We start from the raw sequence: 72,089 nt of genomic DNA, 5'->3' as shown, positions 1-72,089 counted from the left end.
TATGTAGATAACTTCTACACTGGTGTGCGGTTGTTCAGGGAATTGGCCAAAGTGGACACTGTTGCTTGTGGCACAATCCGCTCTAACCATAAAGGTTTCCCGAAAGAACTTGTTTGTCAAAAGCTTGTGCGGGGACAGTGCAGTGCGTTGCGTTGCCAGGAGCTTCTTGCTGTGAAGTTTTCAGACAGGAGAGATGTCTACATGCTGACTACCATCCATGATGAAAGCACTGCACCTGTGACTGTTTGGGGTCAGGTCGCTGAAGCGCGCAAACCTGTGTGCATTTTAGACTATAATAGGCACATGGGTGGTGTTGACAGAGTAGATCAGAGGTTGGAACCTTACACTGCTCTTCGTAAGGCTTACATTTGGTACAAGAAGTTGGCTATCCATCTTTTCCACTTGGCAATGTTTAATGCTTTTGTTGTGTTCCAGGATTCTTGCCCTGAGTCAAAGATGACTTTTGCTAAGTTTCAGGAGTCTGTAATAGGCAGCCTTGTTGTAGTGGAACAGGCAAGTTTTCCTAGATTTGGAGTGGTGGAGGATGTTGTTAGATTGAAAGATCGCCACTTTCCAGATCACATTCCTCCCACACCCTCAAAAGATTTTCCCAGTAGAAGATGTAGAGTCTGTTGGCGAAGAGGTACGCGGAAGGAGAGTCGTATGTACTGCCCCGACTGTCCTTCTCAACCTACACTGTGTGTCCCTGCTTGTTTTAGAGCGTACCACACGCGAAATAATTTTTGGGAGCATTCATGAGTGGCAAAGTGAACTGCCTGGTCTGTATTCTTTGGATACTTTGATTCTGTTTCAAGGTTGCTGTTAGTGCAATGTATTTAGTTGCTGATTTTGTGTTTCAAGATTTGTATCTATTTGCGATTTGTTTGTGTTTTTATTTTTTTCTAAAAAAATCCTAAATGTGATGGCAGTGTGTGTAGGCTGGCGCTTGGCTGTTGGTCTGTGTGGACTGGCACTTGGTTGGTGGTGTGCGTGGAATGGTGCTTGGCTGGCGGTGTGCGTGGACTGGCGGTGTGCATGGACTGGCGGTGTGCGTGGACTGGTGCGTGGCTCGTGGTGTGCGTGGACTGGAGCTTGGCTGGCGGTGTGCGTGGAATGGTGCTTGGCTGGCGGTGTGCGTGGACTGGTACTTGGCTGGCGGTGTGCGTGGACTGGTGGTGTGTGCAGACTGGTGCTTGGCTGGTGGTGTCCGTGGACTGGAGCTTGGCTGACGGTGTGCGTGGATTGGCGATTGGCTGCCGGTGTGCCTGGACTGGCGATTGGCTGGCGGTGTGCCTGGACTGGCGCTTGGCTAGCGGTGTGCGTGGACTGGTGTTTGGCTAGCGGTGTGCGTGGACTGGCGCTCTGCTAGAGGTGTGTGTGGACTGGCGCTCGGCTGGCTGTGTGTGAGTAGCGACTTTCTGCTGGTCACTACACACACTGCTAGCTGAGTGCCACTCCATGCAATCCATCAGCCTGTGTAGTTGCTGTGTCTGGATTGTGGGCGTGTGAAAGTGATGGGCCCTTGAATGGCGCTGTGTGCTGGTGTGAGTTTTGTTATGTGATGGGCCCGCGACTGGCGGTGTGAATGGTTTTGTATGTCTCACACGTATGAAAGGTGTATGAATGGCCTGTAAAGAGGTTGGTGCCTTGTCGTGGCTTTACAGCTCATGAGCTGTGAGTCAATGGTTCAGTTTCTCGCCCTTTCAATTATTACCAGTGCATTTCATTTTTGTGAAATCACTTGCTAATACAATTGTATCTACTGAACCATCACTCACCCTCGTGCCAAATCCAACCAGTATGTGTGTGTGCTTGTGGATTAGATGGCTGTGCAGTAATATTTGTCTTTCTGAAGCAGGGTGTACCTTGTCCCTTTTTGTGAATTTTGTAATGTGTTGCTTTTGTGCCTGGTGGTGCGAATGGTCTTGTTTGTATCACGTATGAAAGGTGTGTGAATGGCCTGTAAAGTGGTTGGTGCCTTGACGTAGCTTTACAGCTCACGAGCTGCGAGTCATTGGTTTGTTTTTTTGTGAATTTAATTATTGACAGTGCATTTCATTTTTGTGAAATCTCTTGTTAATAAAATTTAATACACTGAACCATGACTCACCCTCGTGCCAAATCCAACCAGTATGTGTGTGTGTTTGAGGAATAGAAGGTTGTGAAGGAATCTTTGTCTTTAGTTTCTCTGCCAAGGTACACTTTCCATGTAAGAATAACCCACCAACTGTAGATATTGTCGAAAACCCATGGGAGTTCATGGTGATGTCTCTCTTGTGAATTCAAAAAGTTTTTTTATCCCCAATGTCCTGCAAACCTCAAAATGTCTGCCACATTTTCTTTGCAATATTATTCCATAATTCTCACGCTGTAGGAACAATAGTTAATCTGGTTTTGCAAGGGGGGTCACTTTGGTTTTTGGCCTGGTGCTCAGCGGCCATCTAGGGAAACCTACCAAACCCACACATTTCGGAAAACTAGACACCCGGCGGCTTCCAGGGAGGTATGGCTTGCGTGGATCCCCCAACGTTTCCTTACCCAGAATCGCCTGAAAACCTCAATTTTAGCTGAAAAAATCACTTTTTTCACACATTTTGGGGTGGGAAAGTTGTGGCATCACCGGGCTCACACAAATTTACCACCACCCAGCGTTCCCCCAGGTCTCCCGGTAAAAATGGTGCCTCACTTGTGTGGGAGGCCCAAGTACCCGCAGCAGGCAAGGGCCCAAAACGTAGTGAGGCGACATCAAAATGGCCTATCTGAAAACCACCTGGTTTTGCAAGGGGGGTCACTTGGGTTTTTGGCCCGGTGCTCGGCGGCCATCTAGGGAAACCTACAAAACCCATGCATTTCTGAAAACTAGACACCCGGCGGCTTCCAGGGAGGTATGGCTTACTTGGATCCCCCAATGTTTCCTTACCCAGAATCCCCTGCAAACCTCAATTTTAGCTGAAAAAATCACTTTTTTCATACATTTTGGGGTGGGAAAGTTGTGGCATCACCGGGCTCACACAAATTTACCACCACCCAGCGTTCCCCCAGGTCTCCCGGTAAAAATGGTGCCTCACTTGTGTGGGAGGCCCAAGTACCCGCGGCAGGCAAGGGCCCAAAACGTAGTGATGCGACATCAACATTGCCTATCCCAAATGTGAGGTACCATTTTTCTCGTAGGACTTTGGGCAATGCGGGGTGGGAGGAAAATTGTGGATCCACGCAGATTACAGAACTTTCCATCACTGAAATGTGGGGAAAATGTGTTTTTTTTGTAAATTTTTTTACGTTTGCAAGGGATTCTGGGTAACAGACCATGGTGGGAGGCAGTCAAGTCACCCCATCCTGGATTCCCCTGAGTGTCTAGTTTTCAAAAATATATAGGTTTGCTAGGTTTCCCCAGGTGCCGGCAGGGCTAGGGTTCAAAAACTACAGCTAGTCACTTTGCCAAAAAAGGGTCAATTTTCACTGCAAAATTGAGGTGTGACAACGTTGCGTTTTGCGCCGTTTCCTGTCACGGGCACTAGGCCGACCCGCACAAATGAGGTACCATTTTTCTCATAGGACTTTGGGCAATGCGGGGTGGGTGCAAAATTGTGGATCCACGCAGATTCCAGAACTTTCCATCACAGACATGTGGGGAAAATGTGTTTTTTTTGTCAATTTTTTACGTTTGCAAGGGATTCTGGGTATCAGACCATGGTGGGAGGCAGTCAAGTCACCCCATTCTGGATTCCCCTGGGTGTCTAGTTTTCAAAAATATATAGGTTTTCTAGGTTTCCCTAGGTGCCGGCAGGGCTAGGGTTCAAAAACTACAGCTAGTCACTTTGCCAAAAAAGGGTCATTTTTCACTGCAAAATTGAGGTGCGACCATGTTGCATTTTGCGCCGTTTCCTGTCGCAGGCACTAGGCCGACCCCCACAAGTGAGGTACCATTTTTCTCGCAGGACTTTGGGGAACGCGGGGTGGGTGGAAATTTATGGATCCAAGTAGATTCCAGAACTTTCCACCACAGAAATGTGGGGAAAAAGTGTATTGTTTTGTAAATTTTTAGGTTTGCAAGGGATTCTGGGTAACAGATCATGGTGGGAGCCAGTCAAGTCACCCCATCCAGGATTCCCCTGGGTGTCTAGTTTTCAAAAATATATAGGTTTGCTAGGTTTCCCTAGGTGCCGGCAGGGCTAGGGTTCAAAAACCACAGCTAGTCACTTTGCCAAAAAAGCGTCATTTTTCACTGCAAAATTGAGGTGCGACCATGTTGCATTTTTCGCCGTTTCCTGTCGCAGGCACTAGGCCGACCCCCACAAGTGAGGTACCATTTTTCTCGCAGGACTTTGGGGAACGCGGGGTGGGTGGAAATTTATGGATCCAAGCAGATTCTAGAACTTTCCACCACAGAAATGTGGGGAAAAAGTGTATTTTTTTCTCATTTTTTAGGTTTGCAAGGGATTCTGGGTAACAGATCATGGTGGGAGCCAGTCCAGTCACCCCATCCTGGATTCCCCTGGGTGTCTAGTTTTCAAAAATGTATAGGTTTGCTAGCTTTCCCTAGGTGCCGGCAGAGCTTGGGTTCAAAAAGTACAGCTAGACTCTTCACAAAAAATGTGTAAATTTTCAGTGTGAAAATGTGGTGTGACACTTCCTGTCGTGGGCACTATGCCTACCCAAACAAGTGAGGTACCATTTTTATCGGGAGACTTAGGGTAGTTCAGGTTTGTAAAGCAACTGTTAATACCTATTGATTTTTGATGCATTTGTCCCTTCCAAATGAAAGACATTGTGTAAAAAACAAAGTCATTTTGAAAAATGACCAATAATTGTCATGCAAGTATGAGTATTCCCAATTTCGAAAATGTGCAAATATGCACTGTTTCTAAACTCTATAATTTGTTCCCATTTCAGAAATACATAGGTGTCTTTCATACCAATTTTTCCATGTATACATTTTCACACAATAATTGCTATATACCCGGAACAAAAAAAAAAAACATTTCAAAATGCTGCTCAGTTCTTACTCTGGGTTCGTTGGGCTCTTGGTGAACCTACAAGTCCCATATATCCCCACAACTAGGAAGGTCCAGCGGATATAACAGTACATTGCTTTCAAAGAGATGTCATAAATAGAAGAAGTTACAGGTGAAAACGTTGACACAAAAGGCTGCTTTTTTCAACAAATGTTTTATTTTTCCTATATTTAACTGTTAGTTTCTATGAAAAAACCTTCATGGATCTACACAAATGACCCCTTGCTGAATTCAGAATTCTGTCTACTTTGCAAAAATGTATAGCTTTCCAGGATCCATTATTGCTTTTCTACCCATTTCTACCATTATCTGGAAGGAGGTTGAAAGCACAAAAAATAGCAAAAATAGGGTATGTCCCAGTAAAATGTCAAAACTGTGTAAAAAATGTTGGATTTCTGACAAAACTCTGTCATTCCCTAAAAGCTGGAGAAATGGTGATTTCAGCCCCACAAACCCTTTTTGATATCATTTACAGAGAAAACCCCAGATGCTTTCATTTGCAGCCACTTTTCCCCGTTTTCGACAAAAAATAAAAAAATTCTTTATTTTGACTAATTTCTGGGAACCCTCTAGGAGAATCCACAAACCCTGGGTCCCTTTAGAATCCTCATGATGTTGGAAGAAAAGGACGCAAATTTGGCATGAATACCTAATGTGGTCAAAAAGTTACAGGGGCCTAAGCACGCACTACCCCAAATAGCCTAAAAAGGTCTTAGCACAGGAGGGGAAAAGGCCTAGCAGCGAAGGGGTTAATACTATGCATTAATTTACAAATCTAGACTTGAGGGCAGATTGAAATACCTATGGTGACACCCCACTAACTGTTGACACCTCTAGCCAGGCCTGACCTCTACAACCACTATAACCATAATAGCCCCCCACATATATTAGGCACACTAGTTTGGGATGTGATTATGAACAGGCAGGACTACTAGCTTTAGCAGAGTGTAGCCACATCATAAAAGCAGAGGTATGTCGCAATAAATCAGTGCAATACTGTTAGAACTAGGGGTGGGCGGAATTTGCGAAATTAACTTTCGCAAATTATCGCGAAAATGTTTAAAATGATCGCAAACAAGCGGAAATATCGCGAAGATGCGGAAGTTTTTTTCCGGCATGTTCGCGAGATTTTCTGCATGGTTGCGGGTCGCCAACTTACCCATGTGGTTGCTTGCGGGCGCGGCCATATTGTTTTGAGTTTTCTCGCGGTGCATGATCGCGAGAAGAAAGACGTGATCGCGCGACGCATGACGTCACTGCGGTCGCGAACTGTCGCGAGACAGCGCAAATGGCTAAAAACAATACAACATCTCATGGAGAACGCGACCGGATCAAGAAAACTTGTCGGCAAACGCAGGGATTCAGGTAAGGCGATCGCGCGCGCGCGAGAATGTATTATTTTATAGCGCGAGCAAGAAACAAATTATCGCCAAGCTGCGGAAACCGGAATTTTTTACATTTTCGCGCTCTCCGCGGAACGCGAAAATGTCAAATTATCGCAATTTCCGCGAACAGAACGAAATTTTCGCCCCGGCCTAGTTAGAACCACTAAAGATTTTACCATCTGACAATGAAATTCATAGGAGGGGTTTCTTCAGGCCCCCTGGCCTCCACATTTTGCAGTTCTTGGAGAGCCTGATGTTTAATGCTCTCACTCTTTGTTAAGAACCTGTCTCATGTTTCTATGTGAGGGCCTGGAAATGTTGTATTGAAGTGTTGTGCTATGTTCGCTTGACCAAAGGCATTAAGCATTTGGACTTTAATGTTTAACTTTCAACGTGTAAGTTTGCTCGTGTTGCAATATTTTCTTCTTCTTTGCATGTGCTTTCTTATGATCTCATAGTTAGTGAAAGGCACATTGGGTATGAGAGATAGTTAAGCTCTGGAGGAGAACTTTTGGCAAGGACAAGAAGCTCTAATGAACAAAGGGAGGACCCCAATTCATGGTATATCTAGAGATGGGAGGAATCCAAGGACTTCCTGATGTTCTGACCATGAGACAGGAGTATCGAAAAAGGCTGACAAGTTCTACTGTGAGAAAGTGGAAAATTACTGGGACACAAGATGTGGGATTCTCAAATATTCTGTAGAGTTTTAATCGATGTTCACACTTTAGCTATGGGCAGATTCATTTTAGGCTTTGAGGGGTACAGATCTCTTTGCTTTATTTCTATTGTGTAGCTTTAGTGTATGCAATACTCCAAATTTGTAGAACTTATACAGAAGTCTCCACAATGCCGATACCTTCATTCTTTATTGGATGTAATTAGGGATTTCCCATTTAATGCTACTTTGTTTAGGCTCGGCTTAGATAATTTAGATTTATTCATGATTGTGCAAGAGGGCTGGAAATCATATACTGATCACCAGATTTTGTTCCTTATTTTCTGCATTGCCATTACTAAATTCCTTGTATACTTTATGCTGTTGAGACTAAACTTTGTCAGGGGATTTGTATTGCCAGTAGTGATTCTGTATTTTGTAAAGTATTCTTGAGATTAGTATACTTCACCTTGGCTTTGAATTTGTAATAAAGATACGTATCCCCATATATCGACTTTTGGGTCCTCACTGTGTAGCCAAATGAGTTACATTGTAAATTGAACTTTGGATGATGTTAACTCCTCTTTATTTGCCAGGCATCTAAAAAGGTTTATTTCAGGGGAATTTGGATATTTGACTCAGTGCTCTGACACTATCATTTAGAGTTTGGAAGTAATAGGGCGTTTCTGTCTCTCCAATCCCAGTTCCACTTTCTTATTTAGAGCTATGGCAAGTGCTGAGTTTCTGATGAAAGAGACACCCCAGCTCAAGTGTCGTAAAAACACTTTTGCAGTACATCCTTCAACTAACATGGTTTTATAAGTGACCCTCTACCTGAGGCAGGCTTTCCAATACTGTTTACTTTCTGTCTGCAACCACATACTGGAAACCAACAAAAATGTGAATGTGCTCATTGCATTAAGATCTTAATGATCCAAAAAGTGCTCAGTTAATTTGTGTGCAGTGTTTGCTGACCATACTCTGCAAACAACATTTCATACCTCACTCATAACATATTGGCTGCAGCAGTCGCAAAAAATCAATAAGCATTTAAACTGCTATTAACACTGGTAACCAGAGACAACTTGAATGCCTAATTTTGTGTTGTCATATTTGATCTCTACTTCAGTTTCTACAGATAGTGGAGGTTACTATGCAGTTTGGATTCATCACAATTATCAAACTGTTTGAACACTGTCCTAGCCTACTCATATTTCATATTATTTTTGCTGACCATACTCTGCAAACAACATTTCATACCTCACTCATAACATATTGGCTGCAGCAGTCGCAAAAAATCAATAAGCATTTAAACTGCTATTAACACTGGTAACCAGAGACAACTTGAATGCCTAATTTTGTGTTGTCATATTTGATCTCTACTTCAGTTTCTACAGATAGTGGAGGTTACTATGCAGTTTGGATTCATCACAATTATCAAACTGTTTGAACACTGTCCTAGCCTACTCATATTTCATATTATTTTTGCTGACCATACTCTGCAAACAACATTTCATACCTCACTCATAACATATTGGCTGCAGCAGTCGCAAAAAATCAATAAGCATTTAAACTGCTATTAACACTGGTAACCAGAGACAACTTGAATGCCTAATTTTGTGTTGTCATATTTGATCTCTACTTCAGTTTCTACAAATAGTGGAGGTTACTATGCAGTTTGGATTCATCACAATTATCAAACTGTTTGAACACTGTCCTAGCCTACTCATATTTCATATTATTTTTGCTGACCATACTCTGCAAACAACATTTCATACCTCACTCATAACATATTGGCTGCAGCAGTCGCAAAATATCAATAAGCATTTAAACTGCTATTAACACTGGTAACCAGAGACAACTTGAATGCCTAATTTTGTGTTGTCATATTTGATCCCTACTTCAGTTTCTACAGATAGTGGAGGTTACTATGCAGTTTGGATTCATCACAATTATCAAACTGTTTGAACACTGTCCTAGCCTACTCATATTTCTGCATGACCACTCAAGTCATTGCATAGCTCTGAATAAGGATAAATAATGTCAATTAGTATTGACATAATTTCCCTCATAGCAGCTTTATGTAATCAGCTATCACATAATTTGATGAGATAGATGAAAAACAGATGCAACTGTATTATCACTGAATGAAGGTAAATATATTTTGGATCTAATGTTGCTAGGAGGGCTGATGATATGCCATCAAATTGCCAACATATATGCTGTTGTCATCAATACGTTAGATTAGATAAATGTTCGCCCACTTGCCCACTGTATGGCTCACATTGAACCAGGTGGCATTTCAAAGGGAATGTCATCAATGGGCATTGAAGTAGCACAATTATGACAGGAGGCAGAGAAAAGTGACTTTTGATGTTGTGAAGTAGCTATGTTGTGCAGATGAAATGATGAACAGGAAACAATCATGCAAAAAAGTTTTCCAATCACATTACAATCATATGACCAGGTAATACAAATAAATCTCTCTGCAATGGACCTGAGTTGTTTTCATCCTGGAAGAACCTCATAGTTATGGGGAGAAAATCAAAAGCATGATAGTTTATAATGTTTTGCACTCTCTATATGTTGGCACTCATAGGGGGCATAATATCCTTACCTCCACTTGATTCAGGAACATTAAAAAGACTGTACTAAAGCTTGTGCCCTCTCATAATAAAACGACCCAACCCCAATAGAATGCTTAAACCTAATTTTAGCACTTTGGACAGGATATGCGTAACCCAGTTAAATCATCTCTACAAACAGGAGCCCCTGAAGTACTTAAAAGGCTATGCAGAAAAAAAAATGTAGACTGGATTCAGCAACATTTTCAGCAAGTTGCTCAGAAATCTTCTCTGTTTGGCACAAATCCTAGAAATAGCAATGCATCTATGGAACTGAATGCACTTCTGGCCTCACTTTATTTTGTATTTTTGATTTAGAGTTGCCAGTGTGATAAAGTTGGAATACATTGAAATGTGGGATTGGTTTAGTGGATGATGAGGGAAGGCTTGGTTAGAAGGTACAATCTTTTGGAAATTGGTAGACGCCTTCTACACTGTAGATCATGGTACAGTGTTCTTAGAAAAGACGGATGAGAAGTGCCAGGTTCAGCACTTGGTTTGATCAAATCATTTATTGTAACATTCTCTATGAAAGTACAATTTGGGAATATATTCTGTTAACACTCTTGCCTCCAGTTGGGGCTTCAAGTACTATAAACTGCATCTTCATATGTGTGTGTGTTTAATACCGGATAGTTGTGCATATTGATAAAACTATCAGAGGAACTTTTCCTACTGGTCCAGACCATGTAACTGTTTAGGAGGTATTCAGGAATGGATGGTCTTCCACTCACTGACCCTCAAGAGGCCCACAGACGATGTCTTGATTTGCAAGTCATCCAAGAAGGAAAGCATTATTTACCATTGACCAAGACCTGTCCTTTATATTGCAGCCCAGTGCTTTAGTCATAGTATTTGCTTTCATCCTAATCTTGAAAAGACAGCAGTCAATATACGAAATGAAGTACAGAATATTTTTCAGATTGGAAGATTGTAATTTTCTTTACAGTAAGACACCTGAAGTAGCACAGGGAAAATTCAGGTGGATTCCCAATAAGGCAGCAATGTCCATTCTCAAAAAGTAACAGGTATCAATGCAGTAGGTGCAGCGTCATTGGATCCAGGTGTGTGAGGGGCTCAACGCCCCCCATTACAATTTTATTTTCCTTTATTAGTGGGAGTTGAAGGTCCCGTTTTCTTTGACAGTATTACACGCCACATTCAGCCACCTTCTAAAATCTTGCATTGGCTTCTGGTCAGACAGTATATCCAGTTTAAGCACACAACTGTGGTACACATGTTATCTCAAGAACTAGTACAGTGGTTTTGAACCTGTGTTCCGGGGAACCCCTGGGGTCTGCAAAGAATACTCATGAGGTCTGCGACTGCTTGGAAAATGTAATAATAAGAACAGCTTGATAAAGTGTATATAAATGAAGAAGCAAAATTGAAAATTGAAAATTTTAAAACGTTCTGTAAATGTGAATGAATTTGAAATTGGAAGCTAACAATTAAGTAGTATACTCAGGCTGATTTGTGGGAGCAGTGCAAGTGCATGAAACTGAATACAGTATTGATGATGAGTGGCCTGAATTGAATTTAGAAAAGTTTCAATCTTCCCAATAATATTAAAATGTAGATTTGTTTTATATTTGTTTGTGAATTAAATTAAATATTTCATTATTGGTGTATGTGTTTGCTGAATGCTTGTTTCTGCATTTTTTTGTATTATTTTGCAGTTCAAATAATTGGGTTGGCTGGGATCCCAGATTCCATTAATGACTCAGTGAGTGCTTTCTGATTCAAATAACGAATGATTAAGTGGGAGTTCCCAGGTTCCAGTAATGATTAAGTGGGGGTCCACAGAAGTCAAAAGATTAGGAACCACTGAACTAGTACTAATAGGGCCATTCAGTGAATGATGTCACAATAGATCTAAAACCCAAGCAGCAGTTATTGGACAAAATAACATTCTGGAGGGACTACTGTTGGTGATTGTTGAGATACTGTTTTAGGTAACAAGCGTTGTTTTCTCTATATTGAATGGCTCCTTTAAGAGTTAGAAAGTAATGTAGCTTCTGCATTTTCTGCAATTCTGATACCAATTATTCCTAATTATAGAAGAGCTGAAGGTTGGAAAGAAAACACCTGCTGTTCAGAGTTCCACCTGTTTTGATGCTTTATCAGAGGAATTAATTTTAATTATAGAACACTTTCCATTCAGAACAGAAAATATTGGAAACCTTTTTCATTCAGTCTAGCTTGTATAACATTCAAACGTATTCTTGCACGGCCTGTTTTTCATTAGGTGGAGAATAGGACTTGGGTATAGAAGACAAAAGGATCCCATAATATAGCATTACTAGTACAGGGTATACTGGTAGCCCACATCATCTGCACTAAAAGTCGTAGCATTTTATCCAACAGCCCCCTGCAATATTTGAGATTATAAGTTTAATGTTAAAAGTGGGCCTACAAATCCTGCTATAAAGGCGCTATTGGCTAAAACATGGAGGCATCACACACGATATACATGCCACTTGTACCACAAGCCACCAGGCAGCTAAACTAATAGACTAATCAATTGTATACCACAAACCTTCAGAAATTAGACTCTGTATCTTTTACTCATTCTGATGTCAAGAGCCTCTAGCACATCAGTGTAACCTCATAACCCTATGGTAGCTTGGCACAAAAGCATTCAGGCTTAACTTAGAGGCAATGTGTACAGTAATTATACTGCACTTCAAACAGTAAAAGGTGAAAACACAATACAAGTTAAATCTTGCATCAATTTATAAATATAGAGCAAAATATAATAAATTATACGAGACCACAGCAGCAAAAATCCAATCAGTAAAACTGAAGGTAATGCAATTTTAAAGATTTAGGTAAAAATAGTACCTAGAAGCACAAAGTGCCAACGATGGTTATGTGGTCGAGCCAGACTGGTTCAAGGTAATGAGTTCAGGCTGACTGCAATTTAGGCCAGCTGAACAAAGTACCTTAACTCCTGGTTGTGGGTGTTGCAAGTTCCCGCATTAAGGATGCATCACACAGAGGTGGTTCTGAAAATGCTGCAGACTGCGATGTTAGTTCTTGCATTGGAGATGCTTCGCACAATGGCGATTCCGCTGAAGTCATTGACTGGGCTTGTGATGCATTGTCATCAGTCATCGTCGGGGTTGGCTTGCAATGCAGAGTTCTGAGTCAGAGATGCTTGTCTCGCTTGTGACCGTGAAAGGGCGAAACACATGTTGGCTGTTTTAAAAAGCTCTTTCTGTTTCAATATGCAATGAATATTGGAAAAATAAACATATGTGAAACCACAACCAGGATTCAGAAAGCATTTCTTCACCCAGAATGAACTGAGAAAAGGAGGAGGAGGTACTCACTTACCCCCCGCCAATTTACTTTGTTTGATTCCCATTTTTCCCTGGACTTTCATCCAAACATTTCACCTGCTTTCTCTAGGCAATATACCTGATTATCTATCCATATGAAAAGATTTAGGCACCACAGGCTCCTTCTTACATATACTAAAATCCGAAGTGGTGCCACATTTACTATCCTCCATTGTAAGATGTTGTGATGTGCTTTGAGTAGGCCTGGGCTAAAATTTCGTTCCGTTTGGCGAATTTGCGATAATTTGACATTCTCGCGTTCCGCTGAAAGCGCGAAAATGTCAAAATATCCGCATTCCGCAGCTTAGCGATAATTTGGTTCTTGCTCGCGCTGTAAAATAATACATTCTCGCGCGCGCGCGATCGCCTTACCTGAATCCCTGCGTTCGCCGACAAGTTATCTTGATCCGGTCGCGTTCTCCATGGGTTGTTGTATTGTTTTTAGCCATTTGCGCTGTTTCGCGACAGTTCGCGCCCGCAGTGACGTCATGCGTCGCGCGATCACGTCTTTCTTCTCGCGATCATGCACCGCGAGACAACTGGAAACAAGATGGCCGCGCCCGCGAGCAACCACATGGGTAAGTTGGCGAGCCGCATCCATGCAGAAAATCTCGCGAACGTGCGGGTAAAAAACGTCCGCATCTTCGCGATATTTCCGCTTGTTTGCGATAATTTTTAACATTTTCGCAATAATTTGCGAAAGTGGATTTCGCAAATTCCGCCCACCCCTAGCTTTGAGGTCAATAACAACTCTGTGCATACACAATGCATACACGACTACACGTCAGGAGACAACTGGCAGTGACCTGGGAGGTTTATATTTTCTCGTCAAGGTCACCTGGGAAAACGTGGCTAGGGGGCTCAAAAATGGTTGTCCTACTGAGTACTTTCATTTCATCAGGCCCTATACCATTCATAGTTTTTAAGTTTAATATTTCTATTCACTGGGACCTGTAAGACTTACACTTTGACGGTAAAAGTAACACTACAAGTCGCGGCAGTCCTCATATTGATGTCTGAAAAACAAGGACTGGCTGAAAGGGCATACTCGGGATATAGGACCATTGTAAATTATGCTCTGATGCTCTATGTTTAAATCTTGCACATTTATGCTCAGTTGTACTGAAATACATTTCTAAATATTTAGAACAGCATTTAGACGAGTAACTATTACCGTTGGTTATGCAGGGTCAAAGGTAACAAAATAACCCTTAGTTGAGTTTTAAACGCCGATCTAATATGTCAATATAGCTAGTCTCTGGTATGTATTTCAAACTATATTTTCTGTCTAGCATGTTAATGCAATGTTGAAACTATACTTTATGAGACATCAAGGTACATTCTCAAGGACTCTAGTCACAGATATTTGTTTTTTCTTGATATCGCTTGCAAAGAAGGTGAAACTTTAGGGAGTTCTAGCAATATTTTGTTCCTTCTAAAAAACGAAATTAAATTTCATGGCGAACCTTAATAGAGCAATTATCGTTGAATGATTTGATTTTTTGACAAGGCTAATTCCTTAGGGAGATAGTGAGTCATTTAAAGACGTGTTCGGGGAGCTAAAGTTAGAAAGCAGAACATCAAGACAAAAACGAGATGGCAGAGAATCAATTAATTTCCCAAAAATCATGAATGCATTACACGGCCCAAAACAATTAGAACTGCACAGACTGCACCGTATCTGTGCAAGTGAACTGGGCAAGCATAGTAATAACTATTGCCCGTTTTGGTGGATGTGATAATTAAACACGCAAAAAATCCAGATGTTCCCTTCTCAGCTTCATTATCTGCAGAATGTCCTGGCACAATTCATGCCAGCGAAAAATATAATACAAATTAGGCAGAGCTCATTAATATAACAAGATAACTAGTTGAAAGCTGTTATTAAATGCAGGAAGTTTGCACTAATTCGAGAGAAGGAGCAGAGATTGGAAGGCTAGATGGGGCGTTAGTTGCTATAAAGGGTATGACATGCTATTTCATTATTGATAATCGCAACTCTTGTGATCTGCTTTGCAAACATTTTGCATGAGACAATTTTGATACCTTCCTTGATTACATACCAATAATCTCATTAATGCAATTCAAACTTCCTCGACGAGATAGAGAACTGAGGCGAGTCACCTTTCAAGAAACAGTTCCTGTACAAACAGCAATATTCAGAGCAACTAGTATTTAGGGCACTGGCAGCCGCGGTACCTGCATGTAACAGCGGTGGGCCCGGGTGGGGGGGATTCCGACCAATGGTGACGAGGGAAAATGTATTATTTATTTAATTCCCCCCCCCCCCCCCCCCATCATCCCCCGAAATCCCCCCCACCCAGCCCCACCGCTGTTACCTGCAAAAACTGTGGCTGGACCCTGGAATGTTGAGAAGTCCATTGAACACAGAGGAGTAGCTCATGGATTATCGTGGCTGGTATAAGCCTGCTGCACCAACATTCCAATGTTTGTCTTTCTGTTTCTCCCTTTTTAATTTTGAACATTCTACCCTCCGTTGGTGGATTGTTGCTAATAGCCTTGTAGCCCTTCTGTCCCGGGCTATACTAGTTGTTAAAGGCCCTCTCCTCATTATAGGCCCGAATCAGCTCTGGGCCTTTAACCCCTCTAATAACCACTATAGTCCTCAGAAGCTATCTGTAAGACTATAATAAAAACTAATTACTAGGGACACATTTGCAAGGGGATTGCCAATTTTTGGGAAGTTTGGTGGCGGAATGCCCTGCACTATAATTACAAAGTGACTTTCCACTGCAACACCAATTGCTTTTTGACAATACCCCAGATTTACAAAGATCTGTAAATCTGAGGCAGCACCAAAAACGAACTCCATGGAAAGCAGGCATTAGATTGGCAAATAATGAGAAATACTTGTATTTCTCCTCATTTTTGCTTTTTCGATGTGTGTTGCATTTTGCAGCTCACACAGAAAAAGCAAAACGCCTTCAATGATTGTTTATGTGCGGGAAGGGACACCTTCCCGCACATAAACAATAATTCCCTGCAACGCAGGCACCCTTGCGCTATGGTGCAAGGGTGTCTGTGTTGGCGCTAGGCCGCTATTTTTAGTCCCAACGCCAGGGAAAGCACAAGGGTGTGCTGTATTGTTGTAAATACAGCGCATTCCTGCGCTTTTGAAATGACGCAGCGCAACGCTGCAAAATGTGCCGCCGCACTGCCCCATTTCCTGTAGATATACCTCTAAGTGCCAGCAGAGCACTTGCACTGTCTGAGACTGATGGGTCCTGTGTATATATAATATGCCAGATAACTTATTATTTTAATAGAGGAAAGAGGCTCTTTTAAGCTTTGTTCTGTCAATCACTGGCTCTCGGTTTCTGAAGGCAACAGTTTGACACCTACTAATGTCAGTAGAGATTTTTGGGTGTTATTCTGAGTAAACAAACACCTCAGACACAAAGGAAAGGTTCATAACTAATGATGTGTTTGTTTCTCTTCTCTAAATAAATCTTTCAATGGCAGGATAACCCAATCTAGAACCTTCGGCGGTCCTGGGCTTTGAGCATGGAGGCCCAAGGGCAGTATTTCAGTAAAATTTGGAGCAGCAAGCATATATTTTTGAAGAGTGACCACTGGCATCACAAGGTGAAACTGCTTTGGCAGGGCATCGATAGAAATTGATGATGGTGGCAGCAAACATAAATGTATTCTAAGCATCTTGGAACCTGGCTGTAGCACAGCAAGTTCCTTTACAAGCAAATGTTCTGTCAATTGCTTCTTGGAACACTTGTTAATATATTAGAATGCCTTTGATGGCTGGCACAAGGTTATGAAATGTGCACTTTATTACTTCTGTAATATCATTTGATTAATTTAAAGCTAGGCTAATAACTACAAATACATTTTAGACTAGTGCCTGAGAACACCTAGAAACGTGATAATGAGCACAGCTATAATCATATTTTGTTCCTGACTTGATTACGTTATCTTTCTAAAACCAAGGATGTTTTTATAATTATCGTTTTGTTACTTTTAATCGTGCTTTAATGAAATGCACATTGATTTGTATCTATACCTGAAAATAAACTACTTGAAGCTAGAAATTAGTAAAGACAATATCTTATCACTGGATCCATCTAAAACAAAGTGAGAGGTTATGTGCTGATACGTGTGTGTTTCGTTTAAGTTGCTGTTCAGTGACACCTGCCATTATCAATTTACCCACTAGACAATTTGCGTATTTTTTTCTCACTTTGATTGGTGGATGTTAGAAATTATGTTATGCTTGGAGGGCCGTACCCCATACCAATTTATTAAGCCCACTCTGGTTGGTCAAAACACAGTTTAAAGACAATCTCTGTTCCTGCCCTGGTAGCTATGGCACAAAGAGCAGGCCATCCTCAGAGAAGTGTGCACTGAGTCTAAGCAGTACCAACAATTGTGAAGTAGCAAACACAAAACAATGAAATTCCCTAACCAATTAAGAGAAATAGACAAAAACATAAAAAACAAAGACACCAAGGTTATCAAATTAGGTTGAGGGTAATCAGAGATGTGAATTATTACATTTTAACCAATAACACTATGGAAAATGAACAATTTGCAGTAGACCGGGACCTAAGCCCAATTTTAGGCACACTGACTGTATTAGAGCAGGCCGTTCTGGTTAAAGGTTTTACTTTCAGAATTACTCTCTGCTGCAAAAGCTTCTTCCGGTCAGTCCTGAAGCCTGTACTCCTCAGGGAAGGCTTTGGGTCGCTGGGTTACTCTCCAGCCATACATCCTGCAGAGGCAAGTCTTCTTTAATCAACTGGGCCCTCTTGGACCCAGGGATCCATCTGCAATCTGTGTCCATGAACCAGGTAAACAGGAAGCCAAACACTTGACCCTTGGACAGCAGTCCCAATTCCTAGGTGCCAGCATAATTTAGTAGCCCTTAAGTCTTTGAGTTTTCTACTTCCAGCAGGAGTAAGAAGTCAAGATTCATCTTCCAGCAGGGCCTCCTTCTACAAATGGTGTCTTCTGATGTCCAGGAATGATCTCAGAAGCAGGAGTGTGCACATTTACTTTTGCATAATTACAATGAAATCACACAGAATTGAGTAATTATGTGAAACACAAATCAGCCATTTCACACCATTTTTAGCTCAAAAGACATCCTTGTATCAGTTTTTAGAGCAAGGATGCATTTAAACAAAAGCACCTCGCACAACAGCAATTTGCGTGCTGTTGCTCCTCTGCATTCATGGTAAAATGTTTTGCCATAAACTGTTGTGCCATAGAATTACAAGAAGTAGCATATTGATGAATTGTAAGGAATTCCATGTAGCAAGCGTAACGTGGAATTGCCAGAGCAGTTTACATTTCTCCCAGGTCTGCTGCGGAGGTGGTGGTTGGAGTGAAAAATATATCTTGTGTACTAGCCAGTGATTGGAGAAAATCTACCTCTCAAGCCTAAATATTGTCCTATATTCATCCACCTTCTTGTGTAGCACATCCTCTCTGCCTTACTCGAAAATTACCCAGAATCCCCTGTTTCAACATGGCAGGACCCAGCTGCCACCAAGGCGGCCTGTCTTTACCTTCTTGGTACACCCCTGCCTGACAAGGTCAAAACTGGTCTTCCCTCCTATTACGGCTAGAGCCTGTCTAGGAAGATCCTGAGAATGAATAGAAGAAACCCTCCCTGGCATATCAAAGTTAAAAGACATAGTCCTAAAGCGGCCTTTAATTCTGCTAACTGTTCCTGTCCCCTTACAGATAGCTCATTAGTGCTAAGTGGTCAGAAATTACTTCCCCTTGACTTTGCCTTTGCTGAGAGGCAAGCCATTGTCCACTGAGCCATAGTTGTTAACATTCTCAGCCATGGATGTGTATTCCAACTTATCTGGTAGCAGAACTGCCCCTTTTCTGTGACTGAAATCTGACTGTCTAAGAGGGTCCTGGGAATAATTTGGGGAAGCCCCTTCTGGCATTTCCAGGTAAAAAGAGGTTATTTCAAGGCTGCCCTATGTTCTGCCACCTGCTCCTGTATGCTCCCACATAACTAATCCCTGCTAAATTGTCAGCAGTGAACACCCATTTGCATTTCCTGGGCTCAAGGGCAAGCCATTGTTCTCTGAGCCACCGTTGTTAACTTTCCCAGTCAATGATGTGTATTCCAGTTGTAGAGGTATGATGAATGGCAGAAATAATTTTAAGCCAGGTCTGGCTCGAGTAGCCTAAAGTACATTTTTGCAAAGTTACTTTTCTGCTTCAGTAATCAAAAATCTGATTTCACCATTATGTTGTATTTTAAAAATGAGGCAGGAAATAATATTGAAACATTTTTCTAGCCCTTTCCAATATAGAGGAGTACAATTTTAATCCCATCTAAACCTGTCAGGGAAAAGTATAGCCAAGCTCACAGAGTGAAACGCTTTCAGCTTTTATTTACTATGAGGGCACACTGATCCCAATATACAGTATGCCCTATATTACTATATTAGCACATTAACCTAAGGGCTCACAAGGCACACATTAAGGGTCATTTATGAATACATAGAAGTATTATCCAACATGGCAATAGAACTGTTCCCAGCCAGTATCACTACAGTGCATTTCAACTGTCGCCTAGTCAGAGCGCAGTGGTGCTCCTGGTAGAAATATATTTTTGTCACATACAGGCTTGTTGTAAATATATACTACCCACATGATCTTTAACTTCCATGCTCTAGGTGCACTTTAAGTGCTGTTTACAGTTGGCCTGTAGGCCATAAAAGCGAGACCCAATGTATAGCACATATTTTAGAGTAGTGGCACCGTCATTTGAATACTGTTCAGCAGTGACAAAGTGCACAGAGCCCTAAAGTCAGCAAACATAGGACCCAGAAAAGGGGAAACTCTGGATAACCATGAAGAAAAGGTGGACTTACTGCAGATGAGCTAATATTACAATCTGTCAAAAGGGGCTGGGATAATGGTCACAGTCAACACTCAAATCCTGAATTAAGCTAGCCAACATGAGAGTAAATGAACAGTTATTGCAGAATTCTGGGGTAAACACAGTCGGCAGCAAGGAATCAGGGGTCAGGATCTCCCCAATCCACCAACAGCATTGAGGAGCAGTGCTGGAGAAAGTTAAGGATATAAGTGTCTGCCACAATCCTGCCTCTCAGGAATGTGACCAGAGGAGCTGAATTTTAAATTTGCAGCACAGCTGGAGAAACTTGTTAACTAATTTAAAGGCATTTCTGGTGCAAGGACAGGTGAGATGAAGTTGAAAGCGTACAAGGCACTGGAAGAAGCTACCACAAGGTTTTATTTTTAATTGATAACCTTTTGGGTGGCTTTGTTTATCGTTTTGAAGCAGGAAGAGTTCTGCATAAATGCCTGCACAGGCGTTCATGCTTGGGCCAATCACACCCTTGCATTGTAAGGAGAAAGGTTCCTGATTGTCTGCTTTTCCCGAGTCTGAGCCTTCTGTAGTCAATCAGTGTTTTGTGAATGCACATCAAATTGTGAACACTATTAAAACCTTGAAAATTATCAATGAATCCTCCTATGTATTCCTTAACACTTTTTCAGTAGCTGAATTGACAACATTTTGAATTGTGAGGTATATTTAAAAATAGTCCTTTTATTTGTTGTTGTGGACTTTCCTGAGTTTCTCTGGCATTTTTTCTTTCATTCCTATGGTAATTTGAGTTTTTTTTTTAATTTCCTGTTGCCTTTCTGACTCTTTTAGGAAGCAGGATTTTTCACATCACTCTATTACTTGTACTTTATTTCAAATTGCTGTTTACAGTTTTGTTTTTTTGTTTTTGCAATCCTCCTTCCCTAAGACTCTGTCATGCATGTGTAGTCAATTCCGTTAAAAAACCTACGTTTGTGAAAAAAAACATGCAGAAATCTAAAGAGGATGACAATAAGGCATTGATGACTTGTAGTGTTGGCCTCACCAGGGCATGAAAAACATTTTACAAGTACCAATGATATAATACAGTGGTGACAAAGGGTTATTACAGAGTAAATGCAGAAGAAATATGTTCCCTGAATTCTCTTACCATCGATGATACAACATGTACAGCAGCAGTAAGTATGCGTTATCCAGCCTGCAAGTAAAGGTCTGCAAGAGTTTGTAATGGAATGACTTAGGTCTTCTAATGGGTTAACCGAGCAGGTCATCATTTAGTAATCTGGAATGAATATATCCTGCACTCTAATGTGAGTTTGTGTATTTGCCTCAAGAACTCTTCAGTGTTAGTCTTTCCACAACATGATGCTGCTCCTGGGCTAAAAATAAAAAAAAATGAATTCCATTATTCAGCTCAGTGATCAAGCTGCGGCAAAAACACCTAGAATTTCCTCTTGGAAATGCCATCTTATTTTGACTGATGGTTTCGAAAAGATTTAGCAGGCCTGGAAGGGGTTATTTGTGTTACTCGTATTGTTTATTCTCTAGGTTCATGCGGTATTTGGATGGTTACGATTCTGCATCTTGCAATATTTAATAAATCAGCCTGCGGACACACTGAAATGTACTGCAACGGTGCACTTTCCTGTTCACACTTTCTGATCTTTCTTTTTTGGCTGAAAACATTTTACATGTGAAAGAGACCACTGACTTCAACACTGAAAAACCGCCTACTTGTCTTTAGTAAAACTATTTCCTTCCATTTGACTTTTTGAAGTGTTTCGTGCTAACAATATAACGTGCTGGCTATCTTTCCATGATGCTCACCTGAAGATAAACGGTGTGTCTAAATGCTATACTGAATTACTTCATGTACATCAGATTTTTTTTTTGATAACTGAAAACTTCCCTTCATTCCTTTGATATTCGTGGTTAAAACGCTCGTTGTAAGGACAATGAGACTTGTCAATGTCGTATTGCAATTGCCCTTTCATCATGTGACAGATGTTTATGCATTCCCTAATGTAGCAGCCACCTCACCAGAGCATAGTGATGGACCATGAAGTGCCAAACATTTAATGTGCCTCTGAGGACACACATTGAGATGGCTTAACGAGGGTCACCGTGACCATCTCTTAAGTGGAAAATGCTGATATAGACTACTTCTCCATAAAGGAGGTACTCTGACCCTTTCTAATTGGAGGCCAATTGTTCCTTTGTACAAAAACTGATACACAGTGAGTTATGAACATGGGCACTTTGCATCCCACTATCTGTGGGAGGGGACTGGAGGAGCCTATTAGGGAGGCTGCAACCGCCCTTGAGTGGTTCTAGCAAAGGCTGCTTCCGAAGGGGGCCTCGAGGGCCTGAGCCATAATGGCCACCAGAGCCCACAAAGGAACGGATCTGGTTAGCGGTGGTTTGCGCCGCCAGGAAAGGCTGCGTGGCGAAACGCACCTGAGGTCCTCTCCCCCTTCCAAGCACAAAGGGAAGAGAGGAAGGGGGGATATAAGGCGACGCTCCCCCTGGCCAGCTCACCTTCACATCAGAGAGCTGGGGGAGCAGCGCCAACGATTTTCGAGTGGGGTTGACGCCAAAGATTTCATGACCAGCTGATTGGTGTACTGGTACTCTCCCCAAGCTCCGGGGGCTGAGCTTTTCCCCACGGAGGCTATGACAGTGCTGCCTCCCATCCTCAGCGGCATCAACAAGCACTCCTCCAGGTCTGCGGAACGTCACAGGTGGCGGGTGACAAAGCCGGCTGAGCAGCCGAGCCCGCAACCAATGGTTGGCTTTGAAAAGTGGGCATTGCGTCATCCCGGAGACAAAGACGGACAAAGTTTGGAGTGACCCTGACCAGCGAGAAGGGAACAAGGCAGAAGGCAGCACAGCCCCGCCGGAGCTTGAAGACCAAGACAGAGGGGATGCTCGAGGTTGAGAGACGTGGCCAGATGGGGGGACCCAGGGGGTGCGTGGCGTGAGCCGATCACCCCCTGGGTTGTTCGCACAATGGGAGCGGCCGCACAGGTGGGACAGAGGGGTGATCAGGGAGGCGGGAGGCGTGCGAGGGGAGGTATTATATAGATGTAGGCGGGGCGGGAAAAATCACTGTGCCCCTGGGAACGGGGAGGAGGGGTTTCCTGCAAATTTTTGTCTGCGGGCGCGTTCCGTAGTTGTGGCGATGACGTCACTGTCAGAGGTGCGGGAGGCCGTCCGAGTCCTTTGCGCGGCTGCAAGAAGCGATTTGCTTCAACCGGGAGTTCCTGGACAGGCGTGGGTTGGCCTGGCCCGAGCGCCGCGCAAGTCGGCGAGAGGTGTTCGTCGAGCGGTGAAGGCGTGCATGTCCCTGCAGCCTGTGGTTGGAGTTGAGGACGCAGGAGAAGTGCCGGTGTGGTCGCAGCAGGTCGGGATTTCTGGCGCTGCTGAGCAGACGGGCTCTAGCGCAGCGGCCCCTGGAGGGGAACAGGTATATGCGCCCGCCCGTTTTGCGGTGGGCGGGCGACGCGCTAAGGTGGGAGGAAGGAGGGGGCGCTCACTAGGGTCCGCTGGGCTGCGGGGGGGCAGTACAGTCAGCCGTCTGGGTTTGTCTAGGGTGGGTTGCAGGGGAGGGAGGAGGGCAAGGAGCATGGGGGCCCAGGCTGCTTCTGGCAGAGTGGAGGAGCGCGCAAATTTACCGGCAAGGGTCCCAGCTGGTTTTCTGTTACAGGAATGTGGGCAATTGGTGCAGGTTAATGGGCAGGCTTATGTATTGAGCCCAGCACCGTCATTACCCAGAGTTTTGCCACATGTTTTTCCCAGCAAGTCACAGTTGGGGGGGCAGGGAGAGCGGATGCCTCATGACAGAGGCAGCTTTGACCACGGTGCTTTTCTGCCAGACACAGCCCCATTAGTGACAGATATGTTGGCTCCTAGTCAGGCACAGGATGGGGTGGGGGCAGTGCTGCGGCCCACTGGGTCTCAGCATTTCTGCGCTGTGGGCCCTATTGTAACACATGCAGTTGGCAGGGGTTCAGCAGTTCAACAGTGCACCGGCCCCTCGTTAGTGCTGGGGCCACAGGGACCGAGCACGAGTGGGTCCTCATCGGTGGTGGTACAGGAGCCCCGGGCGGGTCATTGGATATAGGTGGGAGCTGATGGTGCAGCTTTTAGGGCACAAGGTGGCAGATTCGGGGGCTCTGGGGGTATGACAGGCGAACAGGAACAAGGCGTCTGAGCGACTTGCGGGACACACCTCCGGTTTTATCCACACGGAGTGCGGCAGGAAAGCGCAAATTGCGGATGGAGCTCACTGCGGCTCCGTCTGGGGGCCTCTTGAGGGAGGGAGATCTGGAGTGGATTTCCTTTCCCATACGGGCCACCCCTCAGCTATGACACGGGCTAAGGGGTCATAGAGTACTGGGGGAAGTGGTGCTTTGGCAATGTCAGGGGGCAGTGGGGCACCTTCTGGTGATGATTTGTTTTTGGACATTGACAGCGAGGATTTGGAGGAAGGTGAATTGAGGGATGGGGATGGTGTTGGTGGGGACCATTTCCTGCCATCTGTGAAGGGTATGAGGGGTTTGTCGGGACAATGCAGTGTGCTTAGTTTTTTGCAGATGTCTAGTGCGGACCATGCAAAGGTGCGGGATCCTGCAGCTGTCATTCGCCCTCAGGAGGTCGGTCAAGTCGGCAATCCAAGTGCAGCTCCATTGCCTACAGGTACGGCGGGTTGGTGGTCAGTTTGGCAACAAGGGGGTCACCCTCAGAAGTTAACCAGGTCCATTGGTGTTGGGGGGGAGACATTGGGGGAAGGGGTGCCTGCTGGGGCGGTACACCAAGGTTCTTTGCTGGGGGTGGTCCGGGGGGGCTGACTCAGTTATTGATGTTACAGCACTCTCTGCCAAGGGTAAGGACTGGAGGTCACGGTGGCCATGGAGGAGGATAAGAATATTCACCAAAAATTGCCATATATGGGGATTGCTATGCCATTGGGCTCCCATTTATCAGATAGGACTAAAAGCAGAATCTGGAGGCATGAGTTTGTCGACGTTTTTAAATTATTAAGAACAACGTTGCCACCACCAATGGGTGGAATATTTTAAACCCCAGTATGCATCTTCGGAGGATGAACAGCTTATAGGGTCCATCGAATTAACATTCTTCTCCGGAGAGGTATTTACGTTAGGTGATGTAGACTCCCGGAATGGACAACATCCCAGGTGACGTGTTTGTAAATTATAAAACATCTTGGCGTCTGTATATAAGATATTTAGCAAATGCCATTGCCTGTGGGGCTCCGATTCCAGCCTCATGGAAAGGGGCCGAGATAATATGGGGTTTTTAAAAAAAGGGGATAAATCAGTTGCGGCAAATTACAGACCAATAAGTCTTATTGACTCCATCCAAAAGATCATGGGGAGACTGATCCTTCATAAGATTCAGGTATGGATGGATGAGGAACACATTCTTACCCCACTGCAAGCGGGTTTTCGTCCCTTTACAAGTACTATAGACTAGGTTTTTCGTTTTATCAACATCTATTGGAAGATAGTTGTTTTGGGAAAGGGAGCCCTATATGTGGTATTTGTAGACCTGAAGGCAGCCTTCGATCTAGTGCCACGACGAAGGATGTGGGACGTCCTTAGTAAATTAGCAATTCCTGCTGATTTGTTGTCCCTGATCATCCGCCTACATGAGGCTAATCATGCGCGAGTTAGGTGGGGCTCAAAGGGTGAGGTTACCGACTCTTTCCCCGTTGCCAGGGGTGTACGTCAGGGTTGTGTGCTTGCACCTACCCTGTTCTCGCTCTTTGTGAATGGGGTGGCTGACTTCCTCCTGGAGACCCCCACCGATGCTCCTGTGTTGGCAAATGAACGCATACCTGTCCTCATGTTTGCGGATGATAGCCTGATAGTGTCTAAAACCCCTAGCGGCTTACAAAAGGCCCTGAGTAGATTTGAGGCCTTTTGTTCATCTCGTGGTCTCATAATAAACACAGAAAAGACAAAATTCATGACATTTAATGAACACAAGTCTTTTCGGGGCAAGGTTTTTATGAACAACGTACCTCTTGAGAAAGTAGATGTCTTTACCTATTTGGGGGTTATGCTTCAGTCAGATATGAGCTGGTCTAAGCAAATCAATACAGCTACTCTGAAGCATAAGCAGCAGGCTGGGATCCTTGCAGCTAACTTTAATACCTCCTTCTCCAAGCCAATTAGCCCATTAATGGAGATATATGGTCTAAAAGTCCTAATTTCTACTCTTTATGGTGCCGAACTTTGGGGGTTTCAGAACTTATCCACCATAACCATTGCTGAAAATTTGTTCTTGCGAAAGGTTATTGGTGTCCCGCAAAGTACTCCCATGTGTCCATTATTGCTCGATATGGGTAGGAAACCTATAAGGGATTTGGCCAAACTCTGCCCTCTCTTATATTGGAGAAGATTGTGGTGCACGGCCGAACTCTCACATTATGCAAAACGTTTAAAGGATTTGATGGATTCAGATCATTACCATAGGATTAAATGGTTGGGGGAAATAAGGTCACTGTTGGTGAATCTAGGCTTGAGAGACCTTTGGGAGGACCCCCATAATGCTTCTTTTCCCTCTAAGAAGGTATTAAAAGAGTTGTATTGGGATATGACAATGGCATCAATGCGAGCTAAGGGTGCATTAAAAGATCTGTCTGGTCGGTTTCTTGAACTGAAGTCAAAGCCTGCCCTAGAAGACTACTGGGACTTCATTGAGAAACCTTTCGACAGGAAGCTATACTTTCAACTGAGGATCGGTACCCTACCAGTTAGATAATTTAATGGTAATTGGGTTGGGGTTAACATGAAAGCTTGCCCAAAATGTTCCGGTAAAGATGAAACAATTAGCCATTTACTGTTCTTTTGTCCACTATACAAAAAACTTCGTGCTAAGTGGGTCATACCTATCTGCAACATTCTGGGCTTTAGGAAACAGGAAGAGGCCTTAAGAATACTTACTACGGATCCATCGCAGCCTGTAGCAATGCCATGGCTAAGTTCCTAGGTTGGGCTTGGTCCATTAGACTAAGGGCGTTGCCTTAGATTGTTGATTATTTTGGCCCTAGTACTACTGCCAAGTTTCTTTTTTTGTCGTAATTGGATCAGGATAATTTTGATTAAATATGGTCTTTTATCAAAAAAGGGAAAGGGAAAGTTTCCTTTCTAATTTTATGTGCAATGTATTCGGCAGCTATCATGTTTAATCTGTTTTTAAATGTTTTAGAATTCAGAATATGTATTGTCTTAAAAATATTGTATGTGTGTACTTGCCTTTATGACAAAACTGTTGAATAAAGCTTTGGAAAATTGAAAATAATTACATCGTGACATCCAGGCCAAAGAAGGCTCTAAGGAGGAGGAATGGGAGTTGGCCAGACGTCCTCGGGTCCCCAAAACTATTGAGAACTGGACTTCTGCCTTTCAGATTTATGCTTCCATCTATTGTGAGAAGTATCCGGATAGGGCGGTTGCCTTGTTTAAGTATATGGACATTATAAGGAAGGCTCAGAGTTATTTTGGGGGTTATGCCTGGTTGTCCTATGATGAGGAATTCCGAACTAGGTTGAGTGTGGCCCCTGACAGACCTTGGGGTGATGTGGATTCTGAGCTGTGGTTGCAATGGATGGCGTCTTCGCAGCCCCCTGCTACTACTCATATTGCCAGTGGGTTACCGGTTTCTTATCACCCCTTTCCATCTCGTCCCGCCCAGACTGGGGCGCGGTTTGGAGGAAGGGGTAAGCCGACCAATTTTGGGGCCTGTTGGAATTTCAACAGGGGTTTCTGCAGTAGGCAGTTTTGCCGGTACAAGCATGAGTGCTCTCAATGTGAAGGCAAACATCCCCTCACACAATGTTTTGCAGGTCAGAGGTTCGGTGACCAGGGAAGAGGGCACAGGGGAAGAGGGCAGGTCTTGCAGTTTGTGGCAAAGGGCTCCTATCCCAATTAGGTTAGAGGTTTTGGGGCGCTGGCTGGAGGACTATCCGGATGTGGAGGCTGCCAACAGGCTTTTTTTCGGGTTTCAAGGATGGTTTTAAGATTGGCTACCAGGGTCCACGTCAGAGTAGATGGGCTGATAACTTGAAGTCAGCGAAGGAGTTCCCTCAGGTGGTTCAGCAGAAGTTGCAGTCTGAAGTGGGGGCGGGTAGAGTTGCTGGTCCCTTTGCGCAATGTCCACTGCCCAATTTGATTGTCTCCCCTCTGGGTGTTCTTCCTAAAAAGAAAGCGGGGGAGTTCCGTTTGATACACCATTTGTCGTGGCCTGAGGGTTCCTCAATTAGCGATTTTATATCGCCGGCTGACCCTTGCATGTCATACGCTGCCGTGGATGATGCTCTGCATTTGGTCAGATCGGCAGGGAGAGCTACGCAATTAGCTAAGAGCGATATCCAATCGGCATTTCGTTTGCTCCCCATTCATCCGTCGGATTTTGAGCATTTGGGAATGCAAGTGCAGGGGGCTTTTTATGTGGTTAAAATGCTTCCCATGGGGTGTTCTATATCGTGTGCCCTTTTTGAAACTTTCAGCACGTTTTTGCAGTGGCGCTTTACTTATGTTACGGGTCATGCCCTCATATGTCACTACTTAGATGATTTTTTGTTTATTGGTGAGCAGAACACAGGTCAGTGTCACTGGGCGTTGCATTCTTTCCAGCGAATGACTCACGAATTGGGGGTGCCACTGGATAAAACAGAGGGTCCTAGCACGACGTTGGTGTTTCTGGGCATTGAGATTGACACGGTGGCAATGGTAGCTCGGTTGCCGGCAGAGAAGGTGCAGGAGATTTCGACATTCTTGTCCTCTGTGATGGAGTAGTGCAAATTGGAGCTCCGGAAGGTGCAAAAACTGCTGGAATACCTCAACTTTGCATGTAGGGTGGTCCGGGCTGGGAGAACTTTCTGTAGGAGGCTTGGGTTGGCTATGTCTGGGCAATTCTCCCGCATCATAGAGTGCGCATTTCAGCGGCGACTAGGGCGGATTTGTCCATCTGGTTGACTTTTCTGGCAGATTTCAATGGAGTGTCTTTGTTTTTTGCGGACGAAGACATGATTTGGCAAGTTCAGATTTACTCGGATGCGTCTGGAGCAAAAGGTTTTGGCATATTTTGGGAGGGGCGCTGGTGCGCCGAAAGTTGGCCAAGTCATTGGCTGTTGCAGGGTCGCAGTATCGCCTTTTTTCAGTTCTTCCCTCTCTTGGTTGCTTTGTATGTTTGGGTGCCGTTTAATGTTGACAACCTAGCTGTAGTGGAATAGATCAATAAACAGAAGGCTAGAGATTTGAGAGTTTTACGTTTATTGCATGCCTTTATGCTCAAATGTTTACAGTTTAACATTGTTTTTAAGGCAAGGCACATTCCAGGAGTACATAACGGTATAGCAGACTCTCTGTCTCGTTTACAGTGGGCGAAATTTCGCAGGCTGGCACCTGGGGCGGCACCCACCAAGACCCAAATCCCACAGTGTGTTTGGGAGTGGGGGGACTGAGAATTTTCGCCTTGGTAGAGAACTCTGTAGCGGCCTCTACGAGACGGAGCTATCAGCAAGCCTGGAGCGAGTTCTTATGCTATGGTAAACTGTGTGCTGAGCATAGAAGGAGGTTGAATGATGAACAACTTTTACTGGGTTTTGTTTTACACCTGATAGACGAAGGTCTTTCCCACACTACCATTTCTGGTAAATTGGCGAGGATTTCTTTTTACAGGCAGTTGAGGTGGGGGAGGGATCCGGTGACTGGGGTACTGGTAAAGAGGGTCCTTAGCGGTTTAAGTAGGGTTCAGGCGGGGGCAAAGCCGTTGTGGCGGGCGGTGACGGTTGAGTTGTTACAAAAAATGCTTTTGGAGCTCCCCCTTTGCGGTTACAATGAGTCTGAATGTGGACTATTTAGGCTATGTTTTCTTTGGTTGTTCTTTGGGGCCTTCCATGCGGAGGTTTTTCTAGAAGATCAACGGTTGCGCATTTGGTTGCGGGTTTCAAAAACTGATCAGTTAGGCAGGGGAAAATGGGTTTTCCTAAACAGGAGTGGGGTGGGCCAATGCTGTCCTGTCAAAGAATGGGAGGTGTTCAAAGCTTCTAGTTTCTTTTCTCAGGGAACAATTTTTTGCCATGCCCAGGGGCGTCCGCTTTCAGTTGCACAGTTGTTGGCTGTAATGAGATGTGTGCTTTTTTGTTTGGGTGAGAATCCGTTTTGTTTTGGTAAGCACTCTTTCCGCATTGGGGCAGCCACAGAGGCGCCTCGCTTGTGGTGGTCCTGGGCTGACATACGGCGTATTGGGAGATGGAAGTCAAAATTTTGCGAAAAATATGTTCGGAAATAATCTTCACGGTTTTCCTCTGTTCCTTGGTTAATGTTTGTTTTTCTACCTAGGTAAGCTTTCGGGGTGTGTAAATTGGAAAAAGACAACATGGATAATAGGACATTCCTTCGTAAATTGGACCGCGGTGTATACCAAGCACCAGATTTGTGGGAGATCGCTTGGACTTCACAGTGCTAGCCATGAGGTGGTATGGCAGGGAAAAGGGGGAATGCGCTGGGGGGATTGTTCCCCTTTTGGCCAGGATGTGTACAAGGGGGAGCCCACCGAATCTGCTTATTATCCATTTGGGGGAAAATGATCTCGTTAGCTTATCTGGTCTGACTCTAATAAAGTTGATGAAACATGATCTGAAGGTCCTCACGGCTTCTTGGGAGGGCACCCAGGTAGTATGGTCAGAATTCATCAGGAGGCTGCATTGGAGAGGAGCTCGAAACCATGCGGCGATGGAGAAAGCGAGACAGAAGGTTAATCGAGCCATGAGACTGTACTGTGAGGGCAATGGCGTGAAGGTTCTGGCTCATTCTAACATACGGAGCACGGAAGGCTATCTTTTCAGGGACGATTGGGTTAATTTGTCCAAAATGGGGCAAGCGTATTATTTACTGGAATTAAGGGACTTGATTGCGCAAATTTGGAAAGAAAGTATTTGGTACGCCTGAGAAGGGTTTTTGTTGCACACATTGTTCAGGGGTGGGGCAGGAAAACTCTTTTGGTTTTCCTGGTTGGTGGGTTTTGCTGGGGGAGTGGGTAGCCTTGAGCGGGATTGTCCATCCTCCAACGGGGGAGGTGGGGGGGACTAAGTCAAGTGGACAGGAAATGAGAATGAGGGGATGCTATCTACAAAGTTCAGTCATTCGGGCTCTGATTGGGCTTTACATTGGGGGTTTATGTTTTTGTAGATAGGTTGAAATAAAATTGAGGAATTTATTGAAGTATATAATGACAAATGTTTGAAGAGAAATTGACTTGGCACCTGTCTTAATAAAGTGGCCTTTTTTGCTATGCAAAGAGTTTGTGGGGCGTGAGTTATTGTGCGAACCGAGCTCCACAGGCAGCATGGGGAGACGAAGAGGCTCGGCTCCAGCGACGATCCGGGCCGGTAAAGACATCAGTAGTGGCAAGGTAAGGCAGATATTGAAGTGGGCTAAGTGTCTGCTGCAGCGAGGCGTGAGTGAGGTGCCGGCATGGCTGTGAATCAAATCTCCAGTGAGAATGAAGGGAGGAATCATAGTCGCTTTGATTCTCTGGATCATTTTGGTACGGACATAATTCAAATGCCCTTTTTTTTGGATAGCGAATATTTATAACACCAATGTTGGATAAATCTGACGTTTGGAGAAATCAGAAAATATCAACAAAAGAAGTGGGAGGGAAGGATGTAATCTCTGTTGATGACTCTCATATATTGCTTAATATATTCGACATAAAAACCTTTACTGTCCTGGAAGGGTTTATTTTCAGCAACAGCTACAATATTTCATACTACTTCTTCAAAAGCAAATCAGTAGGAAGTGATATAGTTGCCTCACCTGCCAGGAAGACGGCTCAGAGAGCTAAATCAACTTTGCCAGCAAATGTGATGTTCTAGAGGTCATGATTCAAATCCCAGCAAGGCACATTCAGTCTCTCATGTTTCCAAAGTGGATAAAGTACCTAGTGTTGCTAACAGTAGAATCTGTTATTAACAGCTCTTGGAAACGTCACATGTGAGTTATTTGGCACGGCATTAACATGTCAGCTTAAAAAGAAAAAAATATATATATAAAGAAATAGACAAGACATTACGGTCTCAGGGTTTGGAGCGTGATGCTTGGCTCCCCGGGCTGAACGGGGTTCGATATAGCCTTGCGTGGCGGGGGGCTAGCCTAATGGCGCGTGGATGCCATCGGGCCAGCCCACACTGGGCTGAGCCGAAAAATTTTGATAGGAGTATCAGCACCACATAGAAGTGCGTGGTTTCAAGTGAGGGGGCGGCAATACAAGTATGCCCAGCCCTCCAAAAGTGATATTATGTGTCTTTGTGTAGCGCGACAGGACTTAAGTAAAGCACTCTCAAAATAAATAAAAATAAGTGCAGGGGGAGACGGTCTTTTGCGCTCCTGAACGTAACACATGCTGTGGAGCAGCTTGAATTTCAAGGCACTACAATTTCGCTCTTACTACAGTTGAATCTCTGGCCTTCTTGCGCGCCAACAGTCCTCTGCCCCTGCCCCCAGCCCACATGCAGCTAGGTTTGACCTGTAGAGCATAAGTTAGATGCAGGCTTGAGTTGAATTGTGTATTAGGCACTTCACATGGCGCTGCCAATTAAGATCTTGCGCAATACATAACAAGCATTTGCAATGCAATAGGTCTCGCATTATTAAAGTTTGAGCTATTGGCATTGCCAAATAATGCAACACCAATAGCTCAAACTTTTACTAAGCGAGACCTTTTGCATTGCAAATGCTGGTTTCCATTAGAAGTCTTTGCCCCTTCCGACCTCTAAATGCAGATCCTGGTGCTGAGCTGTGCAATTGCTCTAAGAAGGGGTGAAAAAACGACAAAGAATCATTAACATGCAAATGGTCTTTTAAAGACCTGTGAAGTACTTGGGTGCGGCTGTGTGTGTGCGCCCGGGAAGGTGTCTCAGCTGGGCTGACACACATGACGGAGAGGGAGGGGGGGGGGGTTCTGAGGAATCCTGGAGCTGACGGCTTGTCAGAGCAAGGGGTACTGCAACACTAGTTCTCTTTATTTAGACCACGCCCCTACTTAGATAGGCCACACGCCTTTGATGTTTGCTCCGCCCCTTTTAGAGCACCCCCAGTTTTTTTCCCCACTGAAAGCCCTGCCAGAAGCCATCTTGCCATGCTTAGAGGCATCTTGGTATTACAAATGGAAAACAGAGTGGTTTGTCACAGCGCCATGACTCCAACGAAAGCGCCACCTGCAGGACCTCTGCCAACATTGAGACCCTCCAGATCCACATGCAGAAGCACCAATGCCGCCTGGTTCTGCATCCCTCGCTGCCTCCTCCTATAAGAGCAGAATCATACCATACAAACAAAAATCTACCAACCGTTTATTGTGCTGATTTGGGGTGTAGCAAGTGTGAAACACAAGTTGGCCTGTTACATGTCACTGAGGAGCACAGTGACTCGTGTGAACCACCCCCTTCATTCTATCTTTATACATAAATCTCAAGGTGTCTATGGGTGCGTAGTTTTACCACTAGATGACGGGCATTTGTGCATCTTGTTTATTTCTATTTTTTTCTGAGCTAGAAGGACCTTTGACTGTTCAGACACCACGTGACCCCAGCTGATGTTTAATGTTTCCGATAGGTGACGGTCAGTCAATGTGTGGCACCCAGCGGTACGTGGCAACAGATAACCCCGTGCCATCTCTGCCTGGCTACTACCGGACCTACAAGCAGAGAGTAAACAGGGGCACCTCACTATCTATAGCAGCCTGGAAGCAATCAAAACACAACAAACAACAGTGTTTCTTCCGGGGGAATTTCTGCAGCATATTTCTCATTTGAGAACAGATCAATTGTAACCCAGTGGTATTAATAATTCAAAACATTTATCACACAAACACTAACCATAGTTGACCCACATGTTATTCAGATTATAGGTCATACTTAATAGCTTGTAAATGAAGAAGGCTGCTACAGTAGTGTGCAAAAGGGGGCGCAGTGCTCGAGTGTAGCCATGTGAAACAAGCAATGGCCGCGCGCGCGGCTGTGAAAGTGAGACGGCCGCGCGGCGCGAAAGTTTAAGGAAACCAGTGGTGCACACGCACCACAGAGGGGCGAGGGAGAGCGGCAGCGAGGCGAACGTGCACTGCTGCGCATGCTACACACGGATGGCAATCGGCAGAGCAAAGGCAGGACATGTGCCCGCCTTTGCCCAATTGCGTGCCTTTTAAAAAAACAGGAAACCCAATGGCTGCTTGCAAAAGCGAAACCACACGCACAAGCGTGTGGTCAGCTTCCAGAACCCCCTTACAATACGTCTCGCAACGCTAGGCGTGAGACCTGAAAAGGGGGGATGCCCAGGGCACAGGATGACTTTGCAAAACTAGTTTAACACTTTTTAGTGCCCAGCACTTTATAATTCTGCTCTTTAGTAATAACCTTTTTGGTTCCGATTAGCTTGGTTTTAACCTGTAAATGCATCACCAGTAATGAAATGCTATCAATTTTAGCTACTGAAGTTTTAAGTCAAAAACCTGGCGCACTGTCAAAAATGTTAGCAGATTGGCTTACGTCGAGATACACAAGCCTTAGGTTATAGTAAACATTATTTGGCATGTACATACGCGGCAAGGCCCAACTTGATTTCGGCATTCGATGATAATTCACTGTCAAATGTCTAAGCTACTTAATAGATGCAATTTAAATGAGCATGCCATGAGTCTTATCGGTTTTAAATTCTACATGAGTTACAATGCAATAGGTCTCGCAATGACATTGTTTTGAGCTATTGGTTATTGAAAATGTTATATTTTTTTCCCTTTTGTGAGGCATTAATCAAGTAATTGCATTGTAAATGACAATGCCTTTTATTTAGGTTTTAAAAACCAAAACAAAAATAAAAGGCATTGTTATTTGAATGTCAATAGCTCAATTCTTGTAAATGCGAGAGCTATTGCATTGCAAATGCTTGTTTCTTTGAGTAATTTACTCTTGCTCCAGAGACAAACGTCACTTACTCTGGGATTTTCGGACCAAGAAATACTTTTGAAAATAAATTTTAAAAGTCAAAGCCAGTGTTAACTGAGTATTCTGGTGTAAACTGCCTTGTAAAGTCAGAGCTCAAGTGACAACTGCACTGAAACTGTCGTGTGGTAACAGAATTTAGTGGAAACGCTCACTGCCCCTTAATTCTGCAAATCTTTACACCTACACTAACTAACATCACAGCATTAAACACGGACAAAAATTGTCCTCACTCCTTCCTGCACAAACTGATTCTCAGACATTTATTAATATATATACATAAAATGACAGTTCTGCGTGTGTGCACGCTTAAATTCATGTACATTGGCACTCAATGGAAATAACACACACATCTGCTGACACTCACATATATATTAATAAACATACATATGCACTAACAGAAACTTGTCCACTGGGGCGCGCACACACACCAGCTGGCACTCATATTATTTTAGGTTTTTGCATTTTTATATAGCGCCCAATTGTTTAACTTGTGAGTGCCTGCTACCCCCTTAGAAATTGGACTCCAGAGGTGTCCATAATTGTAATGGTAAGAATCCACCTTTCTTTCAAGCAGTTGGTACTGGTGCAAGAAACCTTACAATAAAGTGTTCTGTTTATGTCCCTCGCAACCCCTCGGTCTGGGGTATGAAATGGCTGGTCTGTCACCTGTGGCCGTAATGCCACGTAGTTCATGGCTACACGGCCCCCTCGTGTGCTTTATGTAATGCCGCTTTCAAACCTCGCCGGCTCCCCCGGGGCGCTGGCGCCAGCGTTCTGCCCCCATTAGTGGCAAAGAAGGCAACAACTTCATTTCTGGGCAATCCAGATCAAAGTCATTAGACTGCTATTGTCAATGTGTTTTCACACCCATAATCCGAAATCCAAATTGGTACAAAGCAGGCAGTCCTTGAGAGCAAACGGATTTAGAGGCGCTGTTATCCATCGGGCTTGACTGCTGCGTCACCCTGGGCCTGGCTACAACATAAACAGAGGTTTATGAAGGGATATGGTCAGAGGCGAAGTGGTCCGTGAGATTATGGGGGTCTGTGCTGGAGACGTGCGCCGCTAGGCAGTCACCCCCACCTCTGACTGGACCCAGACCACATGGGTCCCTGGAGACCGGTGGCGGAGCGCCGAGGCCTACACTAATCATTTGTTAATTTGGTGTATTCAAGACAAAGGCGGCCGCCCTTGTAGTCTAATAGGGTCGCCATTCTCTCGTCTGCCCGAGCAAGGGGAGGCCAAAGGTTGTCATTCATAGAACCAGATCAGACAAGCCATGCTCTCACGGGTTCTGCACTCTGGTGCATGGTTGTGGCTGGAGAGGGATTCCTTCAGCTAGTTTGTAGGTACCGGTCGCCACGGTTGTGGTGAATGGCATACAAATATTAAAAAGAAGGTGGCACTTTATGACAGAACTTACATCTTTGTATATAGCCAGGTTACATTCTGTTCACTATGCTGTCACAGCGGAGTGAGAAAGAAATATGCAGGAGTACTCCTTTAGAAACACCTGATATCTCTATGTGTAACTAAATGGTAATGGTAAAACACGTATGCTTAACACACTTCTGTAGTGTCAAGCACCTCTGAGCAGTGCCTGTCATACTGAAAGTGTGCCTGGTAGTGAACATACAAAGGACAGTGGATTAGTAAGCATTTGTGGCATGTGAGCAGAAACAGTTTTATAGTTCTTTGCCTCTGGTGCTGGTTTGTTGCGTTATTCGCAGCTCTCGTGACATGTCATAGAGTTAGTCTGGAAGTTTAAAGGGGGGAAAAATAATTGCAAAATCTATTTCAACACAAAGTCAACAACAAAATGTGGCCTAACGGCTAGAGCGGTCGACCTCAAAGCCGGGAACCGGGTTTGATCTCGGCAGGGATGCTCAATATCCTGTGATCCTGAGCAAATCACGAAATCTCCCCGTGCCTAACAAAATGAATGTGTCCGTCTGTAACGCAACTGGTGCTATGTAAAGCGCTCCGATTCCTACGGAGCGAGTTCGCGCTATATAAAACAAAAAAAAAAAAATAGGAAAAATTAAATGCCCTGCTACTACAGGCTATTGCATAGGCAATTCTGTGATGAAAGAAAATCACAAAAGTATACATCAGGTTTCAGAAGTCCCAATGAAACAAAAGCACTACGATAAAGAAGCACTTTGCTCTCAAAGCTCAATCTGACCAAAACCATGCACAAATTGCTTAAGCAAAGGAAAGCCGCTCACCTCTGTGTCCTACCTGTAAGCCATTCCACGGGACAACGTTTCTTTATTTAAAACCACCTTTTAGCGTCAGTGCTAAGTAAAATACTTTAATATTGAGAGCCACTGGACACTGCACTATTAATAATCGACCAGGTATTGCTTTCTATACATTAGAAGGAGTGGTAACTTTTGAGGAGCCACTGCACATTATTGGCTGCACCCTACAGCTGCCGGAGGAAGGAAGTAAGGGCTTTGGAAACAAGCATTGGCCGCATGCGCGCCTCGCGCTTAAAGTTAAAAAAAACAAGAGAGCTGTGTAGAGAGGCTGTTAGCAGGGTTAAGAGGTGTAGAGAAAGAGGGTTTAAGAGAGGGATAGAGAGAAAGCTGGAGAGAGAGGTTTAGAGCTAGAGGTACAGAGAGGAATAGAGTGTGAGTATAGAGAGCGATGGGTAGAGAGACAGGTATACTGTGAGCAAGAGTGTGAATTTGAGAGAGTCAGAGAGAGTTTGTGAGAGGTAGATATAGGTTGAGAGGAAGAGATACAGTTAGAGAGAGAGAGGTATAGAGGAGAGGTATAGAGAGAGTGGTAGAGCGAGATGTGATAAGAGAGAGTGAGAGGTAGAGAGCAATGGGGTTTTGGGGGTGGGGGGGATGGTTGTGGATGGTTGTGGAGGAAGGAAGGCAGCTGAGAAAAGTAGAAAAGGGCAGCTGGCCGATTGCCTTGGCACTGATGTATGCCTGTGTATATCTACCTATTCATGGCTAAAGTTTCTTTGCAGAACAAATAAAAGTAGAAAAGAATGCGTGTGTGTGAATGTGTGCGTGTGCGTGTCTGTGTGTGCAGTTGAGTGAAGTTTGCATCAATTTGGAAACTGATACCTGCCAAAGCATTAAGCATGGATTGCGAGGGGTAGAGAGAGGGTTAGAGAGAGTGGTAGAGGGAGATGTTAACCATGCCTGGATGGCTCTGCCTCCTCCATCTCTGCGAAGAGGTGGGGAGAGAAGGGAGGGGGAAGGTCAATCCGAGGAGCAGAAAGGAAACTGATTAGAAGGGAGGGGGTAGTGCGAAAAGAGCGGGGAGAGAAGGGAGGGTGTAATACAAACAAAGGAGCCAAAGCTATAGAGAAGGGAGGGGGGAGTGGGAGCAGCTGTGCATGTGATCGTGCACTCAAGGTTTAGGCCAGCCAAAACTGTGGGTAGCACTTTGAAAATCCCACATACAAAATGTCTCTTCGAGCCTTTGGCTCAGCGAGACCTAAAAAGTGGCGATATGGGGGCCTAATGTTCAGGGTCAAGCAGGGCTCAAATTTTCGAGGCCAAAAGAGTGCCAAGGAAATAGAGGCTAGTATGACATTTTTTTGTCACCCTAAATACTAAGCAAAGTAGGATGGGTTATATAATATGAAAGTAAGGACTATTTTAAATACTGAATGTCGATTTTGAGGCACTTCTGGCTGCGCTCCCAGCATATAAACCAGGTTGCAATACTTCGTGCTGAAATTGACCTTGCGGTGTATCAACAGTGACAGCTAGAGGCTCGAGTGCAAGGGGGCACAGATATCAATAATGCCCAGTGTCCCAGGTAGGGCATGTGGTCTCACGACTATTGCTGCCGACCTTGAAGCAGGAAAACCAAGTTTCGAGCCTCGGGCTAACTCCACATCCCGTGATTCGGGGCAAACCACGTAATCCCCCAATCCACCAAACCATTAGAAATGTGTCCATGCCTAACGTCAAGGGCGATCATGTGAAGCCCTCCAATAACCCCGGGTTTTCAAATCTGCAGAAATAAATAAATAAACCCACAGGAAGGGTTATTACGGTTGCTACCAGACCTTAGAGGTGACCCCATGGGTAACACAAAAACATGATGGAATCTCTTTTAAAATTCATACAACTACATGTTTAAGGAGTGGAGGAGTTCACAATAGTACATCAGATTATATCACTGCAGCGTGAGGCACTTATTAAAGAGGGGACGTTTTAAACATGAACATGGAAGCATTCCTGCCTTCCGCCCTGACGGCCATGTCTGCAGTACACAAGGTGAACAAGACAAAGAATGACAGCTCTCCTTTTCACAAGCCAACAAACTCAGAACGTTTTAAATTAGGAGTAGAAAAGTCGAGTGACTTGTTAGTAGCGCTCAGAAAGCACACATGGCGGCATTTGGCACTATAATATAACGTTATTAGGAACGGGTAAGAGCAGAATAGAACAAAAAGAAAAACTCCCTTTTCCTTCATAGCCTTGGAAGTACACATCTAACTATAAATTACATTGACAACAGCAGTGGAGGGTTGTCCTTGACACTATTGTGTCGCAAAGCTCGGCTTTCGAGCGCTGGCCCACTTGTTTTATTTAGGTCCGGGAACCACCAAGTTAGAGGCAGCCCTGAATAAGGTCAATATGCAGTAAGAAGCACGGAGACTCACCGTGGCTGTAACAGTGGAAGAGAGGGAGTGATGAACCCAACCAAAAAAAAAATGGCCGGAGTGCAGCAGACATACAGACCAAGAGATAGCCTAGGAGGCGTATGACGTGGAACTTACTGCCAGTTCATTTCGACGGCAGTTGCTCATGTTCCCACTGGCAGGAGAGAGGGGGGTTCCACTTTCAGTTGTGATGCAACATATCCTGCGGTGACGGAAGGAAACCAGGCAGATCACGGAATGGTTGAAACAGATACACTGGGCAGACTGCGTTGTTCACTAAGCCCCTCCCATGCCGTTACTTTCTGTTCAGAAGTCACAAGCCTGCCAGATAACGGTGAGCTAGGGACCAACTGTAGGGGCTGCAGGCAAACTGAAATTTCAGCTAACAATTTACAATACAGTAATGTAATAGGAGGGAAGGTTTTACTGTAAATTAATAGTCTTTACAAATACGCAGGTTATGTGCCATGCACCCCCAGGTTTTTCATCCTCCCAGAGTACAAAATAAGTACAGTGCAGTGGGTAATAGGGAAAGAGCAATGCCTAATATGAAAGTGCTACAATGAAAGTGCAATGAAGTTTGTATGCAGTAAATTGAAGAAGCTAAGGCACTACAAGAATGTTACAGGGGTAATATTTGGAAAAAAGTATATTTCATTGGGTGCACGTACGATGGTTAAGCTAAAATTTCCAACACATACATTTAATAGGAGGAAAGGAGTTACCGTAAACCAGTTGAGTAGGTCAAAGGCAACTTCTGGTAATACCCTGGTCCACGGGGACAGGGATAAGAGTGCAAAAACCCCAGATTGAGATGCCAACTCATACACCTTGTTACAGACGGGCGAATACCAATTAGGGCTACTAGGTTCGCAGGGGTACTTACCAGGGGGAGCCTGCCAGGAGCATGGGGGAAGTAGAGAATGTTATTTAAGCAATGTATTTTGTATCATGCCTCCACGAGCGTTATCTGACTGTCTCCCAAATTTTGATTTCATGTATGACCCATGGTGAGAGGAGACAGTGCTGTAAGTCTCCGAACAGGACACAAACATACCACTACATAATGGCAAGGATGGAGCGGAGCACAACATGGCGTTAGTGGGAAGATTGCCATCAGAGCTTACCAGACATCAGCCTCCCGGAGACACAGCTAGAGGTTGGAATCTTAGCGCTCAAGCGGAGCAACGGCAGGGGCAGGCTGCACAGAAAGAGCAGTGGCAAGCGCAAAGGCTCGACATAGGGTTGGGGGAGCCACAGGAAGACGGAAGCCTCCCTGGCGGCATGGCGGAAACAAAAGGTGTATTGGTTTGGGTATGGAAACACACCAACAGGGCTGTGTGTAGAAGGAGGGCCACTCACTCTGGGATGCCTCACGGCTGGGTGAGTACGCCTGACAAAAATCGGGGAAGCAAACGGAGGCCACACTCACAGCCCAGCCTCCGCCAGACGGCAGGGCACAAAAGAGACTAGCAAGGTAGTGAGTTGGGGCCTAACTCTGGGGAAAGGCTACCCAATACATGCAAAGGGGCTTGGAAAATAACAAAGAACAATCTACGAACTGTCAGGGTGATTTATGACCCTAGGAGATGCAAATGAGCAAAAAACAAACCACTGAATTATGGCCAGCCGATGATGTATGGCTGATGATTTATGATGCTCATCCAGAATAATCTAGGACAATAAAATGATGACAGATTTGCGACAGTATGATTTATGACAACCCGATGATTTATGACCATGATTTATGGCTGCTGATTTATGACAACAAAAAAATGGCCGATTGTGGCAGAATGATTTACGAAACCCGATAATTTATGACCCCTAATTTATGATGTCCATATATAACCAATTTGAAATAATGCATGATAATGATTTATGACCGCAGCCCCAAGAAGGTGTCCAGGGGAGTTGTACAAATATGACGTATATAATGAGTAATAAAACTGGGGCCAACAACCACCACAAAATACAATGAGTGTTGGCTGTGTAGTAATGCAGATACACAAGCATGGTACTGTTCCTGGAATGGGCACAGTGCGGCTATTATAGCAAAGGCCGCCCCCGAAGGGGGTCTCGAGGGCCGGCACCATAAAAGCCACCAGAGCCCACAAAGGAACGGATCTGGTTGGCGCTGGTTTGCGCCGCCAGGAAAGGCCGCGTGGCGAAACGCGCCTGAGGCCCTCTCCCTCTTCCAAGAACAAAGGGAAGAGAGGAAGGAGTGAAAGGGGGATATAAGGCGAAGCTCCCCCTGGGCAGCTCCACTTCACATCAGGGAGCTGGGGGAGCGGCGCCACCAATTTTCGAGTCCCACCCACCCTCACCTACAACAGCAGTGTTGCAGTAGTGACAGGGACAAAAGGAACTAATGGTACAATGGTTGACTATGGAGACACACCGACGGGCGGTGTGTGGGAGTAGGGCCACTCACTGGGATGCCTCACTGCTTAGTGAATTCGCCTAACAAAAGGGGGCCGCAAACGGAGATGGCACTTCCAGCCCAGCCCCCACCTGACGGCAGGGCACAAGAAAGTCTAACAAGGTAGCGAGTTGGGAGCCTAACTCTGGGGAAAGGTTATCCCCCACATGCAAAGGGGCGTGGAAAACAACAAAGAACAATCTACGAGCTGTCAGGGTGATTTACGACCCTAGGTGATGCAAATGAGCAAAAGACAAACCAGTGATTTAGGGCCAGCCGATGATTTATGGCTGATGATTTATGATGCTCATGCAGAATGATTTATGACAACAAAATTATTGACAGATTTGTGACAGAATGATTTATGACATCTCGTTGATTTATGACCATGGTTTATGGCTGCTGATTTATGATGATCAGGCAGAGTGATTTATGACAACCAAATAATGACCGATTGCGGCAGAATGATATACAATACCCGATGATTTATGACCCCTGATTTATGATGTCCAAATAACACTGAGTGATACCCAATTGGCGATAATGTATGATAATGATTTATGAGCCCGGCCCCAAGACGGTGTCCAGGGGAGTTGTACAAATATGATATATGTAATGAGTAATAAAACTGCGACCAACAACCACCAGAAAATACAATGACTGTTGTCTGTGTGTAGTAATGCAGATACTCAAATATGGTACTGTTCCTGGAATTGGCACAGTGTGGCTCTCATTCAGTGCCATGAGCACCGAAACTCGAAGTGCAGGGTCAACTGCTACACTGTGCTTCTGTTTTGCACTGGCTTGACTGCATGCAGCACATGAATGCTAACTCATTAACCCTGATTAGACAGGGCGGTGTAAATTCAGAACCCTAAGCAAACTCTGATTTCTATAGCCATTGTTATTGCGAGATTTGTGGTACACTCCACACACATGATTTTTCCCTACCAATTTTTCAAGAGGGCAAAACTGCATCCATCTAGCTCGAAAAACCATGCTGCATGTTCCAAGACACGCATGATTTGGTGCAGTAAACAGCACAGACTACATATAGTGACTTCTTTTATGATCATAAACACTCCCATTCGGAAAATGGGTTTTCCCTAGATAGAAATCCCATTTTAACAGTCATTAAACTTTTACCAGTTCCTAAATTGGGGTTTTGAAAGGTTACTCATCGCCACTTGGAAAGGGAGTACTTTGGAAGCACCTTTCAAATTGTGATTTGGCAATCTATACGAATGAATGAACGAAAGAGCATTTATAAAGCGTACAGCTACTCAGAAGAGTGTCCTGGCTCTGAAGGACTCAATCAGACCTGTTGCTGCCCCACGGGGCGGGAGACCAGGGGTTAGTTCCGGAAAAGCCACGTTTTGAGCATTTTCCTGAATATGGTTACATAGAATAGCTGCCTGAGTGTCAAAGGTAAGAGGCTCCAGACACGTGCACCCTGCACTTGGAAGGAGCGGCCGCCTGTGCGTACATGGCATATCTTAGGAATGGAAGCCAAATTCAGTGTGGAGGACCTCAAGGTTCTAGGAGGCACATAGTGTGTGACTCTTCTTCTGAATCACTGGTTTGCGGTCAAAATTCCAGTCACAAATCTTTGAAATATTACTGACTCCCAGGTTAGGGTGGAAAGCTACTTGCAAAAGGAAAAGTGTATCCTGTGGACCACTTCTCCTTTGTGAATATTAGAGAAAGTTTCTGAGAAGTGCACAGTGCTCCTGTGAATCACTGCCAACTCTCAGAGAAAAAGTTGAAAAAATGAAACTTATTTTCGAAAGCTTCTTCCTTTCTTTGATGTAAATGCGGCTGCTTTAAACAAAAGCTTTTATTCAAAAGCAATCACATATATGTTGGCATGATAGCCCTTGCGGTCCTCCATACCAGTTATTTTAGCCAGTAGCAGTGAGTCTCAATTTGCAGCCTACATAGGTGGGTGGGATTTCAACCCATTCTGATTTTTACAAACTAATCTATTAGAATATAGATTGCAACGTTTTATACTGGACTCAAAAACACTGTTTGTAAATTGCAAATTGATTTTGCAACCAGTATAATGATACATAGTGCCCCTCATTCTGCATATAATTCGTCATGATCTAGTGAAAAACTAGTCAAGGGTTATTACCCTAATGACGTAACACGTGTTGTCTGGACCCCGTGTTTTCTTTGAATAAAGACAAAGAGAACATTTCAAGAGAAATCACTCGTCTCCCTCCTTGCATCTTCAATCATTTCGAACTTATTTGTTTAACTCAACAGGGTGTGCATAGGAAATGACACCTCCTTTAAGCAGTTATCTCAAGACCACCTCAGCTACCCTCTTAAGCAAAATCTTTAGAAACCACTTAAAAGGCTTTTGTAGAGATAGTCGTTTGCTTCCTTTGATACTGCAAAAATGCATTGCAAATGTTGGTGAGTATATGTATGTGTATTACTTTTCAGTTAATTATTTTCTAGTCATTTACTTTTAAAAAGTGGTTAAACAGTTAATTTCCACTGCATTTATAAAATAAATTGCGCAACAATATAGGGACGAAGAGTGTTGCCGAATGCAAAATGAATTTCTTACATACAAACAAAAACTTAGTGAAACCGTGCAGGAAACATAGATAAGTTGATAAAGTTAAAACAGAGTAGAGCTTAAAGGTATATCTGTCATGAAAATGTAGTTAGTAGCACTATCTACGCCGTAGCTGCACAAATGAATGAGTCTATATGAAGGAAATGTTCATAGGAAATTATTTAACATTATGGCGTATATTAACAAGGACTTCATCTCCGCTTTTTTGGCTTTAAAAGCCAAAAAAGCTGAGATAAAACTATTGCCCTATTTACAAGAGGGTGCTAACATGCATAATCACATGTTAGCACCCTTTTTCCCGACGCCTCCCTTTGCATCTCTAATGAGATGCAAAGTGAACGTCACTGGGCAGTACAGCCTTGCAAATATCGCTGATGTGCACATCGCGATATTTACAAGGCTGGCCTAGCATTTTAGCAGACGTTAGTTTTGGGAGAAAACCGCTGTTTTCTCAAAAAACGAACGTCTGCTAAAATCCTGACTTATCCATCCCTAACATAGGGGGTGGATTATGCTGCTACGACCACAGGGTCGTATGAGCAAGGTTAGCGCCCTTTTGCAGGGAACATCGCTGGAAAACCAGCGATGTTCCCTGCAAAACGGCGATTTCCCCCACTATCTCTGGAATTTTTATCGCCCTGGAGCAACGCGTTGTTGATAATGTGCTACCAGGGTGATAAATTCCAGATATAGATGGCAATAAATAACAAAGCGCTAAGCGCGCTTTGCGTTATTCATCGCCGTTCGTTGCTGATATGCCCCTATGTTTGTTATGGAATCTAAAAAAGGAAGGCAGGGTAAATTATACTGTAGCATGACAAACTGGGTGGTCATCCGATGTCCTAATTGTACAGGATCTGTAAAAGAACCTTGCATGCAAATAAGTTCTCACAACCACATATGTATGCGAAACGGCCGGTGCAATGAATGTGCCACAATTGACTTTTTATGAGAACTTTTAAGAGCATATATCCTAAATTTCAGTCATTTATTATTGAGATTAACTTTATTGATACTACATATTTATAAAAATTTAAAGGGAACTGGAAACATGGACACCCTGTGATACTGTTAAATTGGCTTATGAAACAATATGTTGACCTTGGGCAGGGATCTCTGACATATAATCTGTCAAGTCCCAAACATCTAAATTAGAATAAATCATAGAATGTTGCTCCCCAGATAATTGCTGGTGTTATCAGAGGACAAACGATTTCTGTTCCTAAGGCCCTGGCCCTGGGTGATGGGTCCCCAGGGCCATGCCCTATGGTCAACCCCCCACTGCACATGGACTAAAGCCGTGCACAATTTGGAGTTGGCTATATGGAGAGGGGCTTGGCTTCAGAGCCTGGCCACTTGCCACTGGCCACTGGCCAGGACTTGCAGTCAACCCTCTGCTGAGCTCAATCATTGGATGAAATAATTGGTCATGTCATCAGTGATGTCATGTGAGATGTCACCGCTGATGTCATAAATGATGCCATAGAACATGTTATGAATGATGTCATATGGGAGGTCGTTAGCAGTGCATAGAGGGGCTGCTCACGATACCTGGTGAATTTATGTGTTTTTTTCAGTTCAAACCCTTAATTCTGTCATTCCCAAATTCATCTAACTATAATGTTTCTTTAACCTTAGTTTTTTACAGTGAATATATTGCCAGTAGATATCTATAGTTAGGACAAAAGTTTCTAATGGAAATGCATTTTTTGTTTTGCTAATAATATTGGCGCTGCTTCACAAAGTTTTCCAAAAGACTGCAGCCCGAATCGCTGAACAGAATAATACCAGGTTTGGCCGAAGGGTAGACGTTGGTCCAGAAAGCATACGTTACTCGGTGTAAATCTGTTAACTAGTTTCAGAGATTTTTAAGTTTAAAAAAAATAGATATCTGGGAGCTCAAAAGCCTACTGAGACCCTTTTGATATTTCTTTGGTTGCCAACACTACAATCAGGAAGTGATGGCAGCCGTCTTGGGACTCGATTGAACCAAGTCCCACAAGAACTGTAAAAAAAATGAAACACTCTGACCACTGGACCCCCCAGGGCCCAATCATGCATTTAAAAAAAACATTTTCGGCAGATCTGTGGATTCAGCTGAAAACAAAACCCCAAAAAACAAAGCACATACTCCTGTGCTTCGTTTATTATCAGCCCCAGGTGGGTCAGTTACTGGGGGCATTGTTTTAATAAAGAAGGGGGCGAACTGGCCCCCTTCTGGGGCTTATTATTCCCTGGGAACTGCAACCTCAATGGGGCTTCTTAATGTATTAATGCAGGGGAGGCCCGTATGGCCTCCCCTGATGCCTCAGGGACCACCACCTTCTAAAGGCTTATTTCATTTTCAAAGGGGGTCCTCTCTGACCCCCCTAACCCCCAGGGGCTTCATTGGAATTTATGCTGGGAGCAGCATGGACCACCCCGCAACACTGGGGGCCCCTACCTCCCCGGGGGATTATTTAAAAAAAGCAGGGGGGTTATGCAGCCCCCCGGCAGCCCAAGGGACCACCACCTCCCTGGGGCATAAGTTTAAATTGAATACAGGGGGCTTGCAGCACCGGGGACCACCACCTACCCAGGGCAAATTAGAAGATGAGAGAGGGCCCCCCTCCTGGAGCCCTGGATGGCCCTGGCAACCGTAACCCCCGAGGGCCAGCTCCTGCAATATCCTAGGGTGCCCACACCGGGGACATTGCTCTTTGCTATGGCTTGGCGGGGGCTTAGCTCCACTTCTAGTAAGGAAGAGCAGAAAATGCTCTCACTTACTAGAAGCAGAGCAGAATTTCTTTTACACACAGGTAGGAGGCAGGGAGCCGGCAGGGACAGCGAGGGCCTTACGTCTTCCCCTCAGTCCCATTGGTGAGTCGGTACTCTCGAGGCACCCACTTTAACTGGGCAGGCACTGGGAGATGGGGTCCTTGGGGCTCAATTTTTCATAGGGAGGGGGCCAACCAGCCCCCGTCACCTATCTGTAAAAGTGAGCATGTATTTGGCTGTGTTGGTTAGTGACTGATTGTGTCAGTGGTATATGGGAGAGTAACTGAGTATGTGAAAGACAGTATAGGTGAATGATGGAGTATGTGAGTGGCTTATGGGTGAGTGAGTGAATATGAGAGTGGCTGTATGGGTGAGTGTGTGCTTGTATCAGTTACTGTTTAGGTGATTGAGTATGTGTTAGTATCTGTATGAGTAAGTGAGTGAGTGTGTGTGCAACTGTATAGGTGAGTGAGTAGGTATGTGATTAGCTCTATGGGTGACTGAGTTAGTGCATGAGTGGCTGTATGGGTGTATGAGTGTATATGCCAGTGAGTATATTAATGGGTGAGTGGGAGTGGCTGAATGGGTGAGTGAATGGATGTGTGTGTTGATCTATGAATCAGTGAGAGGCTGTGTAAGTACTGGTGTGGGTGTGTGAATGGGTTTGAGAATTGTAGTGTGGAAGTTGGATTGGGTGTATGAAAGGTTTCATGGGGATGTGAGTGGGTGCGTCAGAGATTCTGCAGATATGATTCTTAACCTTTGCTTTTTTCAGTGAATTTCTATGTTTTTTAAAATTCCATTTCCTACCTATAAGATCCCTGTAACCCTTGGTTACTGCAGAGATTTTTTTTTTATATATATGCATGTGGATCTTTTCTGGAAAGAAAACTTTGGACATAAAATAATGGCTGGGCTCCGCCGTCTCCACATTCCGCACCGTCAGAGAGCGCTGTTTAGTGCCAACAACCGAGCCACAGCATGGCGATATATATATATATATATATATATATATATATATATATATATTATCTACTGGCGGTCGCCAGTAGATAGTTGTAGTTAGGACCTATTTTCCATAGGAAATCCGCAACATTCTATTCCCAATAAGTCTGGCGCCGGTTGATTAATCCTCGCGAAATTTTCCAAACTTTTTGCCAGCTCCGCTCCGCTCCTACCCTGAAAGTTTCGCAGTGATCCGTCAAGCGGGGACCGAGAAAAAAGGGGGGTCCCAAAACGTGTTTTCCCCACGCAATTTCCCAAAGGATCTGTTGTCGCAGCTATAGCCCGAACCGCTGAATGGAGTGACACCCAATTTGGCAAAGAGGTAGTCCTCAGTTCAGACTCGTGCCTTTTGCATAAATGGTGTGAATCTGTTCAGTAATTCCTGAGAAAATTAGGGTAAAAAGTTAGTGATATCTATGGCCGGGGAGGATCCGCGGACCCTACCCGCACCGTAAGCGCACCCTCCCCGAACCGAGCGCGCACCCTTCCGATCGCGCACTGAATGCTAATTGGCTGTCGAGTGTCTGTCTACATTCGAAACCAGGAACTGTTGGCGGCCATTTTCTGCCTCGGTAGAAGCGAGGCTGAAGAAGCAAGGGGTATAAGTGTGTAAAAACATATAAAGGGGGCAGAGTGGAAATACTCTGACCCTCTAGAGGTGCTTAGGGGGTCCCAGAAGGACCCCCTGTGGCACCCTTTTTAAAAAAAAAAAAAAAAAACGTCGAAATGCGCGCAGGGTGCACGCATTTTAGCGCGTTGGGTGCACGGATTCTCTCGCGGTGGTTGCGCGGATCCAAGGGAAACATTTTTAAAAAAGACAAGAAATCATTGGTTGTATGACAACTTTCTACACTGAAAGGTAGGGTGTATATTTCTGTTTTTTAAAGGCATGATTCTTATTGGTTAACAAAAACTGATTGTAAGGAACATTATATATGATAAGCTGATATGTTGAAAAGTCAAGCACTCTTGCTGTCTTGTTTAGCAACATTGTGTGCTGAACTTGTGACCTGTGTGCTCAGTGCAGTGTTCCATGACCTGTTTCTATGGTAACAGGCAGAAGGCAGATTGTGGGAAGGGTTGAAATGTATTTCATTTGGAAAGGGTTGAAATGTTTAACCAATAGAAATGTGTGTTTGCTTTTGAATTTATGTGTGAAGGACTGTGATTTGATGTTTACATGTATATGTGTGGAAAATGAAAGGGAAACTTTTCCATTCTTTGTTTTTGCTGAGAGGTGCACAGTGCAGAGATTCTGTAAAAGAAAATCTGGTGTGTGACTGATATACTTCTTAATCTACAAAACAACTTGAAAGGTGAGTTATTTAACCTCTTCAATGCCCATGACGAGCTGGTCTCGTCATGGGCCGCGGTTGCGCTGTGCCCATGACGAGACCAGCTCGTCATAAACCCCGCCCGCTAATACAACGGCCGGCACATGGCGGGGAAAGGGGCGGGCACTGAAGGGGTTAATTGTGAGGGGATATATGTAGACTATTTTGATTTTAATCAGACTAATGTAATTCTCCTGCTAAAGTGTAGGGAGTACTTTTTTTCTCTACAATCTTATTGACAGTGTGATAAGCATTTGTGTTTTTCATGTGTTTGTAGACAGATAACTGTGCTGTTTTTATATTTTGGTAGAATTAGAAACCAGTCATTGTTTATGAATTTGTGAAATGAGTTATGTTTCTATACTAAAATATAGTACTCCTTCTAGATGAAGAAATGTGTTTTGGTATAGTGCAAGGGATAGTGTTGTTTGTCTAAAATCACATAGTGAGTATGTGTGCATTTGGGAACCACTGTGAGAGAAGCATTTGGTAACATTGTGTATTTGCTGACAGATAACTGTTTTAAAACCTGTCATGTTGTCAAGTTTTAGTAGCATTAGAAGCCAGTCTTTGCTTATGCATTGAGAAAATGAGTCATGCTTTGACACTAATGTGCTGTACTTTAACATGTAGATTGTGTGTAGTCTCCTTACCCCTTGCACAGTAGTGAATGAGTTTTGGTAAGCTGCTAGGGATAGTGTTGCTTGTCTAGAATCACACTGTGAGTCTGTGTGCATTTGGGAACCACTGTGAGAGAAGCATTTGGTAACATTGTGTATTTGCTGACAGATAACTGTTTTAAAACCTGTCATGTTGTCAAGTTTTAGTAGCATTAGAAGCCAGTCTTTGCTTATGCATTGATAAAATGAGTCATGCTTTGACACTAATGTGCTGTACTTTAATATGTAGATTGTGTGTAGTCTCCTCACCCCTTGCACAGTAGTGAATGAGTTTTGGTAAGCTGCTAGAGATAGTGTTGCTTGTCTAGAATCACACAGTGAGTCTGTGTTCATTTGGGAACCACTGTGAGAGAAGCGTTTGGTAACATTGTGTATTTGCTGACAGATAATTGTTTTAAAACCTGTCTTGTTGTCAAGTTTTAGTAGCATTAGAAGCCAGTTTTTGCTTATGCTTTGATTAAATGAGTCAGGCTTTGACACAAAAGTGCAGTCCTGAAATATGTAGATTGTGTGCAGTTCCCTTATTACTTCCACAGTAGTGAATGATTTTTGGTAAACTCCTAGTTATAGTGGTTGTTGTCTAGAATCACACTGTGAGTCTGTGTGCATTGATTAAATAAGTCATGCTTTGACACTAATGTGCTGTACTTAAATATGTAGATTGTGTGCAGTACCCTTACCTCTTCTAGACTAGTGAATGAGTTTTGGTAAACTCCTAGGATAGTGTTGCTTGTCTAAAATCACACTGTGAGTCTGTGTGCATTTGGGTAAGGATTGTGATAGAAGCATTTGGTAACATTGTGTATTTGCTAACAGATAACTGTTTTAAAACCGGTCATGTTGTCAAGTTATAGTAGCTTTAGAAGCTATTCTTTGCTTATGCATTGATAAAATGAGTCAGGGTTTGATACTAAAGTGCAGTACCATGTACTATTCTCTTCACTGTGCCAGAACTGAAAATTTAAAAGTTTTACCCAGGCACTGTCCTAGCAGTAGTCTGATGATTTAGTCAGTTTCCAAGTACTCATGTTGTGAACCATACATTACCACATAGACTGCTTCAAATGTCTATGCAGTATGCATGCAGTCTTCTAACATACTATACACTTGTCTTTCACATCTTCAATTCCCTAGTCAGTATCCATACAGTCCAGCAAACATCCTGTCACTCCCTTTGCACTCCTCTAGTGACCCATTCAGTACCAAGTCCTGTACTGAGTGACTGTAAGTATGGGTGACTGTACAGGTGAGTGAGTGGATGTGTGTGTAGATCTAAGAGTCAATGAGTGGGCATGTAGTTATTGGTATTGGAGTATCTATGGTTTGAGAATGGACGTCTGAAATTTTGATTGAGTATATCAAAGGGTGTGAGAAGATGCACTAATTTATCACATGGATGACGTCATCAGTGATGTCATCAGTGATGTCATTTGAGATGTCATCAGTGATGTCATCAGTGATGTCACTGACCATGCCATGAGTGATGTAATATGCGACGTCATCAGCAGTGCATTGCAGGGGCGCGAGTTATAGTTAGCTGAACTAACTATAACAGGGGAATTTCTAGGGTTTTGTACGAGGGAAATGTCCAGCTAACAATAACGCCCCTGAAACCTATGGTTTTTTCAGTGAATTTCTAAGGTTTTTTAAATGCCAATTCCTAACTATAACACCCCTGAAATCTTTGGTTTTTTCAGTGAATATATATATATGCATATATATATATTTATTTATATGCATATATATATGTATATGTATACATGTGTATATTACCTACTGGCAGTCGCCAGTAGGTAGTTATAGTTAGGACCTTGTTTGTATTAAAAAAGAGATTATTCTTTTGCCAATATATTTGCCACTGTTTGACGAATCTTCGCAAAATTTTCTAAACTAATGGTTCACTCAGGTCAGCTCCTGTCTTAAAAGTTTCGGGGTGATTTGTCAGGCGGGCGCCGAGAAAAGAGGGAGTTCCAAAACACGTTTTCCCCATGTTAATTTCAATAGGAACTTTAGAAATGGCTACAGCCTGAACTGGTGAACAGAATTACACCAAATTTGGCAAAAAAGTTAGCCGTAAAAGTAAATCCGTTCAGTAGTTGCTGAGAGATTCAAAAAACAAAAATGTATGCACCGAGAAGGATTCGCGAACGCTCCCGAGCATGAGATTAATTCTGATTGCCTGCCAACACTCCTAACCAGAATGTGTTGGCAGCCATCTTGTGAGTCAGTAACCAAGTCACAAGAGAACAGTTAAAAAAAAATTAAAAAAACAAGAGAAGGGGGCACGGTACCCTGACCCCTAGGCCTGCTCAGGGGGTACCACAAGGACCCCAGGGACAAAAAACACATTTTGTGAAAAAAAATCGGTCGAATTCGTGCTGGGTTTGCAAATCCAGAAGAAAAGAAAAAATCGCAGCCTCCCGCGCTTCGGTTGTCTCAACCCCCTGGGTGGGCCAGGTCCCAGGGCAATTTCAAATTATGGTGTGGGGGCCTGTGGGGGCCCCCATAGCTCCGGGGACCGCCATCTCCACAGGGCTTTCCTCATAATGTGTGGGGGACACACGGCCCGCTGCAGCTCCGGGGACCACTACCTCCCAGTGCTTTATTCTAAAAAAGGGGGGCTCCTGCTGCCGACGTTGCCCCAGGGACCACCACCTCCGTGGGGCTTTGCTTTATTAGGGGCGGGGGTCCTGGTGGGCCCCCCCAAGCCCCAGGTACCGCCACCGCCCCGGGGCTCCAATTAAATTAGAGAAGAGTGGGGAGGGGCTTTTGCCCCTCCCCACACTGCCCCTGTGACCATCACCTCCCTGGGGCACAAATTATGTTCATATGGGGGTCTGTTATGGCCCCCCCGGCACCGGGGACCACCACTTCCCCAGGGCTATATTAAATGTTAGGAGGGGTCTGCGCAGCCCCCCTCCTGGAACCCTTGATTGCCCTGGAGACAGCCACCCCCCAGGGCCAGCTCCTACAATGTCCTGGGGTGGCCACCCCCGGGACATTGTCATTTACTATGACAGGGCGGGAGCACGGCTCCCACCCTGCCGTAGCAAACCCCCGCTTTGCTTCATGAAGCAAGATCAGGAAACCTACTCTCCCTTCAACAAAGCAAATCAGAATTGCTTTTGGGCAAGGGGAGCTGTATTTCAGCAGCTCCCTTTGACCAAAGCAATGCTGGCTCCTGCAGGAGGCGAGGAGGCGAGGAGGCGAGGAGCCGGCAGAGACTGTGGGGGCATTCGGGCTCCCCCCACAGTCCCCAACGCTGAGGGCTGGCACTGGGGGTTGGGATCCTGGGGCCAGAAGTGGCCCAGGGAAGTGGGCCACATGGACCCCGCCCCTAAAATTTCATTAAAATATTTTTTTAAAATACGGAAGGCCGGCCCCTGGCGATGTGGTCCCCGGGGTCATAATTGGCCTCTGGAGGGGGGCCTCTCTGCTCCCCTCCAAACCCCTTCCCAAAAACAACAAGGCTGGGCTGGTCCCGGGGGATGGGTCCCCGGGGCCATATTTGGCCTCAGGAGGGGGGCCAAACGCCCCTCCTCAATTGTTTTAAAAAAAAAAAGTAAAGGCTGGCCAGGCCCCTGGGGATGGGCTCCCCGGGGCCAGAAGTGCCCGAGGGAAGGGGGGCCATGCGGCCCCCTCCCATTAAATAAAAAACAAAAACAAAAAATGTTAAACAGGCAGCTCGTCGGAGGCCCCATCCCCTCCCTGCATGACTCTGCAAACGTACCCCCTGGCACATTCTAAGTTGGGAGATTAAGTCACCCTCATTCCCGAGGGTCCCTAGGGTCCAGCTAGCCCACCAGGTACCTCCAGTAAGCATCACACAAGAGGACCTCATTGTCCCGCCAGCAGTGCGGCAGGATGTGCATTTGCAGAGAGATGTAAAAAGGGGGCGTGACCTGTGTCCACCTTTCAGCAATCCCACTATATAGGGCATACTGGCGATATCAAGTAGGCTAGTTGGCCCGAAGGACCCCCAGCAGGGAAGGTGACTTAACTCCTCATCCAAGTGTGCGCCAGGAAGTGTGTTTGTACAGTGGTGGGGAAAGGGGGCGTTGCCTGCTATGAGAACTTAGTAATCCTGCTGTGTGGGAGTTACTGGAGGTAATAGGAGGGGTAGTTGTCCCCCAAGGTGAACCTTGGGGGCCACCTACCCCTCCTGTTACCTCCAGTAAGACCCCCCCAGTGTGATTGCTGAGAGGTCTTCGGAGAGCACCCTCACCTTTCTCCACCACTCTTCAAATGAGACTCCTGGCACAGTACTGGTTGGGGGATGAAGTCCACTTTACTCCTGATGGACTTTGGTGGCCAAGTAGCCCTCCTGGTACCTCCTGTAAGTGCTACGCAGCAGATTTTCTGAGTCCTGGCTAGAGGCCTAGCCCCCTTTCTCTACCACTCTGCAAATGTGACTCCCAGCTAAAGAAGCATTTGTAATGTAATAGGTCTTAGAGATAGTTTTAATCCCCCTGCCCTATTATGTACTAGGGACTTATAGGGGAGGTCATGCCAATCACAGGGGTAACGCACCCCATAGTGTACCCTAGTGTATGTAGGTGTTTTCACTGTATTCTAAGTGTCTTTCAGCATAGCACTAGCTCCGGGCCTAGTTAGGCAGAGCCCGGGGTCAGTCAGAGTCAGTTACCACAGTACACATCAGAAAAACGTTGGGGGGTGCCCAGGGCACAGGATGACTTTGCAACAAGGCCTCTTTCTGCATCTCTGTTGGTTCTTTTTGCATATCTCTTGCTTCTTTCTGCACCTTTCTTCCTCTTTCTGGCCTTCTGTGCCTCTTTCTGCATTTCTCTTGCTTCATTCTGTGCCTTTCTTCCTCTTTTTGCACATGTCCTACCTCTGTAGGCATAGTTAGAAATTTTCATTTAAAAAACCTTAGAAATTCTCTGAAAAAAACGTAGGTTTCAGAGACATTATAGTTAGAAATTAGCATTTAAAAAACCTTTGAAATACACTGAAAAAAACATAGGTTTCAGGGACGCTATAGATAGAAATTAGCATTCAAAAAACCTTTGAAATACACTGAAACACCACAGGTTTTAGGGACGTTATAGTTAGTTGGTCATTTCACTCGTATAAAACCAGAGAAATGTGGTCATTATAGTTAGTTCACTGCTGATGGCGTCACATATTACATCATTCATGACATGGTCAGTGACATCACTGATGACAACTCAAATGATATCACTGATGACATCACTGATGACATCATCCAGTGATAATCTGGCAGTGGCACAAGTTTTAGTTCGCTGAACTAACAATAACAGCCGAATTTCTCTGGTTTTGCATGAGTGAAATGTCCAACTAACTATAAAATCCCTGAGACCTGTGTTTTTTTCAGTGAATATATATATATATGTTCTTGGTGCAGTTGACTAAACAGAAAAATAGGCTCAATGCCATGGCTTGGGACTGCTTGGCAGATACTGAGTTTTTGTTTCCTGTGGTACAAATCTCAGAACCATAGAGATCCACAGAAACACAGATGGCACAAATGGACATTTTTACAAGCCCCTATTGCCACAGGAATGTCACTTTTAACAATTTTTATGTGGCGATAGGGGCTTTGCCTTCTGTACAAGGTGGCTTTAAGCCACTTACGATGGTTTAATGCCGCCTTGTAAATAAGGCCCCCTTTCACAGTACACTTAGCGTGAAAGGGGTGGGCAATGGGTGTTGCGTTGGGCGTTCCACCACAACACCCATTGATTTTGTCGCTGCCCCCTATTTGCAAGGGTGGTGTATATAGGAGGCAGCCCAAAATTAAGACCAGGGAAAACCTGGTCTTAACTGGCTGAACGAGGAGAAATGTTTTATATCTCCTCCTTTTTGCTGTTTCTGTGTGTGCTGCATTGTGCAGCACACATAGAAATAGCAAACGCCATATAGCTAGGTGCTGGATTTGTTGGGAATTTAGTTCCTTCCAGATGTTGCAGCTGGATTTAGGTAAATGGCAAAAAATATTATAGAACATAAAATAATTTTTATGCAGGTTTAATATGTTTGTTTTTCTCCCTGGCAGTTTATTTTACGGTAACTAGTTAGGGAATACTGTGAAGTGATGTTGCAAGGCCATTTCTGATTGTAATCCATGGACTAGTTCAAATGTGCTGTAACCTGATCACTCTACATTTTTGCCAATTCCCTAGTTCTCTGAGCATAAGCAGCTATGATGGAAATTTCACAGGATGATTCCAACTCAGTTGTATCTCAACCTGAATCTATAGTACAAACAAATATAATTCTGTCAAATGTGTCTTCTGCCTTTGCTAATAGTTATTCATAGCTGACAAATGGCCCCCCGTCATATAGATGACAGGCACAGCCAGTCCTACCTTTTTAGCTAGTAGAATGCTTACTTTTACAACTTACAAGTTAAGTGTGGATGCAAAGTGGTGCTGTCTACAAAGCCAGGAATGGCTGAAGGTGTCACACATGAAATGGTGCCTTGCCTGTATTATATATTGTCTATAATAATTAAACACACGTACACATTTTACTATATGCCATGTAATTTCTTATTTTCAGACAAAATATTTTATTTGCGTATGTAATATTTTCCTGTTCCACACTCGTGCCTTTCCTGTTGTATTACATTGCATACTCAACATTGATGATCTATTTTTGATGCATTTCTAAAACTACAGGTCCTTGAATTCACTCTTGGTAAGCCAGCTTTACAAATATTCTGGAAACACGAATGTGCACTTGCATATTCTGTTTTTTTTCTTTTCTTCAACGTCCATATCCAACCGGTGCTGTATTTTGTCAGGCTCCATTAGATGATGTGAAAAACGAAAAACAAAACACATTAGTCATGAATAATTGCAAGGGAAATTTAGCACGCAGGGTCTCTGTGGTGAGATTATAAAGCTATGCAAAAATACAGTCAATGGGGTGTTAGGCACTTTTGTGCAGTGTAAAGCTCAGAAGTAGTAAAGTAAGAGAAAAGCCAGACAAAGGAGAGGTCTGCCAGTCTAGGAAAACAGGCATATCTGGTGAGCCCACATTTTCATACCTAGCATCCCTTCCTGTGTTTGCTTGCTTTTGAATATCGTTAAACCAAGATCTAGGAGACAGCATGAAGGGACTATAAAAGTGTACGTTAGATAGATGGCTCTTATTTATCTGGATTAGTGAGACAAGTTGACCGTAGACAGGGTATTCTGATCTCACCAGCCTCAAGTCTCGGCCCTGCCTGGGTCTCACAGGTCCAAGAATGATTATGCTTATCATCCCTGGACTTCCTTCTCTTCTATTGTAGTGCTCTCCGAGATGCTCTAATACTTAGTAGGAGGAATTTGGTGCTTATTGGTCACCAGTTTCATATATCACTGAAAAGTTGACTGACTGGTTGACTTCGGGAAAAACAAGAAATCCCGTAGAGGGTACACTTCAGCTCTGAATAAGGAGAAATATTAACACATGGGAGGTTAGGTGGAATAGAGATCTGCTTTAATACACCCCAGTAAAGGAATCTGTAAAGGAGTAAATTAACTCAGGATATTTCATTGAATTTTGGAACTTTGGATATTTGTAGAGGTTGGAGGTTCAATGCATCTGGCAGTAAGTGTTGGATTTCCTCTCCACCATATTTATAGTACTGTTGATATTAATGCACTTGAAATATGAATGGGACATGTGACACTTTTGGTGGATATCATGTTTATCCAACTGTATAATAAGGACCAGAAGTACCACAATGCTAAAGAATAGCTTGTGATCCTAAGTAAAGTATGATCTCTGGGTATTTAAATACATTATGTCCAGAATTCACATAATGTATTAGACCTGTGCCATTTGCATGATTATAGATGGTGTAAATGTATTCTTGGAAAAACAAATGAAATCAGTAGGGCAGATATTCAACTGTGAACAGGATTTTCAGGGAGACAACTGCTCCATCGAAAGATTAGATTTGTCCCTTTGTTATTGACCTTGGGCGTTTCATTACAAGTGGTTCAATAAAGTCAACCAAAACGATATATCTTAAAATGCTTTTGTTTAGAAAATAACACCCTGAGAGTGTGGTCTTGTTGCCAACGAAGATTGCAGTGTCCCAGTGAAGCTCTGCAGCATCTTCGGCTCCTTGACTGCAAAACACTAACAAATTAAAATACAATGGACATTTCCTAGTGATTATCTTTGCAGTTTCTCTAGTGGCTCATCCTGGCACTCTGAATAAGAATATTATTATTTTTTGCTTCTACCACATTCTAAGCCTCAGCTGCCATTTTTTTCGTGAAGAGAGACTTGTTTCACTTAGTACTGGACAATTATTCATGGTGCACCCAATATTATCTTGCCACTTTATTCTACTTCACCATTGGGGATTTCTTCAGTACTTTCTCTGACAAAAATCAACAAGTTGAGCCCTCAAGATGTTCCGCCCACAATTTTGTTTTTTCTCCTGAAGAACAATTAATTTTCAGCATAACTCATTATCTGTTCATGATGGCCCTGAATCACTTTGCCACATTGTTCTTTTTAGCAAATAGCATATATTGGAGATATCTTCAGTAGTTTGGTTGACATAACGCTATATTTTAAGCTCCCAAGTCACTTTAGCTGTTTGATATTGCATTAACAGGGAGGTGCTATTTGGTTATGTTCAACCTAACAGACATTTCCTGTATCACTGGATTATTCATTTGGCTGCATGTATATTTTATCACATTTCTTTTGTTTTGCCAATGGAGCACAGATACATTTCATTGTAAACTCCCTACTCTCATTTGCATTAGAAAATCCCATCTACTGCCATAGAACTTTCATGTTCTCATTTGAGGAGTTCTTATTAGATGCGTGGTATTATTATATTTTATGGGGAGAATCCAAAAAGTCAATAATCGATCTGAGTCATCCATTTCCAAGATCATACACTTTCAGTCTCTTATCAAGACTACAGCCAACATGATGAAGGGCAAGGAACATTCTTCTACAGACAGTCAAGATATTACGACTCCTTCTCAGGTCACTGGTGCTATTGCTAAAAAGATAAACATTTTGGGCTCTGTTAAGAGGCCAAAAAAAGATGAAGACACTCCACCCAAATCTCCTTCTGCAGTGACAGTAGCTAACCTCCTGGATGAGCTTCAGACACTTGGGTTATTTGTTAATGAGACTACTGCTACTCTGCAAAGATTGAATGAACGGTGGTTTACACTGGATACAAGAATTTCTACCATGTAACAATGCCTCAGTGATGTGGAGGATTTCACAAATTACCAAGGACATTGAAATGCCTAAAAAAGTCAGTGAAGACCTGGAGAATGGAAATAGGAGAAATAATCTTTGGTTTTATGGCATTCCAGAGGAAGGGGAAGGCACAGACATGATTGTTTTTTTATAGTCCTAGTCCACAATGCTGAAGATTATTCTTTTCAATCTCAAAATACAACTCAGTAGTCAGTGGGCTCACTGTCTTGGTCCAAAGCTCCAGTCAACCTCTAGAGCTAAACCTAGAGTTAATATTATGCTTTCCTTTCAATATAAATACCTGATGAAGATTGTCAAAGCTACAAAAATACATAAATCTCTTTAGTGATCAGGTAGTACTGTACTCATTTATCAGGATGTCTCCAACACAACTGCTAATATGCAGAAACAATTCCCTGATTTAAGACCCTCATTTCAGACCATGAATGCCAGCTATGGGTTGGTGGATCCTTGTTTCTTCAAGGTTATCTAAAGAGACAAGACCATCACTTACACTGACCCAGGTGTTTTAATGGAATTACTGCAATTCCATTGCACAGAAAATATGGAGCTTGGGGCTCACGCCATTGGTTAATTGTACTCTGATATTGTTGAGCTTTAGGAAGTATTTGTTCATATCCCTTTGTTATTTCTTTCTCAAATGTTTACAGTAATTTCACATATTTCTTCTCTTACAGATTTGTCTCTGAGGTGGCTTGATTTTATAGGGGATATTTTGTCAAGTCCCCATGTTCACTGGATTTAAACTGCTCGTGTTGGCAGTTCACCTGTTGACGAATTTGTTCTTAGTGTAGGTAAGTGACAGCTAATCCAGCTCTGTGTGTGTTTTTTATTTCTCCTACTACTGTTTTCAATATATATATATATATATATATATATATATATATATATATATATATATATATATATATATATATATATATATATATATATATATATATATATATATATATATATATATATATATATATATATATATATATATATATATATATAAAAAGAAGAATAACGAGAAATTCAAATCACGTGCTATCTACCACCCTCATATTCACTTCTACATACTATTACATACAGAAAAGAACACAAGTTGTGATATTAGGTTCTCTTATCTGTATTTTGTTACGTGTTCATCCTGCATCACTCTGTTCCGTGATGTCAAATAAAGGGTAGGGGAGAAAGACGAGTCTATACTGGAGTCGGCCCATTCCTTTCCTTCTTTACTTCACTATGTTTCCCTTATTTTGTTTTATGTTAAGTTTGGCTGGTAACTTGGGACTTGGACATACTACATCATTGGACATACGGACTCAAAATTTATGTTCATGCTGTCATCTGGCTTACAAATACTGAACATACAGCACTATGTCAATAACAGAGTATTATGTTCTCTGGAATAACCCTGTATACAGTTTTAACCAGAACAGGTGTATAAGCACACAATACGGCACTATGTCATAACTGTAATATCTTCTCGTATTAATACTTGTAATATCATCGGCCAATAATCCGGAACCAATATAAATGTGTGCAACTAAATATCCACAAAAGTATCTTGTGCACCCTTGACACTATGTCACAATGTTTATACCTGCACATGGAACCCATCAGGTACTCTACCCATTGGGAACATAACGTATTTGACCGTAATCAGGATACATAACAGTGATTTACCTGTAAAATACAATAAGCATTCATCCTATTTGTATGTAATGAGCACCATTCCAGTATGGCGGCTGTGTTAATGTATAATGCAATACTGCTTGCAGAAAGTCCATCTTCTCTTTATGTACTTTACATTATGTATGCTTGCCTGTCCCACAACTCAGTGTGTGAGCAAGCCTGCTGTGTCAGGCGAAACGCATTACTGAAAATAAACCAACTGGTGGTGGAAAAACCTCTTTGTGGAAGAAAAGTGAAAGCCGGCCTGCCCTGCCGGCAATCAGCGATATCTGCCTGCCTGGGGTGGGGGAGATGGAAGGGGCATGTCTTCCTTTAGGTGTCCTAACTCCCCTTCAATATGTGACTCTGCTCATGGTAACCTTTCTTTTTGTAAGTTCACAATACCATCTCTAATCTCTCTTTCCGTCCTCTCCATTTTACTATATTTTCTTTTCCTAATTCCTTCTTCTTATTTCCCTACATTATCTTCTCAATGTATTATATTCATAAAAATGTCAAATGATTCTCATGTTATTGTTTGGAATGTTCAGGGCCTAAAGAATCCAATGAAGAGACAACAAGTTTTGACTCACCTCTCAAGATTAAAGGGACAGTTGCTCTTTTTGCAAGAAACTCATCTTTCGGAGAATGGCATATGTAAACTTCAGACACAGTAGGTTGGGGAAATGGTATTTTCCCCTTCTTCAGGTAGTAAGGCTTGAGCTGCAGTTTTATGTCATAAGCATTTCACTGTGAAACTTATTTCGGAAGAATGGGATTTTGGGGCTGAATGGGTGTTAGTTCATCTTTAAGTTAATGCTACTGAAGTATGTATACTAATGTATACTGATCCAATAATCCCGATTAACAATTTTGGTTTACCCTAACACAGACACTCCTAAAGTATCCTATTGACAATTTCATTTTAGAGGTTGACTGTAATCAGATAGTGGATCCCTTTTTTAGTTAGACATTCACTAGTAAAATCCATCCCTAATAACCCACATAAATGTTTTGTGAGGGCAACGTTATGAAAAGGTCTAAGAGATGCATAGAGATGAGATAATCCAGGTCTTAGAGAAATCACTTTCCATTCCACATTGCATTAATCAGCCCTTACATAATTATGAGATTGGTTCCATAGTAATTTCAGACCATGCACCAGTCTGGTCTGATTTTGATCTGCTACACAATAAATCAAAACACTCACACTGGAGATTAAATAACAATTTATTAAGTGGGCAGGCTTTCTTAACACAAAAGTTGGCCCGGGAATGTATTACATTCAATATGAATGACAATATTGCAATACACATGGTTCGGGAAGACTTAAAAGCTGCATCTCGGGACTGTATTATCACATATGTTTCTGTAAAAAAAACACAGGAGAAAAAGAAGCTCTATAACTTTTACACAAAATTAAAACACTCAAACAAACAAACATGCAGAGACCGCACCAACGGAGTCTGAGGAGGAATCGCCATTGTCCACAAGAAGACCATCAGGGTCTCAACAAACACTAACGACACTCTCAGCACCGCCGAAGACATGCACTTCCAGATCCACACAGACCCCAAGACCACCCTAAGAGGCACCCTCGTCTACAGAACACCCGGACCCCGACCACAATTCTGGGATCCTCCCTCAGCCCGACGCTGCTCAACGTCTACATGGCGCCTCTCACACGCATCGCCCGACATCACGACCTCAACACAATCTTCTACACTGACGACACGCAACTGATCCTCTCCCTCACCAAGGACCCCCTCACCGCCAAATCCAACCTCCACCAGGGAATGAAGGCCGTCGCCGACTGGATGGAGGATAGCCGCCTTAAACTGAACACAGACAAGACAGAGATCCTCATCCTCTGGCCCATCCCCTCAGCATGGGACGACTCCTGGTGGCCCGCATCGCTGGGGACACCCCCCGCACCTACCAACCACGCACGCAACCTGGAATTCATCCTCAACTCAAAACTCACCATGACCAAACAAGTTAACGCGGTCTCCTCCAAATGATCAATGGATGGATCCCGACAGACACAAGGAAAACAGTCACCCAGACCCTAGTCAGCAGCAGACTCGACTACGGAAACAGCCTCTACGCCGGAGCCCCGACCAAGCTTATCAACAGACTGCAAAGAATCTAGAATGCCTCTGCATGCCTGATCCTCGAAGTCCCGCGCCGCGACCACATCACCCCCCACCTGAGGAACCTGCACTGGCTCCCCGTCGACAGAAGAATCTCCTTCAAGCTACTGATCCATGCACACAAGGCACTCCACAAGACTGGCCCAGCCTATCTCAACAGTCGACTCTACTTCTACGTACCCAACAGAAAACTCCGCTCCGCAGACCTCTCCCTGGCTACCGTCCCACGCATCCGTAGACCCACAGCCGGAGGTAGATCCTTCTCCCGCCGCACCGCCAAGACCTGGAACACCCTCTCCCTCAACCTACGACAAACAGCCTCTACGCCGGAGCCCCGACCAAGCTCATCAACAGACTGCAAAGAATCTAGAATGCCTCTGCATGCCTGATCCTCGACGTCCCGCGCCGCGACCACATCACCCCCCACCTGAGGAACCTGCACTGGCTCCCCGTCGACAGAAGAATCTTCTTCAAGCTACTGATCCATGCACACAAGGCACTCCACAAGACTGGCCCAGCCTATCTCAACAGTCGACTCTACTTCTACGTACCCAACAGAAAACTCCGCTCCGCAGACCTCTCCCTGGCTACCGTCCCACGCATCCGTAGACCCACAGCCGGAGGTAGATCCTTCTCCCGCCGCACCGCCAAGACCTGGAACACCCTCTCCCTCAACCTACGACAAACCGAGACGACTCAAGTCCTGGCTGTTCGACCAGTTGCAACAGCACCCCCTCCACTCCCCACCCTCAGCGCCTTGAAACCCTTGCGGGTAAGTAGTGCGCTTTACAAATTATTTGATTGATTGATTGATTGATTGATAAAGTAAATTTAGAGGAACAAGTTATAGCCATGATACAATTTAAAAAAAAATCCACAAATAGGGCCTCAAGATACTTGCTAAAGGTCAATGCTTGATTTTATAGATGCAGAAACAGATCTGGTGCATTTCTGGCCAATTATCTCAAAAAATTAAAGAGCAGACAAATGTCAATTTTATTATTTACTCACAAGGTTCTCCAGTTCATAAAGATATACCGATTTTAAACTGTTTTGTGCACTATTATACAAATCTATATACTCCTGACAATACTCCTTCAGACATTTTATTAGATAATTATTGTTCTTCCTTGGAAGAGACTACTCTCTCATTATATTTTTTCGCCCACTTAGAGTAAGCCCTCACAACCCAGGAACTTTTAGTCACACTAAAAATACTTCCTACTGGAAAATCATCTTCACCAGATGGTTTCACAGTAGAAGTTTACCTACAAATTTCTAATGTGTTGCTTCCACCTTTATATTGATTAAATACATTTTATCTCTTATAATTCCGCTCAAAGAACCTTTGCAGAGGCTATGAATTGTCTCATTCCAGAAAAAGAAAAAGATCAGATGTTATGGCAAAATTACAGACTAACCTCTCTCTTAAACACATTGTAAATTTTTGTTAAAGTTCCTGCTCTTAGATTAAAAACTTTTCTACAAGACATTATTAGTTCCAAACAAATGGGCTTTGTTAAAGGATGCAATACTTCTGATAATTCTTGTACTTTTCTCAACATGACGAACTAAGCTACTAAACTACAGCACTCCTTGGCAGCATTATCGTTAGATGTTAAAAAATCTTTTGCCTGGGTTTATTGGTCATTTTTTTTAAAGTGTTACAATAGCACAAATGTGGCCCTACATTAATTGATTTATTGTTTCTACAGTATTCTTCCCCTCAATCCTCTATATATGTTAACTGTACTCAGTCAACTTTTTATCCTTTGAAATGAGGTACTAAACAGGGTTGTCCGTTGTGACCTCTTATTTGTGGCCTTAGATCCTTTTTTTATGTCAGCTTAAGTCCTCTTCATTCTACTGTTGTCTTCACAATAAAAATCAACAAATAATGGTACTGCCTTCGGATGACATTTTAATGTATATGTCATCTCCCAATTCATCCCTCCTGGCTTTCTTCAAAGCACTACAATTCTATTCTCAAGTCTCTGAGTACTAATTCAATATTAGTTAATCAGACGTTTTACCCGTCAAAGGGTAAAAGTGTCATTTTTTGTAGAGGGTCATTTTAATCATACAGGATCTGTATGGAATTCTTTCAAGACTAAAGTCCTGGTAATTTGATACTGTAACTCATCACAAGACACTCTTAAACCAAATATTGATGACTTATTAGACAAACTTAATGCTCATACACATAAATGGACTTATTTCTGATGGAGGGGCCAATTAAATACAATTAAAAGTATGCTTCATCCTCTCTTAATTTTATGATGTTCCAATCAAAGTACCACAAACAGTTGTTCTCATGGATAGTCAGCATGCTTAAAAAAAATTCTATGTAATGTATAAAAATAATGCATTTTCCTTGTTCAACTTAAACTCCCCAATATGAATGGTGGAGTTCATTTTCCTGACTTTTCTCGTTATCATTAAGCATTTGGTTTCAAACAAATTCAAAGATTTTTACTATCTCCTACCTCTACCCCAAATAATGTATGGGTTGATTTGGATATCGCATTTATTCATCCATTCACATATTTACTTTAATTATGTATGCCCACTCCTCTGAAATCTTGGATGCCTTCTGTTACACTCCACACTTGTAACCGGTTGAGACATTATATGGTGTATAACACTCCACTCTGGGGTCGATTAATTTCTAGTCTCATCTGGTACAGTACAACATAAGGGCCGTGCACTACATTGGAAAGATTCAGTGCATATGGGAATAATGACGGTTTCACAGTGGTTGAATAATGATAGCCTCCTTACATTCTCTGACATTTCTTACAAACGTAACTCACCAACCTCACACCTAAAAACGTTTCAATTACTACACGATAAAATCAATTAATTGCTTGAGGATTTATGTCAACTTCCCTTAGACCCTTGTAATGCTAGGAATAGTTCAATATGCCAATCAATTCATGGCAAAGCATCTATCAGATACAAATTGCTTGGTTCCTCACATTTTATTAGAAATAAAACTAAAATTAAAACCTTATGGGAATCTGATTTAGGTTGCAAATGGTTGTTAGATTTGTGGGATAAGATATGGTTGAAACTCCACTTCACTGTATGTCGGGCTCTTTAACGCAAACTCTAACTTTCTTTTATAGTAGACTATACTGCATACATGTTGGAGATGTAATAGTTTGGATGGTTCGTTTATGCACATTTTTTTCATTGCTCTAAAGAATTAGAATTTTGGAAGGAAGTTTGGTTTAAAATTAATGATAATACTAAACTTTCTTTGGCCTTTTCATTGGAAAAGTTATTTTTTAGGATAGTTGCACAATATTTGGTCTCATGATAGCCTTCGAGGTAAATTGATAGAGTTGCTGATTGCTATTGTTATACAGGTAATTGCATCTAATTTCGAAACAAAATATTATATTCCAATTCAACAACTGTGGAATCTAATGTGTTACAATCATTGGTTAGATACATTAACGTTCATGCAACCTCAGTAGAAATCAAACATGACAGACTGTTGTCTGCTGCTACTAGTTACCTAATACAGTTTTACCATGTTATCCCTTTAATTTTCAAGCATGTCTATTTTACTCATAGAAATTGTTGTTGCTTTCATATGGTTCATTACATATAAAATTGTTACAAAACTTTTTAATATTATCTTTGCTAATTGCATATATAATATCACTGTCTTAAGGTTTTGATATTTCTTTTTATCGTCTTCTTTCCTTTCCTTTCCTTTCTTTCTTCTTCTTTCTTTTCTTCATTTTCTTTTATAAAACCTCTCTTCTTCCAACAAGGTTATTGCAATGGTGCTCATATATCTTTATTTTTATTGCATTACTTGATAAGTGATGCTTACTGCACCTTTTTCTGTTTTTTAAAATAATAAAAAGTTTTAACTATAAAAAAACCCTAAGGGGCTGATTACGATACCGACACCGTTGCGGTTTTGGGACTGACCGACCTCCGGTCGGCAGTCCTGACACCGCTATTACGATGCGACCACGCATGGTGCGGTAGTATAGTCACATTTCTCTATGGTAGCTTGTGCTGCAGCCGCAAACCGGCCGAAGCACAAGCTCCCATAGTGATATGGGAGTTTCTGTTAATCCCTGCACCATGTGGCAGGCATATCACGGGCAGGGATGAAACAGGGAGGTCACCATAGGAGCCCCCTCGGCCAGCAAACAGAGGCCACAGGGAGAAGGCGGCCCTGATAGGCTACCCCAAAGTTGCTTTCCGACAGGCTTTCCATGTTGGAAGGTCCAACATGGAAAGTCTGTCGGAAACCGGCCTCGTGATCCTGACGGCAGAAACGCCATCTTCAGGGATTACCATGGGGCCTCCGACTGGCAGGAGGGCTTCTTGAGCCTGTCAGAATTCAGTCGAAATGACCAGCCGGTTTCCTTTTGACTGCTAGCATTGCAATCCGGCGGTCGAAAGAGAAACCTACCATGTGAGTCAGAAAGCCTCACATTGTAATCGGGCCCTAAGTGTTTAAAGCATGTATCCTATAGCATGAGGTAATCAAGTGACTTTGCAGGGTTAACACTGCCAGCAGCTAAATACCACCAGTGCCACAGCTATTCCAGGTCTATGAGTTCCATTTACAAATTAAAATGTTCTAGTCTGTCAGTGTAATTGGATCAATTATTAAGAATCAAAGTGATAAAGCACAAAATGCACTGATTTACTAGATTAATGTCCAGGACTAGAAACTGTGTGTCCCCGTGACATAAAGCCATCCGGAAACTAGAAACTTGTAGCAAAACAATCTCAGTTGCCACCAATTTTAAATTAGTGGTAAGCCAGTCGCAAACAAGAAGGGATCCCTAAGGGACCCCTTCTCCTTTGTGTTTGGCAGTAAAAATGATTTTTATGAGCAGACAGTGGTCCCAAAATGAAAAGAAAACTGTTAATTTTTCTCTTTCAGATGCATCAGGAAAACGGGCAGCATTTGAAAAAAAAGTTGCTTTATTTCAAAGCAAAAACAGACATGGTGGTCTGCTGTCTCGACCAGGCCACAATCCTTGTGATTGTAGCCCATTCCCAGTGGGTAGCAAATTACGATCTGCCTCATGAATATTGATGAGGCAGGTCATTTGAGACCCCATTGGTAATCACTAAATGTGTCTGAGACACATTAGTACATTCCGTTTTGCAAATTGCCAGTCGCAAAAAATCACAATTTGTGATCTGCAAAATGGAATGGTCTTACATCTGGCCCTAAGTCTGATTAACAGGCGGCACCAGAATGTTTGAGATAACAAAGGAGGCAGTACAACAGTGCATGTGATTCAACGGCAACCAGGAACATGGCAGTGGTACACAGGTGTTTCCCATCAGCCAGGGCAGAAGTAGCGATTGACTTCTGGTTGTGCCAGATAGCCAGCACAACCTATGCAAACTGTGTGTTTAAAAGATACAGGAAACCATCAAGGACACTGAACTCTTGATTTGGACTTCAGAGGAAAAATTGCAATTCAGCCTTCCCTGAGTGCGATACCTTGGACATGAAATATCTGATGCCAAGACACCTTTCTTCTGAAGGAGTTAAAGCTTGCTGCACCTTTTGGGCCATGAGAAGCCTTTGATTGAGACTTCATTTGAACTAGGTGAAGTGAGGGGAAACTGTGGGAGATATCTAATATTTTCCTGAAGAAGGTGCGCCACTCGAGCAGTGAGGGGGGAGACTTTTGAGCTAGTCTTGCTCTGGTGGGACCGTTGTCGCAGAGCAGCAGGGAACCGTTCCAGCCCGACCGGCACCTCCATCCCCTGACCTCATACACAGCAACACCCCGGGAAGGACTTCATGTCCCAGGGTGGAACGCTCGCCACCACCTGCAGCGGATAGCCAGGGGGAGGAGTCATCACCGCCGGCGCATAAAGCGCTATCAGAACCTCCGCGGCACGGGACACATACAGGCCGCACCCTGGCTAAGCCCGGGCCAAGGGCGGGACCGTCCTTGCCCATCATTGACAGAAAGAGGCAGGGCAAGGCCACCCCTCTTTCACCTGCCATTTGGGTTTGGACTGCTTTGGGAAACCCCTTTGGACGTTGAGGTACTGAGTGTTTGTATCCTTCCAATTGCTCCCTGTTTTAAATTGCAGCTTGGGGCGAAAGACTAGAATTGGAACTTGCATACCATAACATTTTGTATCGCCTTTATTCCTAAGGTCTATCTACATGCTAATTGAATCTTTGTCTAAAGCTTGGTTTTAGTATATACGGGAGAGCTTCTGAATACATCTCTAGTGCTGGTTTTATATTCTATAAAGAATGGGGAAATGAAAGATTATGGAAGGAAGCGAGCGGTGGTGAAGGTGGTGGTACTGGTAGAGGTAGTAAAGGGAAAAAGGCTAGGAAGGTAGCTAAACCTGCATGTAGCAATTGTGTTTTGGATCGCATCAACACTCTCATTGGTGAGTGTGAGGATATACTAGTAGCTGAGCCAATTGTGCAATCAGTTAGGTATAAGGCACCCCTTAGATCTATCCAAATCACTATTGGAAGCCCAAATCACTATTCTGCCATCCCTGCCATGTTCCTTAAAACACGCAAGAAAGGGCCCACTTTCACCAATGCCGAGAGTAAGCAGGGCCCAGGGAGGACTGATGACTCCCTTACTAGTCCCCATAGTTCAGCTGATAATAACCACAAACACATTGTCCCCTCAATTATATGCACAAACAGGTACACAGTCTTGTCAAACACTGAGGGGATAAAGAAGCCCCAGCCATCCGATTCATCTCCAGCTAGTACTATGGGGATAGTCGCAAGTCACAACACAGACTCCCAGGAAATGATCCATGTGGTCCATATGCTTCAGTCTGAAATAGGGACTATGAAAGTAATGATTGGGAACTTCCAACATGGTTAGGATTTTATCAAAAAGGGTTCCTCTTGTATAGAATGTGCTTATAACATGGCGAGCAATCCCTCCTTACCTAGTCAATCTAGTAATCTAGCGAGAGTAATAGCCCCCCTTTCAAGGGTGGTATTCACAAGGGTAGTCCTTTGCTTCCTGAGGTGACCAAGCCCCAAAAGTGCATACAACCCCCACCCATTTCTAAGCATGTGTCTTATTCCAATCCAGGTACTTTTATTTACTGTAGTGCAGAAACCACAAGGGATCATTTAGTACAAGGCAGGAACACTCATTCCTCCCAGCTTCAATATCCACAGTGTAGCACCCTAACTCGGCTGGGGGGACAGAACACTGTTAAGGTGCATAGCACGCATACAATATACATGGTGAATGTTCCTGAGTTTGACACCTACAAAGGCACAGTAAATGCGGGTTCACTAACTAATAAAGCCATCCACTGGATACTGCATGTAAGGGGTTACCGTTCTGTGATCAGGGAGGACATTATCAAGGCATGTAGGCTCACTTCTCCCACTCACCAGACAGATTGTATTGAGCTCACTTTCAAAAGGGAGGACCTTGTTGAAAATCTTTTTGCCCTCGAGTTTCGAACCTGCTCTCCTGATTTGTCATCCATCCAGTTTAGAAAATCTCCCCCGAGTAGCCATTTTAGACATCTTGCTTGCCTGCCTACTAGACTGATGGTATGCTCCATACTAGAGAGTAATGACTGACTCAGAGGAACGACCCGAGCACATCAAGGATATACTGGAGACCCGGAAAATATCAGGGGTAGTCCTTCTATTAATAACCTCCCAAGTACAGATGTTGGTGGGTCTGTAAGGTTTCCAAGGACTATAGTTATGCCTCCACCTTTGATAGAGAGCCAGCGTGAGACTAGTTGTATATCTCCTAACAACACAAGTGAGCCACTATTAACCTGTCACACTTTTCAAAGGGGAACCCTTTTATCGTGGAAAATTGCAGGGATGAGCTCAAAGATATCATCTCCCGAGTGGTATGCCTTTATAGATTGTTACGATATCTGCCTCTTTCAGGAAACATGGCTAGTGGCACCACACCATTGTGCAGGTTATTTAAACTATCTAATTCCAGCCGTGAAAGGAGCAAAAGGTCGCCCTTCAGGGGGACTGATAATTTGGGTCCGTCAAGAATTAGGCATTATCATCGAGGAGCTGTCGACCAAGAATAATGACATTAAGGCAATAAGAATGAAATTGGGCCCGCATGAGAACGTAGATATCTATAACATTTATGTGAGGGGAACCAGAGGGAGGAAGTCAGAAGTTTTAGCGGCTCTCGACGACCTCCTTAATCTATACTCAGTAGATACTAACGTCATTATTGCAGGCGATTCCAATTCGACTTTTGAGCCACTTGCTAATGATGAATGGCATCTCACTGAAGAGGAAGACGCACAGTGGGGCATTCCAAAGCTGGAGCTTGCACCCATAAAAAAATGGACGGATGTGGCCATCCAAGTTAATTGCATCTGCCTTGAAAAGGGTCTGCGGGCGGCAAATGGAAGGTACCCATCAGACAGACTTGGGGCAAACACATTTAATAACGGATCCAGTGCCAGTCGCATAGACTATATACGAATTAGCCAGAAAGTATGGCACACACTTGCTGATATGGTTGTGAGGGATCGGATAGAGAGCGACCATAACCCCCTGTGTGTGATTATGGGATTATGGCAACTAAAAGTATCTATACAAAATGGGAGTGAATTGCATTCTTGCAATGTTGTCTCCACTAATGACACAAGGTACCTTAAATTGGTGAAGGTAGTAGAAAAGCCTGAATCTATAGCTAGTAT

The sequence above is a fragment of the Triturus cristatus genome, chromosome 9 (assembly GCF_964204655.1).
Source record: "Triturus cristatus chromosome 9, aTriCri1.1, whole genome shotgun sequence".
NCBI lineage: Eukaryota > Metazoa > Chordata > Amphibia > Caudata > Salamandridae > Triturus > Triturus cristatus.
Note: the sequence above shows the minus strand (reverse complement) of the source record.